This window comes from Argiope bruennichi, chromosome X2, assembly GCF_947563725.1.
Source record: "Argiope bruennichi chromosome X2, qqArgBrue1.1, whole genome shotgun sequence".
Classification (NCBI taxonomy): domain Eukaryota; kingdom Metazoa; phylum Arthropoda; class Arachnida; order Araneae; family Araneidae; genus Argiope; species Argiope bruennichi.
This window is the reverse complement of record NC_079163.1, coordinates 35,607,530-35,679,618: the sequence shown is the minus strand read 5'-3', so window position 1 is coordinate 35,679,618 and position 72,089 is coordinate 35,607,530. Positions and strand designations below refer to the sequence as shown.

Genomic DNA, 72,089 nt, shown 5'->3' with positions numbered 1-72,089 from the left:
TTATGTACGCTGCAATCATTTACTTAAATCATTTACCTTTTTATTCTCATTAATTTACTTTACTCTAAAATTTACTATTTTGCATAGTAGTAAGTTTATCAAAGTTAAGCATCAGCAATTGAATGATTACTTGAGTTAGGTTCTTCGCACTTATACACGTTTGATATTGCAGTAATAGATTTCTACAAACAGCATTAGACAGCGAAATTCAACAGAAAAATGTACTTTCGAAATGGATCTGTTTTCATCGAAATGGGAAATATTTTTCATTTCATTTACGTCATTTGTGGAAGCATCAGACCTTACAGCTTCAGTATTTAAAAGTTTTCATAATAATTAAATGTAAAAGATATTATTAAATTAAAGAAACAATTCTTTCCAAATATTTTCCTGTTTTTTTTTTTTTTTTTTTTTTTTTTTTTTTAATAAAAACACAATGTTGTGTGTGCTGCAATCATTTACATGAATAAATTACCTTTTTATTCTCATTAATTTACTTTAACCTGAAATTTACTTTTTTGCATAGTAGTAAATTTATCAAAGCTCTCTGTATGATAAAATGTTTCTTTCTTAATGTTTATTAAATTTCTTTGATTTTCTTGACAATGTAAAAATATATATTAAATTCCAAATCAATGTAACTGAGACGTTAAGTGACCCTGACTAAAACTTAAGGATCATAAGAACTTCGGAAGTTATAATCCGTTGCCCGAAAATCCCCTATTGCATTGCATAGTAGTAAATTTATCAAAGCTCTCTGTATGATAAAATGTTTTTTGATTTTCTTGACAATGTAAAAATACATATTAAATTCCAAATCAATGTAACTGAGACGTTAAGTGAATAATATTTCTAAGGATCATAAGAACTTCGGAAGTTATAATCCGTTACCCGAAAATCCCCTGTCAAACAAAAAGCATTGATCCTTAAATATTATTGAGACACAATACATCCAGTTTAATGAAAATACATTTTGCGTTAATCTAAAAGATGTATTAATTTATATACGAACTATCTATGAATTTTATTTGTTTCCGTCCATAAACTCAATAAAAAAATATAATTAAATTTTTAAAGCATTAATCATATATTTTTAGTTAATTTATGAAATTTAAAAACAAAATTTTAAAGTACATAATTAGTTTTCGAGTCGTTATTCGTTAGCTAACATTAAATAAATTGAGTAGTCCAGATAAAGAGCAACTGAATAAATCAACTATTATAATAAACTATGAAATAAGTCTATTTCCAGACAAACAAAATCTCTTACTGTCACTAAATTGAGAGTAAAAATGTAAGTATACTCATTTTTATGACGCATTAATTTTAATTCCTATCGGTAACGTAGAAAAGTTTTTTTAATTTAATTTCGAATTAAAGCATGTTGCAGAATACCGAATTTTTTTTTTAGCATTGTAAATTCGCTAAACGTTTTAACAACATACTAAAACTACTTTATTTTTTAATTAGAGATATCTACGTTTAGTACAATCTAATTCTCTTTCACTTTAAGCACTTTCTTTAAAGCATTTGTTTCAAATAAATGGCCCTTTCTTTTTCTTTTTCTTTTCTTTTCTTTTTTTTTTTTTTTTTTGAAAATGCTAAAAAAATAGACTAACAGATTGATTGTTCACAGCTTTAATATAGTTAACAATTGCAAATATTTTATCAAAACCAAAAATATTTCCAATATTTTCTTTATATGTATATTTATTTTACTTTAAAAACCTGTTTGACAACATTCACTTTTATTTCATAAAATTAGTTTTTTAAAGACTTCAAGGAAGTCAAAGAAATTCAGAAAAAGTGCTCAATGCTTTATTATATTAAGCAAAAAGTAAAAATCAAAAGTTCTTGCGACACAAGTTCAGCAACAGCTTTAAAAGGAAAACATTGCAATGAAAATAAATTCTTGTGTCAAAAAAGTGGTTTTTCCTTATGATATGACATAATATTTAGTTTTGTCTGTTCTCTAAAAATATCCATTACTCAAACTGTATTAAGTGCTTGTGACAAATAAGAGTGAATATATTTTCATTGGTTAATCTAATCAATGAATTTCAAATCTAAAAAATAAGAAATCACATATATTTTCATTGGTTTTAACAATTAATATGTGCACAATAAAATGTTATTTTATCAATTTATTCCTTTTGCCACAAGATTCATCATTTAATTCTTAAAGATATACCAAATTTTTTATAGAAATTGAAGAAAAATTTCAAATTCACTTACATACCACTTTGAAGTATAAGTTTTGAAAACAGGGAAAATTTCTTTGAGAAAACTATTCGAAACAGCTTTCTTTGTAGTAAATGGACAATACATTCGAGGAACCCATTACTTAAACAATTCGCACGTTATTTCCTCTAGCGATAAAGTCTGTGAAAGTCCCATAAATATTAACAAATTTGTCGTATACATGCAACGCTTAATTTTGTTGATTTATATATAGAATTTATTAGAATACAGCGGTTTATTTTAAAGTATGAACTTCATTTAATTCGATTAATTTGTTTTATAAAAAGCCCAATTCTTCGTGATTTCTATGTTAGTTAGATGAAATAAGAGATTTTTACAATTTTTTAAGAAGATATAGTGTTAAATAAAAATAATAATTAAGATAAATGGCTACTCATAGAGTTTTTAAATTTCTGATTTGTAAGTTCCATCGATTATATCAAACGGTACAAGCACTCAATTTTTAAATAAAAATCTTATATCACAGTTCTTATTTTTTTACAACTTATGCCATGCACTAATAAACAAGTGTGTTTGATTAACTGAGAGAATCTTAAATTGCGGTTGTCTGTTCTGGATTGAAAAATTATCTTAGATTTGTCCCGAGTTATGTTCATAAAGAAACAGTTCATATTAAAAAATATTAATTAGATATTATTTTTAAAAAGTTAATTAATTTTTTTTTTAATTTTACATATAAAATTACTTCATATTCGAATTAGCGGAGGAAATCCTGATTTTCAGCTCTTTATCTAGGATTGAAAAAGTGTCCGGAATTTGAATTAACTACGCCGGAATGTCTATATTTTTCCATTTATAAGTAAATGTTTTTTTTATTAAAAAGATTGATAAGATTCAATTCTAAAAAGTAATTGGCATCTGAAGAAATATCTTCTCCAACTTATAATATTTACTCTAATTGACCAATGTGGATGTCTGAAAGAAAAAGAATAAAAAAGCAATAGCAAAAAATATAATTTATTATTCTTTGTAGCTTCTTGGAATTTGAATTAAGTGTTAGGAATTGTCTAATTTTTTTTCATTGATAAGTAAATAGTTCTTACTAAAAATATTAGCAAGATTCAATTCTAATAAGCAATTAGCATCGGAAATCTCTTCTCCAGCTTCTTATAATCACTCTAACTGACCAATGTGGATGAATGAGTCTGAAGGAAAAATAATAAAAAAGCAGCTGCAAAAAATATAATTTATTCTTCTTTGTAGATTCTTGGAATTTGAATTATTTGTTAGGAATTGTCTAATTTTTTTCATTAATAAGCAAATGTTTCTTATTAAAAATTTTGACAAGATTCAATTCTAAAATTAAATAGCATCTGAAGAAATCTCTTCTGAAATTTACTCTAATCACCCTAATTGACCAATGTGGATGAATGATGAGTCTGAAAGAAAAATAATAAAAAAACAAAAAAAAAGTATATAATTTATTCTTTTTTGCAGCTTTTTGCTTTCTTAAAAAGTTAACAATTCTTTTATTTCTAAATTATTATTTTCTTTTACTTTATTTACATATTTTTGGGGCTTTATCCACTCCCCTTTGTCCTTTTCCTTATATAGTACCCCACATTATTCATCAGCATTAGAGTGCGTCTTGGATTGAAGTTCAGAAAATCGATTAACCTTCACATTAATAAATTCTATAAATAAAATACTCGAGAACAGCTGAATATTTAAATAAAATGCTAATGAATGAAAGATTTGTAATGAATAAAAAATTTGTAACTTGATCATCGTATCGTTTATTATCATACGATATAATTGGACTTTAAATTTTCAGAGTATGGATAAAATGTTGTAACATAACTTTCAAAACACGTGAGCACATTCCAGGTTTCAACAACATTTGCCAAAATAAATTGCCATACAACTGGTAACGCATAGAGATGTATTCATTTGCACGTGCCACAGCTAATCAAACTGCAGAGTAGGAAAAAAAAAATTTTGTACCTCCTCGTGTCTAGCAATCTAATCTGAATTGATTTGTTTGCAGTCTGTGCTTTTTTTTAATGATTTTTCCACTTGCTCAATGAATGCACAAATTCCTTCGGCTGATATTACACACCATTACTCGAGCCTACAAATCAATAACACAGCTAAAAATCCAATATATAAAACTGTTCAAATATTATTTTAAGTCTTTGCTCGAAAAATAAGCCAGAATAACGTTCATAATAATGTTAGAAAATACAGAATAGATAGAATAGACAGTTACAAAATAAATAATTACAAAATTACAGATATAAAGAATAGATAGCTGGAAAATAAAGAATAGAATTACAAAATAGAGAATAGATTTTTTTTTATTTTCATAATCAGGGAAGATTTCAAAAGCACGATATATTTTAATCAAAATTTTATGATTATATCGAAAAATGGAAGAAAATTTGATTTCTCGATTTTGAGAACGAGGGAAGAAGAATTTTAGATGAACTAATGAATTCACGAAAAGTTTTTTGTGAAATCGTCAATTAAAAGAAGGATTGTCACTTTTTATTAATATTCTATTCTTACAGATATACTTTTTATCTTCTTAATACTGCTGGTACCCAAATATTAAATCTATTTATTATATATTCAGGTAAAGATTGCATTAGAGTTTTTTCTTCGATTATCATGTTATTTTTGGTATAATTTGATGTCTTTTTTGCTCTGACATAAACATTTTGAAAACCGGTTGGCATTCATTCTGTAATTAATATCATTTCGTATCACCAAGTCCAAATAAGATATCTTAGCAATATATGGGGAAAAAATAAGTGCTCAACATAAAGAAAAAGAATTCACTTTTTCTTTTAATTCTACTTAAGTGGATATTCAAGAATCAGAAAAAAAAAATATTTTGGTAGGTATAAGAGTTCCTTTATTAAAACTTTTAACAACACTAAATTTTTTTAAATTTATAAATATTAAATTCCACGTCTTAAAATAAAAATTTCGAACATTGTCGATCAATCCTTTTAATTGTATTATATTTGTCAAGGTTGATTCATATTCATATTAGAGCATTAAAAAAATCACAGATATTGAAGTATCAAAATCTTTAAAAATACATACTTTCTATAGAATTCAAATAACATAAAGAAAAATAATTCCTTTTTTCTTTTAATTCTACCTAAGTGAATATTCAAGAATCAGAAGAAAAAATATTTTGGTAGGTATAAGAGTTCCTTTATTAAAACTTTTAACAACACTAAATTTTTTTAATTTATAAATATTAAATTCCACGTCTTAAAATAAAAATTTCGAACATTGTCGATCAATCCTTTTAATTGTATTATATTTGGCAAGGTTGATTAATATTCATATTAGAGCATTACAAAAATCACAGATATTGAAGTATCAAAATTTGTAAAAATACATACTTTCTATAGAATTCAAATAACATAAAGAAAAATAATTCCTTTTTTCTTTTAATTCTACCTAAGTGAATATTCAAGAATCAGAAAAAAAAAATATTTTGGTAGGTATAAGAGTTCATTTATTAAAACTTTTAACAACACTAAATTTTTTTAAATTTATAAATATTAAATTCCACGTCTTAAAATAAAAATTTCGAACATTGTCGATCAATCCTTTTAATTGTATTATATTTGTCAAGGTTGATTCATATTCATATTACAGCATTAAAAAAATCACAGATATTGAAGTATCAAAATTTTTAAAAATACATACTTTCTATAGAATTCAAATAACATAAAGAAAAATAATTCCTTTTTTCTTTTAATTCTACCTAAGTGAATATTCAAGAATCAGAAAAAAAAATATTTTGGTAGGTATAAGAGTTCATTTATTAAAACTTTTAACAACACTAAATTTTTTTAAATTTATAAATATTAAATTCCACGTCTTAAAATAAAAATTTCAAACAATGCCGATCAATCCTTTTAATTGTATTATATTTGTCAAGGTTGATTCATATTCATATTAGAGCATTAAAAAAATCACAGATATTGAAGTATCAAAATTTTTAAAAATACATACTTTCTATAGAATTCAAATAACATAAAGAAAAATAATTCCTTTTTTCTTTTAATTCTACCTAAGTGAATATTCAAGAATCAGAAAAAAAATATTTTGGTAGGTATAAGAGTTCCTTCATTAAAACTTTTAACAACACTAAATTTTTTTAAATTTATAAATATTAAATTCCACGTCTTAAAATAAAAATTTCGAACATTGTTGATCAATCCTTTTAATTGTATTATATTTGTCAAGGTTGATTCATATTCATATTAGAGTATTAAAAAAATCACAGATATTGAAGTATCAAAATTTTTAAAAATACATACTTTCTAAAGAATTCAAATGGCGCAGGGAAAGCCATGAAACTCTATGAGTTCTAGCAAATGTGACTCTCAGAACTTGTAGGTGCTTATGGGGAAATTATAAATGACACATTGGCACACAAACGGCTTAAAATGCTAAACATTTTGCTTTTTAATGCCATAGTTGCCATCACTTGCACGATTATGTATATATTACCTTCTTACATCTTTACAAAAACTAGTAAAATATTGTGAATAAAATCAAACGAATTCGTCTGTTCTGCAAAAAACACGTATTATTTTTGGTTTGTATACAATAGTGAATAATGTTTCCGAGATTTTTTCAAAACAAAGTTATTGCCTACACGGAAGTTCCTCCTAATAAATTTGTTTTGCATCAAGAATTTTTTAAATAGTATGAAAAGTCCGCTTCTTCACAATGTATTCAGCACATTTTAATCAAATTTCTGAATGAAATATCATAAATAAAATTATAGTTGCGTGATCAAATGTCTGAAGGGTTAAGAATAGTCGGTTATAAAAATTTATTCTGAAAATATTTTATTACAAAGAAATTTAAAGTCATTCGTGTCTACAAATTTAAGCAGATTCGAAAAAATAGCATGTAATTTCTTTCGAACTAACATTTATTGTTTAAAAAAATAATTCTATTACTTAATCACTTCTCCTTTAAAAAGCTGAAGTATACTTTATAACTTTAACTAATGTTTTAATTAATAAAAAAAAAATTTCTAAACTCTTGACATAATGTATATAGAGTCACAAAAAGAATCTGTTATAATTGAATACTCAAACTGAAGTGAAAAGAACATTATGCTACCTTTTAAAGTAATACACACACACACACACACATATAAGTGACGTTAAATCTCTAACACTCCTTTTTTCCATATAAAAAAATGAAAAATTCAGAATCTTGATATAATAATTACCAGAAATAAAAAAAATTCTTTCAAATATAAGAAAAATACCTAAATACTTAAATTTTTTATACGTTTTCAAATCATACTTTTTGAGCAATGTATTAAATTGTCGATTAAATTTCATGGAATTTGTGACGACATACTGAGCATCAGTTGGAGAATATTTTCCTGAAGAAGCAATAGGGATTAATGGTAGTTCTATTTATATCTTACGAAAGAAATAGAAACCTAAATCTATGTTCGATGCCCTGATTTCTCAACGAAATAGACATAAAGAATTATTAATAGCATAATGAAGACTCTCATTCCAGACACAATGGGGGTTAAATTTAATTGAAAGCACGCCGATTGGAAACTGCATAGTTGATGAAAGATTTCAAAAATATGGTTCAGAACTCAACATGAGTTCGCGTAACATTTAGAATTGCGAAAAAGTCTCACAGCAAGTATTCTTCCGAAATTCTTTAGTGTCAGAATCTAAATTAGATCTAAGAAATATTTATATTTAGTTCATGCGCATTAATAATCTTCAAATCAGACACATGTTTTTATACATATTCTATTTTAAGATCACAGAGATGTGTTTCGGATGAAAGTGGATTAGAAAATTTTTTTTATTGTGTTACTTCAACCTTTAAGGTAATATAGGAAATTTGAAGTCATGAAATAGACTCTTAGTTATTTTTTAATATATGTACACACAATTAATTTAGAAAAATGTAAAGATTTGAAGCATCTAATTAAATTACGTAGATTCCTTATAGAAAGACTACATATTGCAATGATTCTCATAACAGGACTTAGGGAAAATTTCTAGGGATCTCACCGCTCATTATGTGTGTGTGTGTGCGTGCGTGCGAGAGTAACGTTTTACCCATGTTTTCTTTCTAACAGGATAATTAGAGCAATTTTGATTGGATTTTAACCCACCTAGAATATGTTGTAAGGAGAGTAAAAATCTTGGACGAGTTCGTAAATGAGCCATCTTCCACAAAACAGGGTGGAAATTGTGAGAGTTGAAATTTACATTCCCATAACTTCTCTATGATTGAAAATTAACCAAAAAAAATTAACCAAATCAAGCGATTAGCGACTCGTTAAAATGAACTACTTTTGTATAAAGTTTTTTCGACAGCTGCAATAGCAGTAGCTTAGAAATTAAGGGCTAAAAAGTGATTTTCAGCCACTAATATGATCTGTATTGCCACATTTTAATAAATATTTAAGAACTTGTTCTTTAATTTGAAATGGTTTAAATGCACGAGGACTAAAATGCAATAACTTAAAAATAATTCAATTAAAATAAAGGAGCAGAAATATTTATTGACAACATAATGCAAAAATGATACGCTTTAAAAACTTTCAGAATCTAGGCATGTTTTAATTATATATTATTATAATTTTTGAACGTATTTGATTATAATTATTTATCTATTTAAATGTGGCAATACAGATCATGCTTAATATTTATTTTGCAATAAACGCTGTACTATGCGATAATGCTAAAGTCATTATCTATGGTCGCTTCAATATGCAGTATTGCGTTGTTTTTGTCTAAGAATTGAAAGGAATTTGAAAATAGTAATTTAGACTATAAGAAATCTGCCTTTGCCTTCTAGCTAGGCGAGAACATTTTTTTTTCAAATAAATAATATTTATGTAATTTATTGCATTTATAGTTAATTACATCAACTTTAGTTCAAATATGCGAACATATGTGTATGCACATGCTTCTGTGTGTTTTCAATCAAAAAGGACTTGAAAAAGATAAAAAATTCTCATTTTAGTTAATTGATAATAAATGCAAAAACTAATGTTCTAATAATCAGTCATAAAACAATGATGGTAAATATTCATAGAGTTAAGGCTTTTTCAATAACTACATTAAAGTTTTCTTTGATATGCGTTGTAAAGAATTTATTAATCTTGTCGTTTTAAATAAAACTAGAAGATTGTCACTAGCATGAAAATAAACTCAAAATATGAAACTAAATTACTAATCAAAATAAATATTTATGCTTTGAAAAACTAAGCTGTGTTCATCATTTTACCGTACAGTCATCGACCTTATAGTCTTAAAAAAATGAAGAGCGGAGATACCTGAAATCCTTGCTCAAAAAGAAAGTAATGAGAAGTTTCCCTAAGGGAGCGTTCTTCCAGGAACTATAAATCGATTTCCACATCACTTATTCATGAAATTCATTACTTAATCTAGCAATTTTGCAATGATACATCTGTATTAAAATAAATTTATGAAGCTATGTACCTTTCTTTTATAGTTCTGGAAAGGAGCAAATTTTGAAAACTTATTACTTGTAGAAATATAGTCGAGAAAATGTTAAGTTGAAGGTACTAAGACAATAATTTTATTTATTTATTGCTAATTTGATTAAATACTTGCATGCGATAAAATTTAAATCCTTTTGTTTCTACACACTGAATACAAACAATTAATATTAAAAAAAATTTTGAAGTCAATTCCTAGTTTCGCAAGAATTGAACTCGCATTCTTCACCTTCACGTGAAAAATAGCGAAATACTTGCATTTTACGGATTGAGCTACTGCCTGTTGATTTCAATTTTCATTACAAACTGCTAAAACTCAATTTAAAGTATTAAAAATTAATTAAATTTAATAATTAATGAATTAATATTTAAAAAAAACTGTATTAAAATCAAGTGTCATCCACTACAAGTTAAAAAAAAAATTTATTTGAACTTGAATGGATGAATAAAAAGTATTTTATTAATGATTGAAAATTTGAACAAGATATATAAATATATATAGGGAGAGTGTGAACTAATAGTATGAATTGAAAAAAGAATGAGAAAAAAGAATTTCTAGAAACATGATTTTCAAAAAGCCACTTTTAATAACACAGGAAAAATTAGATAGTTAAATTATATTTTTGGAAGAATGTTTAAACAGCAAATGATTTTTTTTTTTTTTTGCAATTTGCAATTTATTTTGCATTGAACGAAACAAAAACTTATTTCTATAATTAATTTTCTTTCCAAAGAGCTCGTGTTATTCTATTAACAGTCTGTCACAATTGTCTCTGCTTATCCGACATAGTTCTGTGGTAACAAGGTGATTAGCTATAATTAAAAAAAAAGCTCGTGCTATTCTTAAATTAAATATATTATTGATGCAAGAGAATTTTCAAATTTCCATCCATTTAAAAAGTGATTGATTTTGTTTGCATTCTGGAACTCTTTTGCATTTAATGGAGCAAAAAAAAAAAAAAAAAAAAAAAACATTTTTCAAAATTAAATACCTTTTGTATGTGTTCGTACTATTCTTAAAATAAATAAATTATTAATTTAAAATCATTATAAAAATAGTTATAGAAAATTAAATAAATTAATGATTAATAATGAAGCTAAATCTTTTAATGAGCTCATTAGAGCTTATTTAAACACTGAACATACAATGGTCTTGAAACAATCGTTTTCAATTGCATTTCCAGTGTATTGGCAAAATGTTGGTGCTATTACTGTTAAAGTATTTTTCTTAACCTTGAATCTGTATGAGCTATTGCTTTCAAGGTGAAGTTCCACATAAGATCTATATTTGTGGTGTTTTAATCAATATAAATTTAAAGAGATTCATTGTAAGGTAAGAGACGAAAAGACATATTTTATATAAGAATGGAAATTTATATACCTATATAACTTATTTAAAAATATACATATTCTTTTATAGACTTTAATCATTCAATATTATCATCTGCGAATTTTTTAATAACTTCCGTTTCTTTAAAGTTTAAACTGCTTCCTACAGATAAAAATCGAATCTTCCACCATTGCTTTAATGATGGATGTATATTGGCTTGTTTCGTCGACTATTTTCGATATTTTTTTCCAAAGGAATTCTTGTAGAAAGAAGTCGGAAGAGTTAGTTTATTCGCAATATTTCTCAAATTTTCGAATGGTGCCAAAAATTAAAAAATACTATTTATCTGAAAAGTTATAAAATAAACAAGAACGGATCTAGAACAATATCTTTAACAATTATACAAAATTCAGATAACTTTACGTACATTTCAAAAATATACTCATTTTCGCCCTTAATTTTCTTATGTTTTTGGAATAAAATTTTAAAATTTCTTATTTTCAGATCATTCTTTTTCATTTCTTATTTTACCAACTCCATATTTTTTCTTTTATGCTAGCATTTTCAATACGATAATTATTTATTAAATTGGCAGATATCTACAAACTAAAATTTTATCACTAATGGCAACATAACATCTAATTCTAATTTCCTCAGCCGTGTTCGCTTACCTGTAACCACAATTTCAGCTGTCAAATCGGAGAGGCTGTACTGATGAGATCGTGACTGTCTAAAGACATCTGCAAAACTGCGGATCCATTACGTACCAAGAATTCTCCAACCTTGATATTGGCCGCTTCGTATTTCCACTTTCTCTAGCAGAGCCCTTGCCGTCATAAAAAAAAAGAGACGGCCCGAGGCGTCCTTGAATTCGTTTCACTGTTACAACCGCGTTTTTAAACAAACACGTGAAATATTTTTCCCAAGTATTATGCTTTTCAATGCGTCCCTGAAACAGCATGTTATGCTAAAGATGAATGACGAAGGTGAAATGTAATAACGAGGGAAATTGTGACCTTTTTAGTGCTCGCTGAATGAAAGCTCGTTAAACTCGGCTTACAATCATTGCTTATCATATTTGTAACAATTATTGAATAAAAATTCACGGATAAAGCTCTTTTATGTTGTTTTAACGCTTTGTGAAAACGGTTAAAATAAATTAAATTGTTTTTGCACCTCCGCTTCATTAAGTAAACAAATGTAAAATTTAGCATGACATATTTGATAAATTAAATTACGAATTGATTACTCTCAAGCTCACCATGTACATTTTTTTTACGCCAGAGCAAAGAAAAATGATTAAACAATAATTCATTTTATTAACTTCTATCATTTCAAAGAAACAGTCTGTAAGTAAACAAAAACATTTTTAATCCGTTGTTGTGCATTTGAAATTTATCATGTCTTACAATAAAAGAATTTTTTCCTCAAAAGTTTTATCGTTTCAATTTTTTCAAAAAAAATCTTTTTATAATCTGTATAGCTAATTCTCTAATTCATTTAACAAGAAAACACATTTTTAATCACAAATTCTCGCATTAACCACCTGAGACAATACATTATTTATAATCGAAAATTCTTGTTCAGTGGCAACAGAAGTGCCCTTTTGGAAAAAAGTATTTTGTATAAGACGATTAACTTTTCGTCTAAATTCTTTAATCCTTGAAATTCTAAAAAACTGAGCCGCCAAGCTTTTTGAAAACGATTTATACGGAAACAAAAATTCAAATAAGCCGGAATTCACGATGATATTTTAAACCAGAATACATGATAAGCTCAATTATAAATAAGAATTTTCTGCTTTTCTTCACTCTTTTTTAAATTTTAAATTCTTATCTTATTCTTAATTTATGTGGGATATATTCTTAGATAATGGGGATTCATTGCAAAGCTTATTCGGTTTGTTTAAAAAAAACTGCTAACACGCTAGATGAAAGATAAATCAATATCTATTGATTCTGTATGAGATATCTTTATGATGATAAGTTAAAAAAAAGTTAGATAAAATTTGAAACTTCAAAATTCTAAAATGAAGGAACTTCAAAAGAATTAAGATGCGCTATTCGCTCTACAGAGACTTAATTTTGATTTTTTGAATCTTTTTATGAAGCCAGTCTGAAATTTGATAGTTACGTGTAATCTAACATCATCCTTTTGAGTATCACCTTTTACTGTGCTTAATTTTTGGTTCCTTTTCATGTAAATTTTACAAGAATTATCACTGCTGTAGGATATAGATGGTATTTAAATTTAGAAATACTCTGAAAAGAGATGTAAAAGTAGCTGCAACTACAATAGCATTTTTATGCCTGCTTTTAATAATGAAACAGGCATAAAAGCGCAGTCACTTGTTTACAACTAGAACCAACCAGTCTAAAGGAATTATATTCGTATTTTTATTGGATACTTCATATACTCTGGAAATGGTGGCTGAAAGTTATGGCTATCTCTTTAGAAAATTCCAGAAATATATAAAAGAATTCAGGCTTAGAGATCATGTTAATTGGTGCGTAAAAGTACTATATTTACTTCTAAAGTATTTTTATTTAGTGAAATTGTACAGATTTGCTCATCATTTTGCAAGAGAAATGAATTCTCATACAGACGTTTGTCTTCGGGGCCTCTCGAAAAGTGTTAGGATTTCATTTCAGCAATCTATTCCTGAAAAAAAGGCATGTAATTATGGGTGGTAACATTTCTCAGTATATCTACTGGTATCATACAATTACTTTCTTCACAAATATGGCGATCATTTTTATATTTCCCTATTATTGTTATAGTTCTATCTCCTATCATAGGAAAACTATATAATTAGAAAAAGGATTAGTTTAAAAATAAAGTAGTTCACAACTTCACATTCTAACACGCATGCATTTCAGATGCTGTCTTATACAGATGGCTGATACCTTTGCATATTTCTTTGCTATAAAAATTCATTTGATAATTCACCAACTTTATTCAAACAGTTTTGGTAGTGTTATTCTAATACTGAAGGCCAGCTTTCGTTTCTCATAGTTCATTTTACGTCAAAATAATAAAAAGGTTTCTTGGGGTAAAGACAATACCGTATTTTCTGGAATTCTTTTCCATAGGTTATTATAGCCTAGTTGAGCAATATAAATAATAACTGAAGAAACTAATGTACTAACTGAATAAAAAAATACAATTATATTTTCTGTCTCCAGGGTTGATACTGCATAAATGCAACAGGGAAATACACTAATTAGTTAAAATACTTATACCACAATGCAAAGTAAGCAGTTTGTCATTTTCTAAATCCCAGTGAAAAGCACTTCTGAAAAGCTAAAAGATGTTCAAACTGATAAGAGGAAACCTTCTATTCCCTAATCACATTAGCAAAACGCTAATGTGATTAGTGTTCAGTAGCTTTGTTCAATAATGGTTACAATTGGCTGAGGTGCCGAAAATCGCGATTCGTTACACCTGGCCTGTGGATTTAAAGATTAACACGGGAAGAAAGATTCCCCTATTCCCTTTTGTTTTACCGATTTCTGAAACTCTTAATTGAATTACTTTATTTCTGTTTCCGATATAACCAGAACATAACTGGAGCTTCTATTGTAAACCTGAATTTATGTAAGGTTTTCATGATTATATAATCCTCGTTCATTCTGATTTATATTTAAACTTTTAATTTCGTTGATGAAAATGCAGAATGTAAAGTGTCAAAGTATGACCTTTATTTTATTGCTTCCTGAAAATCTGCTGAATTTTCTATCTTTATCTCAATATTGGAATGTACGAATGCAAAAATATCTCTTATAGCTTTTTGCATCTCTTGCGTATCCATTGATACAAATAAAACAAATTTTTACCAGGCCAAAAATGTGTCCAATTTTATAAATGTTGAAAAATGATTGTTTTTGATTTTTGGTAAATTAATAAAGTTCAACAGAATTTCATGCCATGCAATCAAAAATAGTTTTTAAACATTGAAGACAAATGCATTTATATCAAATGATATTTCTTTTGCAAGAAACTTTAATTTGGCATATTGAGTTAATATAATTTTTCATCTCTAAGTATCAATTAAAACATCAAAATAGTGTGATATTTTCATATTAATATGAAGCCGTTTAAAAACTGAATTGAAAATTAAATTAAAATGTCTTATAATAATTTTTAATAGAAAATAAATGTTCTTCAAGTGAAGGCAAGCCACTTTTTTCTACATAGAATTATTTAATTGTCTACAGATAGACAAATTATAGGATTTTCCATTCAAGATCATTTAATTACTTGCTAAATAATTTCGAACAGTTACAAATCTAGAATTTTCTCAATAATTTAGATGTAATTTGAAATGTTGCTTAATATAATTGAATATCATTATAATAAATATTTAAAAATATAAATATCATTAACTATTTAGTCGTTTCCTCCAAAGTTTTGTATTCAAATAAAGCGAGAGATTTTTACTTAGTACTAAATATATAGAGAAATGATATCAAAATTCTTGTTCAGGGAAATAAATTCACCATATGTGTGGCTCTTGTGTCATTAAAACAGAACTTTCATCATCACAATGGTAGAAAAACGCTTTTTTTTTTTTTTTTTTTTTTTATGAAGCCGCTAAGTTACGCTCGAACAAACAGAAAAACAGATTGTTTGCTTTTTCACCAAAATAATGTTTTCATCGCTTGAAACCATTTTAACTTCTTAATTCGCCAAGACAAATAATTTTAATACATTTAAACATATTAATTGTCTATTTCTAAGAAAAAATGTCAAGAGATTTTAGTTAATTAGGTACAATTATGCAATATGTTAAAAAATAATTTTTATGTCGATATGGTTTAATGTATTTTGTTTCTTACTGGTGAAATATTTTCAATCAGAAAAAGCATAAATTCGAAAATCGTCAATTTTTACTTCCCACATGATAAAACAAAATCTGCCATGCAAGAGAAAGATGTATTTTTCACACATGTTTAAATCTTTCGAAAACTGAAAAAGGTTATTTATAAAACAAGTAAATGTTACATATTAATGTAAAATACTTTCGCGTCACGAATCTTCTTTTGAAAGATATATATATATATATATATATATATATATATATATATATATATATATACTAGCCGCCTTTGGCGACCAGCTGGTTCTCCAATCTTAATGCACGTTAAAATTTTAATAATTAAATAGTTTATGGAACTCCCATTTTAATTGCTTCTTCACTAAAATATTTTAAAACTTCAAATTTTAATTGTCATTTAATTTACTCATAATATTAGAAAGGCCTTCAGCCATAACGTAATATGTATCTCTCTAATTTTCTGTTAGCTCCCGTAGAATTTATGCTTTAAATTAAGGTGTAAATGATTAATATGCAGTTAATATAACAACATTTTTTACTGAAATAAAGCATTTTTTTAAAATATGAGTCGCTGAGGCGGGAAAGTTAGTTTTTAATTAATAATTAAAATTCTAATTCAAAATTCAAAAAAAGGGACCCCAGGTATACATTCCCGACCTCCAAGGTATGCATGTGCCAAATTTGGTAATTGTAGGTCGAATATATATATATATATATATATATATATATATATATATATATATATATATATATATATATATATATACAAAAGTATTAGAATCAAGTTAATAGGAAAAACAAAAATCAAATAAAAATTAAACCAAAAAAATTATTAAAAAATATTAAAAAAGAATCCGGCCTGAAGACTTTTTCAAGGGTCACCCTCAGGCAGGGATTCAAATAAAGGGATTTTTTCTGTGAGGACATACAGACATTAAGTCTAATAATGATTCCTCGTGACCCGAAAATCCCCCGAAATTATGCTCAAGAGATATACCATTTTAACAGAAAGGAAATACAAAATAACAAATTAGAAAAAACCACAAAGTAAAAATACAATAAAAACAAAAACAGCATTAAAATTAAAAACGAAAAGGCCAGAACATACCATCCAACAGTGAATGAAACTTTAAACAATCGATTGTGATTTCCTGTTTTTGAAAGTTAACGGTAAATTATGTAAACAGAGGTAGGCACCCAGCGCCATCTATTGAGTGATCCAATATGCAAGTAAATTTCTATTTTTATTTAAGCCAAAAGATTAATCCCAAACCATACCTTGTTTAATTAAAAAATTGACATTACAGTAATTTCTAGGAAAATCATTTTTAATTAAATTTTTAAGGAGGATATTTGATGCTTCAATATAAGAATTTTTATTATTGCAAACCCTTTTGATCCTGTTAACTTGTGAGAAAATTAGATTTTTGTAAATTTTAGAGTTTAGATTGGAATGGTAGTTACATAGTTTTGTTATTTTAAAGTTGAAATCATCCCTTTTATCGTATATACCAACTATTGTTTTATCATTAGCAATTTCGATTTTTAAATCCAGAAAGGTAGCCTCAAGTTGATTTATATTTGTATCTTTTAGAATTAAATCTTTTGGATAGCAATTAGTAATAATATTAGTATTGTCGAAGTTAATCAAAAGTAGGTCATCAATATATCTCCACCCGTTTATTAAATTATATTTAATTATTTTTTTCTCATAGTAATGCAGGAAAATATTAGCTAAAGCACTTGAGAAAGCTGTCCCCATTGGAATGCCCTTGACTTGTTTATAAAAATTAATACCATTAAACACGTAATTTTCAGTAATATTAAAATTACATAACTCAAGCCAGTTATTTTTAGGAATGATATTTTCATTTAAATATTCGTCATATATAAAAGTGCAGACCTTTATTAATTTTTCATGAGGTAGATTAGTGTATAAATTTTCGAAATCAAAAGTATTAAGTTTATTAATGTTGTTATCTTTAAGAAAATCCAATACTTCTTTGTTACTAGAAATAATAAAGTTGTCTTCATTTTTTATTTTGTCCAGGATAATTTTTAAGTATTTAAAGAAATGTTTACCCGTATAGTAATTATAACTACCAGTGCTACAGGTTACGAATCTGAATTTTAATGGATTTTTATGAAATTTAACTGTTGGGAATAAATAAGGATAGTTAAGAGAGCAAGTCTTAGTTTTGGTTTTTTTTGCGAAAGCTAGCATTCTTTTATCTAATTCCTTTTTCCCGGTGTTCTTTAACATATAAGTTGCATTAGAGTTATATTCATTAATTAAAAGTTCTTTATAATAATATTTACAAATTAAACAGAAATTATTTGCTGATTTATCTATTACTGTAATAACAAATTTTTCTTTTAAATTTTTTATTTCATTTTTTAATGTTTTACTAAAATAAGTCCCACGTTCTTTAGATCTGTCAAAATCAGTATTCAATTTTATTTTAATTTCCTTTAAAATTCTCACTTTCCATTCCCCGAAACCTTCCGCAGGCCAGTGGTATTTTCTAGATAATTTGGCAATAAAAACATCCAAATCATTACCAATAGAAATCAAAATTTTGTTATGGTTTATTTTTTCTCTTAATCTAAATTTTGTTCCTCTTCCCATCAAATCTCTTAAAGAGTTGGATTCAATAATTTTTAAATTACCTGTAATAATATGACCTTTATCAATATCTATAAAATCTTTATATTTTTCCTTGTTACAGTAACAATCTGTTTTATTTATTTTATCTAAATTTTTGCTATAGTAATTATAATTACAAATTTTTTTCTTTAAAGTTGAAGTGTAACTAAACGCTATTGATACATTAGTTTTATCTGCAAGAGGAAAAAATATATTATTATTATGTATAATTTTGGGTAATTTTAGATATTCGAAGTAAATATCCAAGAATTTAATCACACAGTATTCTTTGTAAACATTATTTTTATTATTAAAAAGTAAATCGTTTTTTCCAATGTTAAGTTTACATTTAATAAGATCTAGAATAATACATTTAGTGTACGAATTTTTAAACTCTAATTCCCCGAGTTTATTATTTAAAAACCATTTCATTTTATTATTTCTAAGACCAAAAATGTATTTCCTAATTCTGTGAATGTTTTCACTATTGTGTTCCAGATTACAGTAATTTTGAAATTCCTCAAATATAATTTGAAAATTGCCTCCTTTCTCTTTACCTCTTTTAAATCTTTTAGAAAAGTTATCTTTATTTAGAAAATTTTTAAAAATGTTAAATTTGTTATAAATGCAATTATTGTTTAAATCTGCATAACCTTCCCCATTTAATTTACTATTGAGACCATAAGGAAATAAAGTTTTCAGGTTGCAAATATAAATGTTTTCCAGATCTAATCTTTTGTTTAATTCGTTAATATTGTCTTCTAGAATGTAGATATTAATATTGTTAAAGTTATGGTTTTGAAAATGCTCCAGTTCGAAGTCAGTGGTCCTATTTTTTATGAAGTTTTTTATATCGGATCTGTGATTGTTAATTCTTAAATTAAGCTCGGTGCTAGTTTGGCCAATATATTTTAAATTACATTCTGAACAATTAAGGAGATAAATCAAATTTTTGTTTTTACAGAATGTTTGTAATTTTGAGTTTTCATTTTTGATCTGTTCCTTATCTGCCAAAGGACATGTCCTACACTTTCCGTTTCCACAAATTTTATATTTTTTTGTATTTTTAAGATTTTTTAAACAAAACAATTGTGTCAGTAATTTTTTCTCCGTGAATGCTCCTGACACAAAGCTATCCACAGTGCCCCTTGGTAGAGCGCGCGACGGGCCATGCGCTATGATAAATTCGTTATTAACTTTTTGCATAGTTTAATTTATTTATTAAAATGAAAATATATCTCCTAAACGCCAAAAACAAGGAATTCTCGAAAAAGTAAAATCAGGAAAAATGATCTGAAAATTCTTAAATTTTTTAGGCAATACACCAAAAAACCTATTGAACCCCCCACCACCACCAAAAAAAACTATTAAAAATATTTTATTTAAAAATTTTGCAGTTCGTGGAACAACGCACCTACAGCTAAATTCCAACCAAATGCAAGAACGAGTAACCAATCTAAAGTAAGAAAAAGTTTGAAAACGAAACTAAAATGAAAACGAAACAAAACAGTTTCGAAATCGCAACTAAAATTTATAAACTATTTAAACTAAAACCAAAAAGGAACTTCATAGTATTTAGAGAGCGCAATTGCAGCTACTTCTAAAACACAGATGAATTGATACAAAAGTATTAGAATCAAGTTAATAGGAAAAACAAAAATCAAATAAAAATTAAACCAAAAAAATTATTCAACTTTAAAGAAAAAAATTTGTAATTATAATTACTATAGCAAAAATTTAGATAAAATAAATAAAACAGATTGTTACTGTAACAAGGAAAAATATAAAGATTTTATAGATATTGATAAAGGTCATATTATTACAGGTAATTTAAAAATTATTGAATCCAACTCTTTAAGAGATTTGATGGGAAGAGGAACAAAATTTAGATTAAGAGAAAAAATAAACCATAACAAAATTTTGATTTCTATTGGTAATGATTTGGATGTTTTTATTGCCAAATTATCTAGAAAATACCACTGGCCTGCGGAAGGTTTCGGGGAATGGAAAGTGAGAATTTTAAAGGAAATTAAAATAAAATTGAATACTGATTTTGACAGATCTAAAGAACGTGGGATTTATTTTAGTAAAACATTAAAAAATGAAATAAAAAATTTAAAAGAAAAATTTGTTATTACAGTAATAGATAAATCAGCAAATAATTTCTGTTTAATTTGTAAATATTATTATAAAGAACTTTTAATTAATGAATATAACTCTAATGCAACTTATATGTTAAAGAACACCGGGAAAAAGGAATTAGATAAAAGAATGCTAGCTTTCGCAAAAAAAACCAAAACTAAGACTTGCTCTCTTAACTATCCTTATTTATTCCCAACAGTTAAATTTCATAAAAATCCATTAAAATTCAGATTCGTAACCTGTAGCACTGGTAGTTATAATTACTATACGGGTAAACATTTCTTTAAATACTTAAAAATTATCCTGGACAAAATAAAAAATGAAGACAACTTTATTATTTCTAGTAACAAAGAAGTATTGGATTTTCTTAAAGATAACAACATTAATAAACTTAATACTTTTGATTTCGAAAATTTATACACTAATCTACCTCATGAAAAATTAATAAAGGTCTGCACTTTTATATATGACGAATATTTAAATGAAAATATCATTCCTAAAAATAACTGGCTTGAGTTATGTAATTTTAATATTACTGAAAATTACGTGTTTAATGGTATTAATTTTTATAAACAAGTCAAGGGCATTCCAATGGGGACAGCTTTCTCAAGTGCTTTAGCTAATATTTTCCTGCATTACTATGAGAAAAAAATAATTAAATATAATTTAATAAACGGGTGGAGATATATTGATGACCTACTTTTGATTAACTTCGACAATACTAATATTATTACTAATTGCTATCCAAAAGATTTAATTCTAAAAGATACAAATATAAATCAACTTGAGGCTACCTTTCTGGATTTAAAAATCGAAATTGCTAATGATAAAACAATAGTTGGTATATACGATAAAAGGGATGATTTCAACTTTAAAATAACAAAACTATGTAACTACCATTCCAATCTAAACTCTAAAATTTTCAAAAATCTAATTTTCTCACAAGTTAACAGGATCAAAAGGGTTTGCAATAATAAAAATTCTTATATTGAAGCATCAAATGTCCTCCTTAAAAATTTAATTAAAAATGATTTTCCTAGAAATTACTGTAATGTCAGTTTTTTAATTAAACAAGGTATGGTTTGGGATTAATCTTTTGGCTTAAATAAAAATAGAAATTTACTTGCATATTGGATCACTCAATAGATGGCGCTGGGTGCCTACCTCTGTTTACATAATTTACCGTTAACTTTCAAAAACAGGAAATCACAATCGATTGTTTAAAGTTTCATTCACTGTTGGATGGTATGTTCTGGCCTTTTCGTTTTTAATTTTAATTTTAATTTTAATGCTGTTTTTGTTTTTATTGTTATTGTTTTTATTGTATTTTTACTTTGTGGTTTTTTCCAATTTGTTATTTTGTATTTCCTTTCTGTTAAAATGGTATATCTCTTGAGCATAATTTCGGGGGATTTTCGGGTCACGAGGAATCATTATTAGACTTAATGTCTGTATGTCCTCACAGAAAAAATCCCTTTATTTGAATCCCTGCCTGAGGGTGACCCTTGAAAAAGTCTTCAGGCCGGATTCTTTTTTAATATTTTTTAATAATTTTTTTGGTTTAATTTTTATTTGATTTTTGTTTTTCCTATTAACTTGATTCTAATACTTTTGTATCAATTCATCTGTGTTTTAGAAGTAGCTGCAATTGCGCTCTCTAAATACTATGAAGTTCCTTTTTGGTTTTAGTTTAAATAGTTTATAAATTTTAGTTGCGATTTCGAAACTGTTTTGTTTCGTTTTCATTTTAGTTTCGTTTTCAAACTTTTTCTTACTTTAGATTGGTTATATATATATATATATATATATATATATATATATATATATATATATATATATATATATATATAATTTAATAATTAATTTTAATACATTTAAATGCATATTACTTAGCTATTTCTACGAAAAAATGTCAAGAGGTTTTAATTAATTAGGTAAAATTATGTAATATTATGTAAATATGTAAATAAAAATATGTTTAAAAAATAATTTTCGTATCTATATGGTTTAATGGATTTTGTTTCTTACAGGTTGCATATCTCCCATCAGAAAAGGCACAAATTCGATTATCGTCCATTTTTGCTTCCTAAATGAGAAAAAAAAAATATGTCATGCAAGAGAAAGATGTATTTTTCACACATGTTTAAATCTTCCGAAAAACTATATAAAATTATTTATAAAAAATAATAATAAAAAAAACATTACTTACTGATGTAAAATACTTGCGCGTTATGAATCTTCCTTTAAAACATATATATATACAATTTAATAATTCTTTTTAATACATTTAAGCACTTATTAATTATCTATTTCTAAGAAAAATGTCAAGAGATTTCAGTTAATTAGGTACAATTATGCAATATGTTAAAAATAATTTTCATGTCGATATGGTTTAATGGATTTTGTTTCTTACTGGTTGGATATTTCCTATCAGAAAAAGCCTAAATTCGATAATCCTCAATTTTTACTTCCGAAATGAAAAAAAAAATCTGTCATGTAAAATTAATATGTATTTTCACACATGTTTAAATCTTCAGAGAAAACTATATAAAGTTCTTTATAAAACAACTAAATGTTACTTACTAATGTAAAATACTTGGGCGTCGCGAATCTTCCTTTAAAAGATATATATATGTATAAAATCTGTCATTCAAGATAAAATACATTTATCACATATATTTAAATGTTCCGTAAAACTATATAAAGTCATTTATAAAACAACCAAATGTTACTCGCCAATGCGTCACTAGTGCGTCACGAATCTTCCTTTAAAAGTGATATATAACCTGCTTGCTTACAATAATAAAGCTATATATATATTTCTCTAATTTGCTTCTCTGAAGAAATAATGATTTCCAAACTGATATGTAACAATCTGAGTCCTTAATGGGGCATATAAATAATTGGAAAATTTCAGAATAATCGAAATAATTGCCTCAAAAATAGAATTTGGAAGTTAACTGATAAGGTTTAAAATATGACCTTTCTCTGCAAAGGTAGATTTATTTTTGCGAAAAAGAATATACTAAAGATCGTTATAAACATATGTAAAAACTGTAATTTTCATGTTTAATAATCGTTCAGTTTTAAAAATAACTTAATTTGATATCCCTGTATCATTTAAATATGTTATGAAAAAATAATATAAGGTTATGAAATAAGAATTTAAAATGTTATAAATATTTAAAATAATATGAAATAAATGTTATAAAAATAAATATTTAAGTATTTTTTAAAAATTTGCTATATGTGTCATTTAAAAATGTTATGAAATGTTATCAAATAATTCATGTTATTTTTAAATCATTAAATTATCTCATCTTTCAAAGAAAGACTGATATTTTTAATACAGCTATTGGTTTATAATTCCCTCTGAACTTTATAAGGTAAGATAGTATAACGTGTTGATAAGATAGGTTGATTGTACATAGAGCGTTTAGGTTCCCTTATTTGTGTATATAAAATGGTTTGAAGAAATTGTCATGGAAATTTTTTAAGTAATTTATTCTTCATTATATAACGAAGTTGCTCAACTTTTATCTTTTGTCATAATTTCTTTGTCCAAGCCATCATGATAGCAATGCAGAAGTGTGTGTGTTTGTTTGTGTGTGAATTAAGAGAGCTCTCGATTCAAACAATTCTGTGAATATAGTTTTATGATTAAAAAGAAATACAGATTAATTTGATGATTGAGTTAAATACAGTTAATGTAATTTTATTAGTATAAAAAAGTTATTAATATATGCTCAGTTTTAAGTAATATATCCAAAATTAATTCTGGGAAAATGGATACTAGGGCTTGGAAAATGTGTTATATGTAAGACCCACATTCTAAATAGATTCATAGCATTGAGATGGGTGAAGTTCCTGATATAATTTTACTATCAACACTGCTACTGGTGTCTTTTGAATCAGTAAGGTAAATTTTAATAAAATTGTTTAAACATTTTTGGAAGAATTAGTTCACTCTTCTAATAATCAATCTTCAAGCTTTTAAGTAATAGATTTTTTTTTTTACTGAATTTTATTTTTTCTATCTTTTATTATAAGTTTCTTTAAATATTTTGCCACTTAATTGAACTTGGAAAAATTATCCAAATGCTTTGCTCTTAATTTTGGTTTAAGAATGTTTAAATAATATATTTATATTAAGCACAATTTGCACTTGTGAGCGATTTCTAGAAATAATTATGCTTTGACAATTAGACGTTTTATTCCTTTCTTTCAATAAAAACTAAATAACTTACAATTTGCCTGAATTACAATTAAATGTTCTTATGATTCGTTCTATTTTACATACATACACACGCACACTCACGTAGTTTCATGCACATACAATAAAAAGAAAAAGAATTATTTAAGATTCAATAAATGACTCATTTTAAATCAGGTTAAAGAATTCTGAATCAACTGCTGAAGTAAATATCAATATTTCTTATCCAACTACAACCACAATAAAAATATTATTTTTTTATTATTAAACCATGAAAACAGCACTTGAATGTTGTTAAATAGCAAAGAGGCTCTTGAAGTAATAAATGCAGTTTTTCTGTAGACTATTTCTAAATTTTAAAAGTAAATGCCCACTTTCTCTTACAGAATAGGAAACTAGGTATCTTCAGCTAAGTATCTGAATTTTTTTCATTTAAACTAGAGATTCGTTTTTAGATATGTTACTATAAAGGGTAAAGTCTACTGAATACATTCATTTATTACTATTTCATTCATTCATATATTCATTTTCTAAGAAAAACGTCGAAACATGAATAAGTGTTTGGTGATTTAAAGTAGCTATCAATCAGTCCTCCTAATTTTAGATTTATAAAAACAAAGTACCTTAATTAAGGAAAAATCCACTCGCATATTTAGATAATTGCTACTATTACACGAAATTTTTTTTAAAAAAGTTCATTATCTTCTAATTACAATTGCAACTTTTGGTTTAATAAATTGTAATGCGTGTTGTATTGTTCGAATATGAAATGTCAGCTATTGTTTTACATGTCTAAATGCTTTCAATTTTCAGAGATTAGTCATTTGAGACAGTTATTGGTACTACTTAATTTTTATATGCATAGAAAATTAATTATTTATATAATATTTTATTTCATGAAGACATTATTAAAGTAGAGATTTATTAAGATTTTTTCCGATTGTTTATGTGTTGTGTTATTTATTTTAGTATGCTCCATTTTGAGCACATTTTGATACATAATACTTTATTTATTAAAAATCATGACTTAGATCTTTACTTATTAATGTCAGTCAGTAAATAATGATGGTGTGAACACTGAACGCTTTAAAAAATGTGCAGTAAGAGAATTGGGAATTGACGTAGTGTGGACTTTTAACTTCTAATCTATCATCATTTCAATACACCTAATTTTATATGAAATACAATACAGTGCTATCATCTTTGCCTTCGAAAGTCCTTGTTTATGGGGAATATATTTACAAACACTTCCTGTTTACTCTTTGATAGGAGCATCAAACTTGTAGTAATATCATCCGATTCAAAAATCAAAATATTACTTTTACTTCGATGATTTCGAATACATCGCTGCAACTCCTCTTACATAAAGATAAGGCATATTATCAGAACAGTTTAGTAAACAGAATTTTAAACCGTTTGTTATTTGAAATTGTGAATTTAAGCTTCTTATCTTCAAGGACATTTAATCTTTTAACTAACAGAAAAGAAAAAAGTTTTAAACTGAAAACACTTCTGAAAAAAAAAAACTAAAAGTTATGCATTATCTCTTAACTGATACAATTTCTATATTTTTTATCATCATTAATACTGAATAAAGATACAGTTTTAAAAATGTTGAAACATACTACAGTTACGAATGAGGCTGGAATAGTATGAAAATGTAGCTGGAAAGAAAAAAAGAAAATGCATTTAACTCAACAAAAAAAAGTCAATATTTATATTTTGTAATAAAAAACAACCCCTGCAAAATGATAAAGGATAGTAACGAAATTGCATTTATTTCTAAATCAGTAAGCACAGATTAAAAATCATTCCCAAATAATTTCTCCAATGTCAAAGTGTGAGCAATGGTGGCCGAGGAATCTCGATATCATCACAAGAGTGCTGAAATATAATTTTCATAAGTTTATTTGCATCTTTAATTTAATTTTATAGGTTTCGACATTGTTACAGAATACTCATCGCGACATATCACCTGGAATAAGACATATTCAAAATGATAATATGGATAATTTTTCATTTATTTTGGGGTGAATTTGAAGGAACAGGGGTGGAAATATTTAACACTCTTTATTCTTCATAATTTCAAAAAATAACCAAATTTGTGTCTTTTTTCGAGAATATTTGTACAAGCCATGGCAAGAGCACGGTGCAACGTACCAAATAGGAAAGCAGAAAGTAGGCAAGAGAAAGGACGTGAGAAAGTATTCGGAGTTTATATAGTTTATGAAAGTAATTTGTTGGCGCAACTTTTTGGTTGAGTGTGAAAAATCAAAGCCTGCTCAGTTTAGAAGTCAAAGTTACCGTGAAGATGGAGATGGGACATTAGAAAATTTTCTTTGGAATGTAAATTAATTTAAAGAAGAATAAGTAAAGTATTTAAGATAAGTATTAAGATAGTATAAGATAAGTAAAGAATAAGTATTTTTAAAGAAGAATCCGTAAAACATTCAATACTGTCTAGAATAGAAACCACCTTTCGTTGCCAGCCCCAACATTATACGATGTTCAGCTTCCTCTACTTCCAAGCCCAGTCAACAAGTGATCTCCGAAAAGATCAGCTGACTTTCGGGGATCAATATTTATTACAAAATATGGACGAGGTCATTCCTTATGATTTCTCCAGAGACGAGTTTACCAAATATAATCTAAATTTTACTTTCGAAGAAATTCAAAATGTTATTCATAAGACTACCAATACTTCGATAGAACAGACGGAATTACTGAAAACTGCATTAAAATTTTCCTGATTATTAAATGGTTATTAGAAATATATAAAGAAATTTGGAGCACAGGAAATATTCCTACAGAATGGCAAAAGATAAAAATCCTTCTATTTCTGAAGCTTGGCATGGATAATAATAATTTTCAATCTGATCTTCCAATTTCCCTTATTCATATTTTGCGCTAACTAAATTCACCCTAATTATAATGGTTTCCGCCCTCACAGGGCCTGCAACCATCTTCTCTCCATCATACTACACAAAATCGTCACACAATATTTTCGTATTCTCACAAATTAGATATAGAATCAGCATATGATTGGCTTGAAAGGATGACTAAATTACAAATTTCTTATATTAAACATTAAAAGTACGGCAATCTTAGCATTTTTCACTTTTTGGCTACGAACATGAAATCGAAACAACATGTAAAAATACTACATATTATGGATATTTTACGCATCTTAATAGTATAAAAACTATTACCCTACAATCGTTTCAAGTACTCTACAATAGAAAAGTGGACGTAATACTGACTCGGTTCCGAGCTAAAAATTTTCTTACTAAACCTACGCTTTTTCAGTATCATCTTACTCCTTCTCCACTATACTGTACGTGCAATTGCGATAAAAATCCGGAACATATTATTTTTCAGTGCAATTATTACAAAAAACACAGAGACATTCTAAGAAACTTCGGGTGCATCCCATTCTCGTTCAAATGGATTTTTGGCCTTTCAGTCGAAGCAAAAAAGAAAAACCATCATTATGAAATTCCTTAGTCACATCCAATGTTAAATTTTTCCTATTTCTATTTTTCAGTGTTTTACCCAGTTTTTTCTCCGTTTGCCTTTAGAAAAAATCCAAAAGCGCTTTTGAAAATCTCCTGGCAAATAAAAGGTGGATAATTTGAGATATAGCAATTAAAGTGAGCACAAATCTCAAAGAGTTAAAAAATAAATCAAATGATATCAACCAAATATTGATACCAATAGGTTTGATCAATATGAAAAACCCATAATTCCAAGCTTATGTCAAGAAATTCTTAAAGTTTCAATTATATATATATGTGTGTGTGTGTGTCAAAGAACGCCTCCACTACATCGATGGAAAGTCAAAAGGCATTGAGTACCTCAGCTACACCGCCTGAAGGTAAGTTAAGTGTCAGGAACCCCTTAATAAACAATAAGTAAGAAATATAAGTAGTAAGGTTTCAAAGTTATCATCAATAGTGCAGGAAAGAATTCAAGTTTAAAAATCGTAAGTAAATTTCAGAGGAAAAGCAAAGATTAAAAAAAAAAAAATTAGACCCTTGGAATGGGTACTAATCATCCTAATGACAGTTCGAATTCGTCTAAAACATGTAAGGATTCTAACAAATGATTCTTTATGCTTTATCAGAGTGTCCGTAATTTAAGAACTAAAACTACTGTTTTGTTGTTGTTTTTCTTTTCCGTGGCCTCTTAAGATTATGATATATTAAACTGAAACGTGACTTTTTCATGCGTTTGATTCCTTAGATATATTTGATGACAGTTACTTCATTTTTCAGGAAGGCTGCCATTCAACAAGCTCGTGTAAACACGTTGACGGTTATACTTAATGCTTTTAAAATGCTTTTTAGTTCATCAAATTTATCTTGGTTCAGATTTCGAATGTCTCTGACTTTCAATCAATGTAGAAATAAGAATTGTATGTTGTATATTTCTCATTTGCTTCTAATATTTATTAGTATATAATGTGTTTTTTTTTCATGTTTTGAGAGGTTTGGTTTGATTGAAAATATTTTTTCTGTGGTGTTTTTAATTTACCTGTAAGTGATTATTGAAGTCACGACGATTGTTTGAACCCATCTGTCAGAGTTATTTAATTTTATATTTCAAACCAATCGAAAATCATTTTTGATATTAAAAAAAAATATTTAGATTTTATTTAATTTAACATTTGCTTTGTTAATATATCAGTCAATCCTAAAGATAAACTTTTGATCTCAGAGGACAGTCGTCCTCCTGCGCTGTCGACACCTCTTTAATACTTATCCATACTAATAAGCGTAATGTCAACATTTGTAAATATTACTTTAAAAGAGCTGCTTACTTTAAATATGTGAAATTTGATTCGATAGATTGATTAGAATAATTGACATAGTTTAAGTGACATACTTATTGCGGTTTTTAACTTCTGTGATATTTTAATTCATGTTTTTAGCGAAATTTTGCCAAAAAGTACTTTTAATAATAAATTCCCTTTTTGGTACTCATATGAAACAAAAAGATTGTCAATAAGAAAAATGATAGTTCGTAAGTAACTTTTTAAAAGTGAGGATCCGAAGGTTATCAGATCTTTAAGATCTATTATTAAAAACAGTATTAAAGTAGAATTACATTATGAACGTACAGATCATTAAAAGTAATTTAATTTCTGAACTGAAAGATGCTGGTCCTATTTAAAAAAATATAGAGAGACCTCTGCGTAATAAAATAATCTACAATAATATGTATTACGAAAATGATAATCATAACGCCAATGTTTTTATTAGTTATTCCAGCTCTGCTTACAAGCTTACCGCTGACCTTGAACGAATTGATTGAATCTACGACAGTAGCTTCAGCAATTTGATTAAATTCGCAATGTGTTTTTAGAGATTGAATACAGTTAATGTTTACATCTTTTGTATATTTTTAATATTTTTAAGACCCAGATCACACTAATTCTTAATTTAATGTGCTTGTATTAAGTACTTAATGTTTTATAATGTGCTTGCTATTCAATGTTTATAGTTTTTATTTTTCGTGTATTTGTTTTTCCTTTTGCAATACACTCTTCAAAAGAAGTTTTTAAATAAATGATAATAAATAAAAATTTATCATTTTTAAATCGCGAAAACATTGGCTTTCAAATGCGTTTATATTGACACAGTAGCCTAATATTATATCTGCCCAATGGCTTAGCGAGGGTAAGTGACGTCCGAGGCATGGCACTGCTTCCCCAACTTAATGGTATTTCTTTTAAAGCGTTTTAATGAACAATAACGTTTTGTCCATTTGGTTCCCGCAAATCCTTCTGCCGTGGGATCCATATTCATCTATATGCAGCGTTCACACAAACCCAACTATTTCACGCAATAGAAGGACACGCCTACTTTAGGAAGATCATGTGACCCCAATGCGTCAATGGCAAATGTTTTTCTCATCAGGATAACTATTTGCCATTGCCCCATTGCGATCATGTGATCTTACTAACATAGGTGTGACCTTCTGTAGAGAGCGCAATAGTTGTCTTCGTGTGAACGTTGCTTTATATTCTTACCGACCAGGAAAGATTTTCGAGCCTTCTCACTGGTTCACACTTTTTACGTTACAAATGAAGTATCTCTCTATACCTTGAATGATCTTACTAACATAGACGTGGCCTTCTATAGAGCGCGCAATAGTTGCCTTCGTGTGACCGTTGCTTTATATTCATACCGACCATGAAAGATTTTCGAGTCTTTTCACTGATTCAATATTTTTACGTCACAAATGACGTATCTCTTTATACTATATCATTAGTAATATCATATTTAGCTTCATTATTATTTGGTATTAGGCGCGCTTTTTAACGAAGCTTATTACAGATTTCTGTTTTCTCCTTTTTCCTGAAATGCCTGCGTTTGTGGAAGATAAACCTCCCATTCATTTTCGGGGGGAATGATTCCACATTATTATTCTTAATTATAGTGTACAGCAGTGTTAAAAATTTCGAAGAATGTTAAAAAACAATATTACTTAATATTCATATAGTATTTTAAAAGTTCTCTTTTTTTCAGATTATCCTGTTATTATACATGAACAAAAAAAGCCTTCTTCTCAGTATTGGAAATTTTTATCAAGAGGAAATATATCTGATTGCTAAAAGTATCAATTAGATCTTTCATTTACATTCATTAGAGAAAGAATTAATCCTTCAAAATTGCACATAAACATCTAAAAAATTCACTTTTGAGCTAGGTTTTATTTTTCATCTAAAGGGTATTGAAATTGTTTAAAAAAAGTTGACTTCCTTGTGAGTCAGAAGGAAAAAGGAACTACATTTTGTTTTTCAGCACCTTTACAGTTTGGTCATTTTAGTGAAAACAACTTGTTCAAAACCCAAATATTAAAAAGTTGACCTTCAGTATTTCTGCATCTGCTCTCACAAACCTATATAAAGTGTGGGTTAGGAATAGACAGAGAGATATAGAATTCCCAAATATCCTCCAGGCCATTAAATTAAGCAAATACCAAAAAATAAGCGTGAAAAACTACTTATCATCCTAGATGCACTACTCAGTGAAGACCCAGCACCCAACTAGACACGCCCACCGCCGAAATCAAGAATCCTGATTCGCCCGCTCCTACATCTCCTCAATACTACATAAGACGATGCTCCTTTCTTTCATATTAGCAAAATTCAAAATACCTTCAAAATCTGACAGAAAATATCAATCCCTCTTCTCAAGTGTTTACTCAGTATTTGTAGGTCCTTAAAAAAATAATAAAGCTTAAAAAATAACTAATCTAAAAATATGTGAATGTACAACATAACATATTTCTAGCTTTTAAATTAGATTCTTAAAGAAAGGAAAGAATCTCAATTTCCCTCCATAAAATCACTGCATATTTCTTTAAAATATGAATTTTTTACAACGTATTCTTTTACAGTTTCCTACATTTTTAAATTTTGCGATGTTTCTAGTGCAAATATTCTCAGATTCTGATTCAGACTTAATTTTTCTTTCCTTTTTCCTTCTATTTTTATATGCAATTACAACGACAAAAAAAATAGATTTGGACAAAAGATAAATCTATATTTTTATTTCAGAAAAACAGATGACAGCGCGTCAAAGTTTTGGTTTTCATCTATTATTTTCTTTTTGATCCAAAGAAATTAAAAAAAAATGAAGCTAAGAGTAGCATGAATTGAAATAAAATTTTGCATCAACATTTATTTATTTTCAAAAAGTGAATGACATAGAGAATACAAAATTGACATTAACTCTTTGGGTGCAGAATTTTTTAAAAGGATTTTGACGTTTGAGACAAATTTAATTTGGTGATGCGTAAAATAGTATATACAAGGTTTAATGACAATAAAGTTTTATTAACAAATTAAATTCGCCGTCCATAACTTAGGTAAAACTGTTATACGATGAGTCTTAACCGTCAATTGTATATAAAGAGTTATTAAAGTTGTAAGTAAAAAAAGCTCTTACAGTTAGCTACATCACATATGACGTGGGAATAACTAATCAATGAGAAATCTCGAAAATTCCACGATCCGTATAAAATGAATATAAGGATAGTTAATATTTTACCTGGTGCATCTACACTCCCTTTTTCACCCGGTCATACGCCACTGTATTTTCTTGTTAACTGCAAGGACGGAAGATAAAATATATTTACACGTCATTTAGGCCCATATAAATGTATGCAAATCTTGCTTATAAAATCTAAATAGAAAGAAAGGTTTCCTAATGTAAGTTGTAAGCGCATGGAGAAATTTAGTCCATTTATTTGGAAGATTATTAGTTTTCTTGCTTACGATTGCGATTGTATCATACCTAATTATAAATAAATACATTTTTATTATCTAAATAACCTTCTCTTTATTAATCAGATCCTGTTCTGTTCATTTGCAGACTTACCTTTTGATTTGGAGTAGAAGTTTCAAGAAAGAAGTTCCTGATTAGATGTTGTCTTCATGATTAAAACACTGATCAAAACTGCAAGGTCCTTTACAAAATAAAGCTTGTTTAGTTTCGACAAGGACCAGTTTGGATCGTTCATTAAGACTGCAGAACTTCAGCACCCCAAGAATAATTTTAAAAGCTTGTTTTTCCATTTTAATCTTGATTAAAATGGAAATTATTTATTTTCCTCTTTCATTATTTTTACACATTTAGAATTCATTGAAAAATAAAAAGGAAAATAAATAATGGATAGACAGAAAGACAACAGAAAATGGGTGGATGAGTAGAATATTCACAAATAGAGACCACACGAAGACCAGCTCCAGAAGTCATCAAAGTTCGTTTACCACAAAGTAGCTGCTCAATAACTGAGAGTGAAAACAAAATATTCCTCCCATTGAAGGGATTTAGGGTGGCTAGGCTGCTCTATGTACACTGCCAACTGTAAAATATTTTTAACTCCCAAGTAAGACTGGTCCTTGCCTTTTTTTTAATTATTATTTTCATTTTCGAAAGCTATTATTTAGCTTTATTTTCGCTTTTACTTTGATTCAGCGGAAATTCATTTGCTCAAATATATATGTTACCGTTAAAGCTCGAAAGCCGTTAATGTGCAGATTAGCTAGCTAATATGCACATTAACTGATTTGCTCCTTTATAGCGCGGAAACATGAGTTTTTGCATTTTAATTAGGTTATATGCACATTAGCGTCTTCCGTATTGTCAAAGTTCAAAAGTTTGTTTTGTATGGTGAAGAGGGGTTTTATAAATTTGGTACTAAAACAGGTATTTTAAAACAATTGTATATGAGCTCTGAATTCAGTGTTTGCAAAGAGATTTTTAACTAAAGAAGATGTCCCTTCGATAGAAATATCTTTATGTCAAATGGCAATAAAACAATCCCTTGGTACCGGTAAGGGTCTCAAAAAAGGTGGCTACTAATCTAAACGTACCACTTATAGGTGTGCTTGTCGCAAAAAACAATTGCAATGCGATTCAAAGTGTCACCTATCTTTAGATTGCTCTAATAAGTAAGCATAATTTTATCATATGTTTTGCAAATTCATGCCTTTAGTTGTAATATGTTAAACCGTTTGATTCTTTGCATTATAGTTTTTAAATTGATTGATGATTGATTCTATCAACTAATTTGCTGATTGTTCGATTGTATTAATTTGATTCTTAGATATTCAAACATAATTTAATTTAAGCTTACAGAAACGTTGATGTTCCAGGAAAGAGTGTGCATAGTAGGTAATATGCAAATGATTTAGGTAATTCGCAGATTATCAAGGTAAATTGAGAAATGAAACACTTTTACGCACTTTAACGGATCACCCTAGTTAATGAACAGATTAGCAAGCTAATCTGCAGATTAACTGATTTCTGCACTTTAGCAGTAACATATATTTCGTTTTCTTTTATTAAAAGAATTGCAGTTTAATTGTATTCTCTTGCTGATTTTTTTCTTTTTTTTTTTGCACCACTACTCGTTTCTAAACTGACAAGACGCCACTGATGGTCATTAAGATAATTGAATTAAACTGTGTGATTTATTCTTCCAAATTTTAGAACTAGACACCTGAATTCGAATTTAGATGTTGAGAAAAATTTCTATTTACGTTACAACTTCCTTTACTTTGGCCATTTTTTGAGTAACATCTATTATCTATACCAGTAACACCAAAATATTGTAAAATATTTTGAACAATAATGTAAATAACGAGGAAGACCGAATATTGTATCAATGGAATTGTACACTATGTAACGATATTTAAAAAGCACCGTAATTTTTTTTAAAGTATTGTTACCGAAATATGACACAAATTTTTTAGTTTTAGCTTGATATTTCGTTTTAGTTGAAATTTTATTCCAAAATACCCTAGATAAATTTTTTTGTTCAAAACTGAATATTGTACGATATATTATACAACATTAAAAAGCCTACATTGGGAAATATTGCAAAAACTATATTGCAAATTTTATTTTGATTTGGACGACATTTTGACGACATTACTGAAAATTCTGTATTTAAAAATATGTTATAGCAGTTTATTATTTACTCATTTTTATGCGTTTTAACTAAAGTGAGCTGCCAACTGGATACTTTATATAATTCTTGGTTTTGATCCTTTGGTCTTGGTTTAAAAGATATTCAATTTTTAACAAAATGTCCTGGCTCGTATTTGCAGCAATATAAATTAATGTTAGAAAATGCTAAACTAGGTAAAAGAAAATAAATGAAAACTAACTACGTACAGATAGAGAAAAAAATTCTTTATTTTAACTTTTATTATATATGTGGAATATACCAAAAGTTTTCAAAAATCCTCCGATGAGTATACGATGAAAGATGTCAGACAAGCTGGATAACAAATAAATAATTGAGTGAATGAATGTTTAAGTTTTAATGACTCAAAAACCATTTTTGAATATGCTACACCAAATCTATGTTACAGAATTAACATAGTATATGGTATTAAAAATGCCAATTTAGAAACTGATATAAAAGTAAATGTAACAAAATTTATAAGTAGTCGAATGAAATAAGGTATGTTTCTAAGACATAAATAAGATCACGAATCTAACATGCACGATATAAATAATCAAAATAAGGTTAAAATGTCTAAGATATGACGGTGCTGTTCTGACAAATGCCGATGTTTCTATACAGCAGTTAAAATCTTAATGCCCGAGTGCAATAACTTTGTAAGTTATAAAATACAAATTAAGGAAGATAAACGTCAATCAGAAACTAAATCCATTTTATTAATTACGCACTTAACTTACTGTTGTCAGATATACTTACTTAGATACGTAATACAGATAAATGTGTGGCATGGATTATAGCTCATTATAAATATTATTACATCTTTGCTTTCAAAAATTTAATGAATAAAACATTTGAATTAATAAAACATTAATTAATAAAAAGGCATTTGAGTATTAATAAGTAAGCATAGGCATTTAAGTAATAATAAATAAAGCATAAGAGTTATTAATATTTTAGTCTTTCTGGCGGGTGAACCACATTTCCAGAACAGGTTATTACAGGATCAGCAGTCAAAGCACTTTGGTTGGAATTTACTGTATCACTGGAAGAACAAGAATCACTAATAAAGCTAGATTGTTTTGAGGGAGTCTTGGAAGGATTCTGAGTAGAATAAGAGTGGCAGAACGAGCAACACATTCATCTGGGTGACATCAGCTTTATTATAGTGGATCACTTCTAAAGCTCGCTTTAAAATATTCCTCTCAGATGTCGTGGCAAAATAAAAACGAGGAGCCTATGGAAACTTCTAGAACAATAATTTGTTCTTGGTTCCTAATACAGATGGCACCAATAATTCTTGTATTTTCTAGAATCTCTATTTTTATCGCCAAGGTCGGGACCATTACCTTTGCATCCTTTAAGAATATCTGTGAATTTCCCTTTTCCCCGATAGGACTAATATTTCAGAAAAGCAATATTATAGATTCGTTACATTGCTCCTTCAAAGACTGTATATACTGGCAGTCTGATTACACATAACTCAAGATCAGCATCCTAATATGGAACTAGCTCACTAAGTGAATGACTTTTGACTTCGTATTAAGTGGCCTTTTAACTCTTTGAACAACATTACTTAGTTTCTTGACAATAATATATCTTTCTCAATTCTCTTGCAGTTTCGAGCTCAAACCTCTTCGTCAATTCGATTTAGGCATTCAGAGCTGATCGTCCTCCTTAAAATAGTGATCTAAAGCTCTGATGTCGCAAAGAGTCTTCATTCGTTCATAAAAGAATTCATTATTGGAGAAAGCACGTAAGCTTCCAAAACATGCATCTAAATTCTTCATGTATTCATTCGGCGAAGAAGTATCACTCGATCGTTCAAAGAGGGCCTCACAGGGCACGATTGATCAGAAAAACATTCTGCTAATTCATGTTGAATGGGTGCAAGGAGGTGTGGACGGCATTAAGTTACTTCAGGGACCGCACTCCGAAAGGCAAGGAGAAAAAGTGAATGTTCATCCCATTCAGTCCGATTCTTTGAAAAAAAATATAGAAAGATGATCTAAAATCTTTTGATTAACTCTCTTGATCATACCATTGAACGCAGGATATCACGCTGCCATTCGAGTTTTTAGAATTTTCAAGATTTTGCAGAGCTTATAAAAGAGTAGGGAAATAATCCAATCGGATCGAGGTACAAACATTATCACAGGTATGCCATCATGCGAAATCCAGCTTCGAACGAATTCCTCGGCAATAGTAGATTCTGACCAGAAATGGGAATTGTTTCAAGTCATTTGGTAAAATTGTTGATCTATAGTAAAACATACCATACCAGAATATCCAAAGCCAATCTTTCAAATGGTGAACCCGCATTATAGCATTGCAAACGAACTTTGGTTCTTTTATTTGGGGGGGGGGGTCTTTCAGGCACCGCAAACGTGGCATTCTCCTCATTACAATGGGTGAAATCGGTCCTAATAAAAACACTTTCGGATTTTATTTAAAACTTTCATGATTCAAAATTGTCTTCTAATTCCTCTGCCATTAATCTATACTGGAATTTCTTGAATTCTGCTCTTCCAGAGAATGGATTTTCTTCAAAAAGAGCTTTTCCATATGCAAGATGAAACACCATCTTTAAGATGTCAGGATTCTCAAAGAGCCCCAATATCGATTAGTGGGGTGAGATCTCTTTGGAACAGTTTCTTGCCAAGATAATCGAATTTGGTTTCTTTTTCAGAACTGGTCCAATATTTTAATATTCCAGCTCCATTTTGAATCTCACTTCAAGATCAAGGATCTGAAGCTGCTGCAGTTAAAATTTTCACGGTTATATCCGTTTTCATTCCAAACTTTCCCTCGGCATTAGTACAGTTTTTGTAGCTCTTAATATAGGGTCTTCAAGAGCAAAGCGCGTGTTTCCTTGAGTGGCTCCTTTGAGATGTTAGATTTGTAAGCCATATACGGGAATTTTTTTTTTTAATACAGCAAGCTATCTGATCTTTACATTACTTAAAATTTAAAAGCCATCTGAAGAAAGTATGATCAATCCAGAGAAGAATCTACACAATAACTTATTTCAGGTTTACCCAAGATCTTGCTAAAGCTCTCGTTGTGACACGTTTTTTGATTCGTCAAAGAAAGTACGACTCTTACCCTTATTTCGTCATTACTAATATACGTATCAAAAATGAAGTTTTTGTCAGTCTGGGGAGAAGCCTAAACAGGATAAGCTGTCAAATACTGTTTTAAAGTATTGAAAAATTTCTCACATTCTTTTGACCAATTTTAAGTTAGATTCAGCGTCGGTTTATTTATGTAGAAGTTTTGCATAACTATTACAAAAAAGTTTTTTATGAAACTGCTATACTAGTTGCACAGTGCAAGGAAACTACCGATATCGTGCGCTATTTTTGGGCGAGGTCAATCAACTACAACCTTAATTTTTTCTGAATCGGTGTCAGTTTCTCATGCTAGTATAACATATCCAAGATGAGTAACCACCTTTCGGACGAATCTGCATTTCTTTGGGCTTAATTTAAATTAGTTTTTGTTGTCACTAGAATACATTGAGTGTATTATTTAAATGTTCTTCAAATATCTGTCTTACTATTATAATGTCATTTAGACTACTCAAACAAAGACTATATAAAAGCTCTATTGGTACAAGATATTATATACCTCCTCCTCGACGATATTCTGAATACCCTGTTGTATCTACACAAGGTATCTTAACAAAATTGGTGGGCATTTTGTGCTTATAAGGACTGTCTTCAAATGTGGTAGGGCTTTGCCAACATTGCTATGTCTTAAATTGCCAATGTCCATGTCTTGGTAGTAAAAGTTGTCTTTTCTCTCTCTTCAGGTTGAATATCGATTTGGTATCTGCTTTTCAATTCCAATGTTAAGAACCATTGTCTTTCGTTGAAAACATTCAGGATGTCATCTATTCGGGATAGAAAGTAACTGTCTTTTTTTCGAAATTTCATTTAATCTTCTGTAGTCAACTCAGAATTGTGTAAGCACAACTTTTTTTTTAACACGCTCAATAGAAAAAGCTCAAGATCCTGATGATTCCTTAATTAGTCAATTGTCCGCTGTTTATTTTGCCAGGTGTTCAGCTTTTTCTTTGCATGGAACAGTCGTTTTCAATGTAGCTTGATTGCTGGATGATCACCTGCATTCGGCGTTTCTCAACCTTTCAGTACTCGCGTCCCAGGTCTCAATCATAATTTTCATCGCCCCCCCCCCGCTTGCAATAAAACGTATACAACAATAATGCGTATTGAGTATTTTAGATTCTGTTTTTAAATTATTTTTAACTAACTGCGAAAACAAGAGCAAAAGCGAGCCAACGTTGGCGAGAAACCACATTTGGCATTTTGCCAAGCGGATAGTGAATAGATGAAGCGAATGAAAGCGGGGAAAATTTAAATATTATATTTGAAATGAACGCCAAAAAGGGAGATAACGTTAAAAGAATATGAAAGTAGAAAAATTCGTTAATGAAAGTTAACCTAGACGGGGCGAGCTAAATTTAGAAACTGGGAATACACTTTTTCGAGTAATAAAAGAAATAAAACAGAAGCACGACTAAACAAAAAAAAATATGTTTGTGGAAGGGAATCCACACGACCGATGCCGTCTTGAGCAGGCGCAGAGCAAATATTTTCTCATAGAAAGAAGAAAAATGTTCGATAACGCAAGTTTCAATTCCTGCCAGTCTCATTCGAATCGATCCTTCTATCGCTATCGAATATATCGTGAATGTGTATGTTATATATGTTTTCGTGTTAATTGCAATTCACCATATTAAATACTTACGGCAGCAGATTTATGCAGACTCGTGGATAAATTTTTAAGCGGAAGTAAGCGAGAATTAGACAATAGTCAAGCACCAACAAATACACATACGAGCGTAACTCCGAAAATAAAACCAAGAAAATATTCTCAAGAATACTTAAATTTTGGGTTTATCAGTACTGAAGTAAATGAAGAAGAAAGGCCCATGTGTATAATTTGCTCAAAAATGTTGGCCGCAGACAGCATGAAACTTAATAAACTTAAACGACGACATTTGGAAACGCTTCATAGTGAGTACAACAAACCCTTGAAAATTCTTCGAATTAAAATTAAAATCATATAAAAAGCAAAAATTACTTTTTAAAGAAACTTTGTGAATAAAAAAGCCTTAATTACATCTTACAAAGTTTCATATAAAATAGCCAGGTGTAAAAACCCTCACACTATTAGTGAAGAGCTTATTTTGCCAGCAGCAATTGAGATTGCAGAAACTATGTTTGGAGATAATTTTTCAAAACAATTGCAGTCCATACCTCTTTCAAATGATGCTGTTGCTCGTCGAATTGGTGATATAGCTGAAGATGTACAGTGTCAGCTTTTCTCGAAGTTGCTTGACAAATTGTTTTCAGTACAGCTTGATGAAGCAAGAAATAGTAATAAAGATGTTCATTTTATTGCCTGTGTTCGATTTTGTGATAATATGTCAGTAGTAAAACTACTTTTCGGCAAACCAATAGAACTCAAAACAACGGCCCTCGCATTATTTTCTATTTTAAATGATTTTATGAATGAGGCAAACATAGAATGGAAAAATTGCGTCGGAATATGCACCGATGGTGCTCGTTCAATGTCCGGAAGATTCCAAGGTATACAAGAACTTGTAAAACAAAAATCGACTCAGTGGGTCTGGATACATTGCATGATCCACAGAGGAGCTTTGGTTTCGAAAGAAATGAGTCCTGGTCTGAATATTGTGTTAACTACGGTTGTAACCGTAGTAAATTATATAAAAATGAGACCCCTGAAATCGAGAATCTTTTCTGCACTTTGTAAAGACATGGGTTCAGTACATTCAGCGTTACTGTTTTATTGCGAGGCAAGATGGTTATCGCGTGGGAACTTTTTCAACGTGTTTATGAATTAAGAGAAGAATTCGCCATTTTCCTAGAAGAAAACAGACCAGAGGCCGAGAATTTTCGAGATGGTTTATTTGTGATGAAATTGAACTACTGGGTCGACATATTCGAGAAATTAAATAACTTGAATCTTTAACTCCAAGGAGCAAATAGACATATGTTGGATACGAGTGATAAAATGAATGCTTTTTTTAGAAAATTGGAATTGTGGAACAGAAATTTAAAGCAAAAAAACCTACCAATGTTTGCAAATGTGGATGATTGTACTAAAGCTTACAAGGTTGAAGAAGAACATGTAAAAGTTGTTTTTGTAACCACTGAAAATCATTTAGCCATGCTGGCAAAGAATTTTAAAAGGTATATTCTTGTTGACGACAAACTGATAGCAAGTTACGAGTGGGTTAGGGATTCATTTCATAAGACTCCTCTTAATTGATGAGGAAGAAAAATTTATAGACTTCACTACAAGTGGCGAAACTAAAAGACAATTTAGTAATAAATCACTATTTGAATTTTGGGCAGAAGTAGTGGATGATTTTTCTGCACTAAAAACAAAGGCATTTCGCATTCTATTACCATTTTCAACATCCTACATTTGTGAAAAAGGATTTTCTGCTGTGGCTTCTTTGAAGACAAAATACAGATCTCGGCTAAATATAGAAACAGAACTGAGATTGGCTATTTCTAATATTTAGCCTTCCTTCGAAAAATTTTTCTCTGAAAGACGGGCCCAAGGAAGTCACTAATAATTATTAAATTTGTTTTTAATTTAGTATGTTTTAATTAAGTAAATTTTGATTTAGTAAGTTGTTTTACTTTAATAAGTTATTAAATATGTCAAAATGTATTTTGTTTCATATGTGTACTGTGCTTTCCTTTCAGTCAGTTGATCAATTTTTTAAAATAATATTTTATCTTGGATATTCTTGCGACCCCCCTCTAGTGTGCTCGCGCCCCCCTAGGGGGGCGTGCCCCACAGGTTGAGAATCGCTGACCTGTATTAGTTTTCTGTTGTCTCATTTTACAGAGCCAATATTAGTGTGACAGAAAGAAAACCAGTTCTGAAATTCTTTAAATAGTTTTTATACACTTTCCCGTTTTACTTCTCTAAGTCCTTCAAAATACTCCAAGATCGTCGGGATATGTAGAGCTTCATAAATTTCTTGAAAACTAATGATGGTATTCACATCGGTTCACATGGTACAATCACTACTTCTTTGTCCGCAGTTCTGAGTTTATTGTCCATTTTTCAAAAGTGGTGAATGAAGTTTCCCATTTCAAATCAGCGATTGTGGCAACCACAAGGACACATTTCTGGAGACTTGGCCGTACTCTGATTTAATATATATATATATATATATATATATATATATATATATATATATATATATATATATATATATATATATATATATATATATATATATATATATATATATTATTAAAAATATAATTTTGCTTCAATAATGAAATACAATATTGTACAATATTAATTTTCCAAATTTTACTATATTATACAATGCTTTGTGCTATTTGAGTGTCATTGCTGCTGAAACCACCAAAGATAATTTTCCTGTAGTAGCTCCCTGTTATAGCTTCCTGTAGTGCACCATCAGTTCAAAGAAGGTAGTGATGCAAATTCTCAGGAATTTGATAGATCTTTGAGTGGTCAGGTTCAAAATTAATTGATGAAAGCAGGAATAAATAATCTCTTTGTCACCATCCAGTTTCTAAAATTGATCTTCCTTCTTTAACTATGAGCAAAACAAAGAAAAGTACATCTGATTAGTACAAAATGAACTTCTTCCCCTTCTTCCCGCTAGAGGGTCGATGCAAAATTTTCATTCAGCTAAAAACTTCATAAATAATTATTTTTATATGGGCCTAAATCGAAGTTAATAGATCTTTGGATGGTCAATGATAAATATTGCTTTAAAGGGGGAATTAAGATACGTTATTGGGCGTTTACATTAATTATCAATTTACATTGTTTATATAATCTTTAAGTACAATAAGAAAAATTTTAGGGCTTTATTATTCGTATATATATATATTGTTTATTTATATAATATTACTATCACTTTCGGTTTTGTTTTTGTTTCCAGTATTTTCATTTTGTATTTCTATTCTTGTTTTTATTTAGTGCACAACTAATAATATCTATATTAAATCTGTAATTTATTATTTTCCTTGCTTATAATTTTTCCGTCGTTGAAAAGACTGAAATTTGAAAATAAATAAATGAAAAACATATACTTACTCTTTCACCCTCTTACCTCTTCTACGTCTTAATTCCAAAGAGCATCAAATCCGAACAAAAACAACCGTCTTCTAACTGTGGAATCTGAATCTGGTTGGTCATCGATATGTTAGGTAATAAATTAGCATAAATGAGTAGTCAGTAGATATGGTGCCAGTGAGAATCATATGCTGCTTGATTCTTTAAAAAAACACTGCTCAGAATTGATTTAAACTTGTAGATATAAAAATGCCTCGGACATCAGAACCGAGTACTATAGGACAAACCTACAAATTAGTTGTTGTAGGTGGTGGAGGTGTTGGCAAAAGCGCTTTAACTATTCGTTTTATTCAGGTAAGTAAATGTTAAGAAGTTACATAATGAAATATTTGCATAATCAATTAAAAACTTGTGAATAAACCAAGTGGACTTTTATGATGAAATCTTTGAAGTTTATTGTGTCATTAATTTACTTCAAATTTTAAGTACACAATATTGTCCCATCTGTTATTTTAAAGTGATTTTTAAAAAATGAACTTAATTGTTACCATACACTTAAAATTTTCAGCAGATATTTTGTCTATTTACAGTCCTGACAGATTTGTACTCTTTGTAAAAGTTTCCGGAATATTTGATTTAATAATAATATATTTTAATTGTAATTTGCGACTTTTTTTACTTTAAATTTTTAAGGTTGTCCTTCTTCCAACTGTAATTTATTTCTGATCCAATTTATTGTTCATTTTGTTGTTTTGGGAGGGTTGATGACATTTTTGAATATATCTTGTTTAAAATCGAATGACTCATTTTTTGCAAGAATAGAAATTCCTTGTGTATGATGTCCCCCTGATGGAAATCTCATGTATATGATGTAGTACTCGCTCTTGATTTACGATATTCGCTCATAATTCAGTTAAACAAAATTTTCAGAATTAATGAGCAAAATCAGCATGGCAATTGGTTTTCTGTGATAGCTTGTATCTATAACGATATTTTAAGTTAATTTGTTTAGTTATACCAATTCTATCTGAAATTAGAATTTTTTTCAACTTTAATACTAGGTCTTTAAAATTCAAAAATAAAAAAATTTGTTATATTATTAGACATGTTAGAAAGAATTATTATAAAAATTTCAAAACATTTTGTTAACAATAAATTTGGAATTTTTTTTTCTATTAATGTCACTCAAAAAAAAAAAATGCATTTCTGTTATTTCCTTTCTTTTGGTTATTTAAATTGCTATTAATATTTATGAAATTGCCATTTAACAGAAATTTTATTCTTCAGATTTCTTTTATGTAAAGATGTTAAACTGTTTGTGCGTGTAATTATTTTATAAATAATAGCATGTATCAAAAAAATAGTTTTAGCTCAAAATATTTTATAAAAATTTAACAGGTAATATTTTATAAAATACTTTCTGCCAATCAGATAGTGAATTGATTGTAAAATTGTGCTATGATTCTTGATTGTTAAACCAAGAATTCTTACAATTTCCTCTATTTCTGAATTTTTATACTTTATTCTTATAATTTTAACTATGTAATCATTGTTTAAGTGCATTGAAATCTATAGTTTTTAAGAAGTTAGTGATAGCATAATAGAGAAATTCTATTCATAACTTTGATTGCATGCATTATTTTTTATATACAGTAATGATTTAGTAATGTTAAATTATTACAGTTTTAGGTTCATTTCATATTTTAAGATTTTTTTTAATGTATTTTTCTCTTCTAGTCATATTTTGTCACAGATTATGATCCGACTATTGAAGATTCCTACACAAAACAATGCGTTATTGATGGACAAGTAGCACGTCTAGACAGTAAGAATTGAGATAGTCTTTTTAATTTAATTTGACAATTTAACTTGGTTAATAATTTGGCAGGATTTTGATATATTTGCCACTCAACTAATATATATAATCATTTTTCATTTTCAGATTATAAAAATGGATTATTTTACTTGTGAACTGTTTAATCTGTTTAAATATTGTTTTTAAAAAATCCTTAGTTAATACATTGAAAAGAAAAACAAATTTAAAATATAAATTGGCAGTAAATGCATGAATGCAATTCTAATTTTTAAGAAAAATATTTTGGAATTATTGTTCAGATTTCTAGAAGGAATATTATTCATAGAGGACTTTTTTCAGGGGATTGTGCTTTTTTCATAGTGTTTGTCACATGCTTGGAATTTGTGACTTTCCATCTTGTGAAATATTTGTTAGATGTTTTGTATGTTAAATAAAAGAATTTTTTAAAGATTATAAAAAGTGTCTCCAACTACTGAAAACTAATTAGCTGATTGGAAAATCGCAAGAAATAGTTTTGTAGAATAGCTTTAAAATTAGAAAGTCATTTTAAAGATGTATTTTCAAATATAAAATATTTGTCCTCGAGTAATTTTTTTATGGGAGATCTTCATAAATTTTTGATTTAGTATAAAATTTAGGTAGATAAGTAAAATAGTTTAATATTGCTTAATAAAATGAATTATTCTTTTAAAAATGTAAAACTTTATCCAAAAGACTTATTGGGCTTGTCTAAATAATAAATTAGTATATTTTTAGTTTATAATTTTGGTGTATTTCTAAAATGGAATACTTTGTAAAATTTTGGTAATTCAATGGTATTTTAGTATATAATATAAATCGTCAAATAAGCTTAACAATCTGCAAGTAATAACAACCTTAATTTTTAAAAAATAATAAGCACATTGTAAATCTTATTAAGAATACAAAGAGTTTCATGTTCATATCTGCCTCCATTTTTCTTGAGTAAAACGAGCATTTTAAATAAAATTAATTGCAGATAATAATTTGTTCGTAGTTATGTTTGGATGAATTTTATATTGCTTATTATAATATTGGTGATTATCCAAATTTTTAAGTGTTTGAAGTGATGTGTACTCTTTATCAACTTTCTTTATCCGAAATTTACATTCCTTTCTTGATTCATTTATGACCTTCATAGAAATCTTTTTATTTTTTTTATTTTATTAAAAGCATCTTAGTATCTTCATCTAGTCATGATTTTTACTAGTATTTTTTATTTTTGATTACTAATAAGTTTTGTTTCAAAATTTTATTTTGCAGACTTTTATAATCTCTTTTATGAATTGTTTTATTATATAACTATTTCAGGATTTATTATAAGCATAAAACATAAATAAGAGTTATTTCTTATTTAGACATTTTATTTCTAGAATAATTGAGATTTTAAATTCTAACAATAGTAATAAAAAAAAATGAAATCATTGGATAACATTCCTTTATGTAAGCTTTTACTTTCATTTTTAAAATAATTATTTTGATTTTTTTTTTTTTTAATTTTTTTTTCTGGCCTTAAGAAGAAATTGAAATTAATATAACACTATTATTTTAAATGAATCGTCCTTGCATGTGAGGATTATTTTAAGAAGACTGAGAGCTTAGATTTATAACTTTCTGATGAAGCTTTTTTTTTTATTTTACTTCTTTTAGCATCTTTTTTAATAGAAAGCACATAGTATTACTGCAGGTTCTTCTTATTACAGTTATTGCATTCTATTTTTAAATTACGTTTATAATATTGTGGAATTTAATTTGGCGCTTTTGGTTAATTTTTTTTTATTAATATTCGGAATTCTGAAGCATTAATTACATATTTAATGAAACCTATACTTGAAGGTGATTTTCAAACATTTTTAAACACTGCCAACAAGCATGTTTTAAATGATCAGGATAAACTATCTAGTAGGAAAAATTTTTACCTCCAAGAAAAGTTTTGTAGTTTTTTCAATGTTGGTGTTTTTTGCCACTTCCTAACGTAGGCCAAAAATGTAGTAGAACAAATCGATTTTTATCTTGCCTTCTGAACTTTTATGAGGGAATGACTTTTATGATGAGGAAAGTGTAATGATAAAAATGCATGTTCACACATTGACGACAGTGCTGAAGTTCTTGAAATGTAATTTATATTTGACTCTTCTCATTGGTGACCCCCCCCCCCCCATGACAGTGAAGGTGTTAAAGAGTATTATGAAAGCTATCTTTTTAAAACATTCAAGCATTCTCTAGTTAGAACAGTTCTACAATAGTAAATAAAAAAAAAAAAGTTCAGTTAAAGTTAGTAAAGGTAATCCACATGATTTTGATTCCTGATTGAAATGAAATCACATTTATTATAATTAACATTTCGCATTTTGAACAAATAGTTAAATTTTTGTTTTAGTGTTTGGCTTAAAAAAAAATTCAACACAGCTTCATGACCTTGAAAATGCCTACTGTGGAATGAAAAGTTAAGGAAATATTTTGTAAAAAGAAATTGTTTTATCCTGTTGTTTAAAATTATTAAATTATACAAATTCAGGTAATTTGCTATCTTGTGTGGTACAAATTGCAAATCATGAGGCTAACCATTTTGTAAAAGTCTTGCATTACAGTAAGGAAAGGCTATTCGATTTCCTTATTATAACTGAAAAAATGTTAAGTTGGGGGAGGGGAAGTGACTTATTCTATATGTGCGACTGAAATATTGCACTTCATCAAATTTCAATATTAAATATTTTATAGAAAATTTTAATTTTGCTACTTTTAGGAATGTAGTTTCTAACCTCTAAGCTCTTAAAAAAGGCCGAAATAATTTGCTGTACTGTAAAAAAAAATGTTTAGGATAGGGGGGGGGGGGGAAAAAATGCTACAAGTCTTTTCCTTTAAGTTATATACATATAGAAAATCAGTATTTGAAATTAGAAATATCTGAAGATATTTATATATCTAGAAACTTGAGATTCTACTTCTATCTAGAAATAATTTTGTTTGTTTGAGAGAAATTTGGATAATGTTGTTTTTGTGTTGATTTAATTGAAACTTTGTGTAAACAAAATATCTATTTTTACTGTTGATGGTATTCTCTCTTGTAATTATATATATAAATTCTGAATTGTCATGCAATTTCAAAAATGCTTTTCTTGCCTAATTTTGGATGATGATGATAATAATTGTTGTATAGTTCTAGATACTGCTGGTCAAGAAGAATTCAGCGCTATGAGAGAACAATATATGAGATCCGGAGAAGGTTTCCTTTTGGTTTTCTCTGTAACAGACAGTAACAGGTTATTTTCATTTTATTTTAAAAGCATATATTAATAGCAAGAAAATACGTTATTATTATTACTTAAAACAGACAATCAATAAAGACAGCATTGATTTTTGGTTAATAAAAGAACTATTGATGTAATTTGGATGTATTGGATACAAAATATTAGTATATTTATATAAGGTATACATTTATTAATGGGGTTATTAAAATACCCATATAATAAAAGTTTTGCATTGTAAAATTCAAACTTATGTTTTCAAATAGAAATTAAATCCAAATATAAATGTACTTCTTATATTTCTGAAATTCAATATTAATATTTTTAAAATATTTATTGTCCATACCATAATATACATACTATAATATACATTGGTTGTGGTATGTATTTCTGTTGAAATATCCCATTTGACAATTAATTGTTTAATAATTGATATTGAATATTTAATTTCTTAATTTAGTAGTGTCAAGAGAGATAAGAAATTACTCTCGGAACTGCTGATACATTTAACATTCACCAAGACGTGTTTTTACAACTTTCTGACAACTGTTTTAAACTTTTTTAACCTTCATGTCTTTATAAAATAATTCTAAAAAATATTATTGGAAGAAATAGGTGTTGATTTTTACTTCCATTAGCTATTACATAGATTTTAGAAATATTAATTAAAACCATGGATCTAACTGATTTCTCGCTTCTCTCTCTACAAATTTTGATTTCTGTTTGAAGACAAATTTAAGAGTATAAGAATTTGATCAAAGCAAAAATATTTGAAGTAACTCAAAAATCCTATTATATCAAATATATACAGCTTTATCCACCTTTTATTAGTTTTTTTCATGGAAATAGTTATGTAAACTGGAAGAAAATGTAAATTGTAGGAAACAACTTGCATCAATTACCATTTATCTAAAAACTAAAAAATAAAAAGAAATTTATTAATAAAAGTAAACATTGAAAATCTAAAGTGTTAAATTATTCCTTTTTATTTTATATACATATTCTTTTTAGCTGTTGTTGTATTTTCATATTTTAAAATGGTCCCAGTCTTTAATTATTTTTTTCCCCTAATGTGAATTATTTCTGCTTTGCTATAATAGCAAATCTTTTTAATCAGAGGAGGTGGCAGAAATTTTTCTGATGGGCCAGGAACATTGTACATCTGATAAGGAGACAAGCAAAATTACAGAATTTGTTTAGCTTAGCTTTAAACTAACACATTATAATTTTATATTTCATTAAAGTTGATTAAGCATTTATAAGCTAACTCTGATATTATAAGTAATAATTTGCAATAATTACTTTAATAGATTTGGATAGTAAGAATTTCCAATGGGGAAACAAGAAGTAATGAAATATGAAAATTTAAGAACATAATCTCAAATGAAATGTACCTTGCTGGTATTGGATGCAAATTTTCGCATTATTTAAAATCTCGTAATGAAATAAATAATAGAAACAAGTGGAAATAATTAAATTATTGTTAGATGTCACTATTAAATTGTATTTTATTCTAATTGATTGAAAGGTTTGCTAATTGGTTCTATATGTAATGAAATCAAGGATTAAAGAGCTCTTTAAAAAATGAATTTGGATTGCTGATTAAAGGATACCGGTAATTATTGTTATTTTTGGTAAATATTTTTAAATTGCTACCTTTTTTAAAACTAGATCATAGGTACCCAATTTTTTAGTATTTTTCAGAGAATATTTTCATGCGATTAATTTCTATATGTAAGTATTTTCTTAAAATAACATTATGTATTTCTCAATTCCTAAAAACTAAAACAACTACATGCTTGTTTAAAAATAAGAACTATTGTGAATAACAGGAAGCATTCTTATACTGCAAAATTCATATGAATTTCTTTAACATTCTAATTACGTCTTTCTATAAGCTTTTGTATAAAAAAATTGCATTATAAGATATTTAATTTGAAAGCATAAGGTGCTAAAATTGAATTATAAAATTAGTTTGAATAAGAATTTTGAAATGTACAATTAGCTATATATCTTAACTATGTACAACTTCAGTTTTTTTGCCATATTACAATGGTTTCACATACAGTCATTACTGAAGGATACTTTTTACATTGCAAGAACAATAGCAATCTTTGAGTGTAGATATGGCCTAAATTCTTTAAATTAGATTTTTTTCCGTAGTTTGAAACAAGAAATCTTTATGTAATTGGCAAAATAAAGATGGGGGGAGGGGAAGCATATCACTTGATCACCAACTTGTTACAACCTCCTGGAAGTCATGTTGACCTGCTGGTAGGGTCTCCTTTTCAGGGCTAGAGCATTCTAGATTGATTCAAAGATTCCACTAAAGAATGCAGTATCGCCTGGCCTGGCATGTGTTAAATTCAGTTGTTGCCAAATGCTTTCTCATCATTGTGGTTTAAGTCTTAGTGAGGGGGAGTACTGATTTAGGCATTGACCTCATCATCCTACAATAATTTTAAATTGTGAAGCCCTTACCGAAATAGGCCCCCTGCTACCTTGGAACTTGATATAAATATAACTACAGAACTTACTAATAGTTTGTTTAGGACAGTTGTGTTGAATGAGGGACACATTTCCAGTTGGCAATTATTTAGAGTAACTAGGTTGACAGAGTTGACTAGGCAAGCAAGTCATCTAAAAAACATTAGTTCTGTAGATGTCAAATAAATAAATCTGTAAATGAATACAGATTTTATGAATGAAAAGATATTAAGATATTGACACTTTTATCGAATATTGTTCCTATTTTCATATAAGCTCATTTAGGTATGAAAAATATTTATAAACTGCTATAATATTATTTTGTACAAACATGGATACTGGCCAGTTTGGAGCCACAGTAGGTAAACAAAAATGCCTATTCATAAGGTTAATAATGTATATAAACCTTAAATCATTTGCATGTTAAAAATATGCTGAAATAAAAACTAAACTGATTATCTTATTGGAAAAAGCACTCGTAATTCAAGGCCACCAAATACCTAAATCTGCTACGGTGCTGATTCAATCTTCAAAATGCTTCAAGTTGCTATATAACTTTACCGAATAAAATTTAATGCATGTTTCGAAAAAGTAACGAGTTCATGAATGAATAACATTTATAATGAAAAGTGCGTTGTACATAAGAATAGAAAGCAAAAATTGTTTGTAAGAAGAAAAAAATAAGTTTGTAGCAAAAACAAGTGAAAAAACAAACAAACGGAATTTCTTTTTTTTCTTTTTCTTTTTGTATCTTAAAGAAGCTAACCCTTTGTAATAAGTTTTCTTTCCAAAAACATGATAGGAAAAATACTTAATGAACTATATATATATATAAAAAAGATATATTTATGCCATACCTTAAATTTATCTCCATGAACAAATGCAGTAATTTTACTTTGCTGGTAGGCTGATAATATTCAGAATATGAAAGAGCTCTTCAACTGGGAAGTGAACTTTTGATAAGACTCCTTGGGTTTCCTGTCTTTTATTACATAGTCCTATGTCTAAAAATGTAGATTTTTTGATTAAATTCTAAGAGGTAAATGTTACAGATTATCTTTTAACAAGTACTTGTAATTAAAACCAGGCATAAACATTTGATTTTTGTTGAATCAGCCATTAGTGATGCCACTCTGTCATCGGAATTATGCAATGAAGTGTATTGATAGCAGTTGGATTATGCTTATACCCATTGTGACAACAAAAATGAAATAAACAGTCAGTGTTTTCTACAATTGGCCGACCCCCCCCCCCCCCCCAAGCTTTTAAAAAGGAAAAGAAAAATTAGCTGTCCCATCACTCGTTTACCCATAAGTGATCCAGCTAATTAAACAAACATACAAGCATTGAAAAATCAATGAACTAAAAAATTTGCTTTTATCTTCACTTTTTTTTCTTACGATGCGTCTTTTCCTTGTAAAGATCAGAAAAAGCAGCTTCACAAGTAAAGATCAGTTTCCAAGTGTTTTTGTATGTGTATAAGATATGACATAGACAAGACAAGGTTAGGAAAGATCACCTTACAAGTCCTTTACTTTGAATATATAATAGTATTGGAAGCATTGCTATCATTAAATGCCATTTTCCTCGGTTTATTTTCAAATAGGAGACATCCATTTTGACATGCCTTTCCCTCATACACATTAAAAAAAAAAAGTGCTATCTGGAACATTAGAATTAGTTTAAGCACTGCATAATGCCATTGTTTTTAAATCTGAAGTATTAAAGTGTGCATATAATTTTTAACAATTCAAAATGCACCGAAATTTTCGCATATGTATGCTAACACTGGTAGAGTGCAATTGTTTTTTTACTAATCTATGCATTTCATAAAATGTATTAATCATTTGAGAAATATTCTGTTGCAGTTGCATTAATATTTTCGGTTTAGATGCATCTTGCTTCCTTGCAAACACATAATGCATACTCTCCAGATCGATTTTTAATTCTTGTGATTTGCTGTTATACAGTTGATTTAAATACGACGGTATCTTCTATTTTAAAAAATGTTCGCAACTGTTGTATCATCAATATATATATATATATATATATATATATGGAAGCTGTTCTTTATTCTCACACTAATTACCGACACAATAAAACCGTGAATGTCTCTTACTGTAGACGTATGTTATATATGATTTTATAAAATATTCCTTTATGTAAGGGGTTGCTTTCATTTTTAGATTAACTCAAAGTCAATTTTTTACACATCTGATTTTAAACGTATATACGAATTCCCCAGATTAAAGTAAATATTTTTAATAGTTTGCGATGTTGAGTAAACAGTTGATGACATATATGCAATTGAAAATTTGGATTTCTAATCTTCATCAAATTTCCTATTTATGATATATTTCAAAATTTAATGAATGTCTAAAAATAATTCTTACTATGGATCAAAATACTCATTATATAGGACTAATTTATACACTTTAAAAAGATATATATTATTTTGTATATATGTAAATTTTTGAATTTACACACTTAACTTTTAAAATAGAAATCAATGAAGATTTGATGCCAAACAAAGGAGCAAAACCTGAAAAATCACTATTCCAAATTTTATCCAATAATTAGGATGTGTAGCAATAACCAAAAACCTACAGAATAGTATGATTTTGAGTAGTATTTGGCAGGCATCTCAATTTTACAAATGGATTTTAAGGCAAAAATGAATGAATAAATAAATTAATGAAATGGAATGCAAAACAAAGCAATCTTTTATCTTTGATTTAAATTAAGATTAAAAAAAAAAGATAAATGCTAACTTGGGAGGGGGAGTTTTAATTACATTTTATGTGAAGCTTCGTTTGAGACAAATCGAATATGATTACAGTTATAGGTATGACTTTTGATTAATTAAAAATATATTTAATTAATGAAGCTATATAAAACTCTATACCAGTTCAAAAATTATGTTCAAGAAAATTAGGCAAATTGTATTATGGTAATGAACAACTTTGCATTTAGGGTTTTTTTTATGGTTACAATATCAGAAGTTGGGGCTTGAAAATCGTATTTAAATTTTAAACTTCAACTACTTTTTTACCAAGCTTGTGATACCTGTTGGAAAGCTTGTATATATTATATCACCTTTAGAACTCCTCATTAGTGGGAAATTGGAGAGAGTGAAATTTTCTTTTTCATGCATTTCTGGACAAATGGTATTCAAATCTGGTTTTCTGCGTGCTGAATGAATTTTTAGTTTTATTGTAATAAATTGCAGTTTTTGAATTCTAGAACTTTCATGCCACTATGTAAGTTTTATTTATGCAACCTGTGAGGGGAAAAAAAAAATTAAATTTGTTATGTGTTTAATTGTGAATGTATTGTAATATATTGTAAATATATTTAAAATAAACTATTTATATTTTTTTTATTGCTTAGCTTCAAAATTCACATTGTCACTGTTAAATGCTTTCAATTCTGTGTTTTCCTCAAGAATAAATATCTTTTCCCTTTATTTCTTATTATATGGATTTATTTCTCTATTAATTAAATTAGAATATTAATTATTAGTTTTATTCAAATGAATTTTTAAAAATATTTTTCAGCTTGGATGAAATGTACAGATTTCATAAACAAATTCTAAGAGTTAAAGACAGAGATGAATTTCCAATGCTCCTTGTAGCCAATAAGTGTGATCTGGACTCCCAACGTGTGGTATGTCTCATTTTATACAGTTGTTTACTAATTTTATTATATATTCCATACATATTTTTTTAATTGTGATTTTGCTTTGAATACAATCTTCTAAATTTAATTACACGTTCAATTTTAAAATACTGATTAAATACTGAAAATAAAATTTAATATTCATTGCTATCAAACTTATGCAACCATTGGGGTATAAATATAGCCTAAAGAATAGAATTCTGTTTTGATTTTACTGTAAAGATTTTATTGTTGTAATGTTGGGAATGGAAATCTGGAATGATTTTATTTATGGGCCTATATTATTTTAAACACATTGTACTTGAAAATCCATAATGGGATGAAGTGGAATTTAATTTTATAAATGTATCTCAAGAATGTCCAAAATATCTGCATCACCAGCTGCAGGGTCAAATTGTTGTCGAATCTTGCTTGCCTATATGTAAATAATAGTGATGAGGCTTGGAGATTAAAGGCCTAATTCAAACTAGATATATTAGGTTTAAAGATGCAATTTCTATAAAAGTATGTTTCTTTCTTTCTTTTTTTTTTTTTTTTATAAGCAATCCTGCTTTTTTCATTTATGTATCTTAGATTTCAATTGGATGTTGATTATAAGAGATTTCCACAATAAAACTTGTGAAAATACATATATCTTCTATATTTTATTACCACCGATATATAGATCTTCTTTTTTTTTTTTTTTTTTTTTTTTTTTTTTAGTATCAGTCATCTAATTACTTGAAATGTGAATATTAATTGGAGTGCAAAAAAATAATTAATAAATTTAAAGTATGTTGCAAGACCTTCTTGGTAATGAGCATGACAATATTTTGTTTGCTTTCAAATAAAATTGATTCGATCTTAATAAAAGTACAGAAAGTGATGGACGTAATAAAGTAAAAAGGTAAGAGAAAGAGGTTCTTATCGAAGAATTCTGTTATAATTAAAAATTTAAATGGTCAAATATAATACTCATTATTGACTCGCCATAGAATGTTGGATATATGGTGCATATTTTCAGACTTCTTTAATAATAAAATAGTATTCTAACTTTCAAGAAAATTCTTCACTTGAAATCTAACTTGCTGTTAAGGGGAATCTCATCAGTATTGTACCATTCGATCTAAAATAATGTTGGTTCCTCCAGTTAAAATTAGCTAACAATTTCTTGCAACTTTTTCTAATTTCAATTGGCATAGATTTAACTCATAAGATCAGATTGTCTGAGTACCAAGTGCCAAAAAATTGATAATTACTAAAAACCAGATGTTTTACTCGCCAAATGTCATATGAATTATTCTTTTTATATACAGATCCATTCATTAAATTATCTATAGCACTGCTCAACTTCAAAGATCACAAGCCGAGTCAGAAATGACCTTTCTGCTTTCTCATTTAAGGAAGGGGAAGAAGGAGCTGAATTCCTCTGTTTGAGAAGCATTTTTGCTCCTTTTTTTATGCGGATCCTATAAGAAAAACGAAACCATAGTTATCCTAGAGGATAATAGATTTTGGAAATCGCTTACTTGGGAAATCGACTACTATTGGGTTATTTAGGTCATATTTATTAGACGATTTTGGGCAAAATATACTGGTAATTTTAGAAGATGCTTTTATTTGGATTATTCTATAATTAATAATTACTGATTAAAAAGTGTTTAAATGCTTTTTTGCAAAACTTTTATCACAGGCATAATTTTTAATAATTCTTTTCTGTATTTAGGTTACATCTACTGAGATACAACAAAGAGCACAGCAGCTAAAAATTCCGTGCGTAGAATGCAGTGCTATGTTAGGGAGAAATGTTGAAACTGCATTTTATGAGCTTGTCAGACAAGTGAGGTGAGTTCGAAATTTGTCCTAATAAATAGGATTCCATTAAGAAATTATTTTTTCATTTTTATTTCAAAAGGTTAAATGCATCATTTCTTTACATTTGTGTCAAAGAATTTTGATTAACAGAACTACAACAGAAAAATGAAAATTTTTTAACATTTTATTGCTTGCCTATGATTTAGATTTACTTTTGAGCTTTGTTGTATTACTGAATTTAAGTTAATTTTAGTAAACTGCTCTGTCATCTGAAAATCTCAATATATATATATATATATATATATATATATATTAGTAGGCAGTTTAGTTTATTTTTTCTATAGTAGAAGTGAGGCTTAACGTATGTTATGTTATATGTTGTGTTTGTCAGTAGTTTTCAAAGGTAAGAAATATTCTGATATTGGACTTGGCAGTATTTTTGGAGTCCCACAATTTCAATTTGTAAGATCATGTTTATAATGGAGAAACTTCTGAAAAAGATTGAAGATTTAAAAATAAGGCTTATTATTGCAGGAAGTATGAATAACCTACAAGTTACTCCACAGCTGGTAAATGACTTTCCACCTTGGAAAAATCTTAATATGCAATTTTTAAACCCATTCAACACTTTTAACAAATCTGAGACAACAGAAGTTATATATCAGCAAATTTTCCTTGAACACAGACAGCAATACAAAGACTTTCTTCCAATTTATACCGATGGGTCAAAGTCATCTAATCATGTCTCTTTCGCTGTTGTCTTACCAGATACAGTCATTTCTTTTACACTTCATTCCTTTTGTTCAATTTTTATGGCAGAAATAACTGCGGTTTTATATGCATTAGAAGAAATTTCAGAGAGACGGAAAAAATTTTATTATTTATACTGACTCTCTAAGTGTGTTACAATCGCTAAAATCATTTTATCTTCATCGTCGTAATCATCCTTTGGTTTTCAAAATTCTAGATATTTTTAACAAACTGACTTCTCGGGATTTTATTATTTTATTCTGTTGGGTACCCTCTCATGTAGGAATTCTGGGCAATGAGGAGGCAGACAAGGCTGCTAAATTGGCAAGTATTTCAGCGTTCACATCTATTCCTGTAAGCGACTTAAATAAGCACACTAAAAGGCTTCTTTATTCCAAATGGCAAGCTCAGTGAGACCTTGAAACTAACAGTAAACTACATGCTATTAAACCTCATGTACAACCGTGGCCTTCATTACCTAATCGAAAAGCAGACACAGTATTAACCCGTTTACGTATTGGACATACGAGATTCACCCATCGCCACTTGTTGGTGAACAACCACCTCTATGTTCCCAGTGTGACTGTCAAATGTCTGTCCAACATATATTGTTAGAATGTCCAAATTTCAATGCTCAACGCTTGCACTTCTTTCAAAATACGAACACTCCATTACCTTTCTTACTTGGTAAGACACCACATGTTCAAATTTTTGCATTTTTGAAATCAATAGGTTTTTATCCACATATTTAAGTTTTCTTCATCTCTCTCAAAAGTTTTCATATTGTTTTTATAGCTGAAATTTTATATTTTAATCCTGAAAAATACAGTTTGGTGCAGCATAGCCAACATCATGGCTCTTGTGCCAATAAAATCCAGAAATCCAAATCCAGATTATAATGGTTGAAAACCTTGTTTTAATAATATTTTTAGTTAACATTTCAAAACAAATGAAAATGGTGATTGAAGTGTGCAGATTTCCAATTCAGGAAAATGTTACTTAATAATAATCTTTTTCATATGAATTTTTGAGGCATACCACAATGCATACTAAATTCTTGATAAATAAGTACTAATTATTCTTGTTTTATAATTTGGACATTAAAATTTGTTTGCAATAAAAAAATTACATGTTCCTTGAAAAACCTTTAAAAGCTTTTATTTAAAAATGTAAAAATAAAAATTCGTCTAAACAGAAACAAATAAATAATACTAAAATTTGACTAACTGAAAAAATGGTGCTCTGCACAAACACTGAAGAATCGTTTGAAAGATGCAGGTATGTCATTTTTGTTTGCAAGATGTTATGAATTTTCACTACAATTCATATATATTTCAGCCTACATATCATTTTTTAGGATCGTACTTGCTTTATTACTTTTTTGCAATTATGAATAATACGATATTTGAGGAATAAATTTACTTATATTTTACATTATAGATAAAGCTTTTTTTATTAATTGATATTTTTCTTAATCCCCAAATCAGCTCAAAAATAGCTCTTTTCCTCCTTTCATTATTTATGCTGATTTATGCATAAAAGATATTCATAGTTTTTGAGAAGAAATAATAATAAAAACATCTTCAATGTGTGGTTAATAAAAATGATGAATATTAAAAAAAAAAAAAAAAACACCCTGAGAATTAGCAACTTTTAGAAGAAATCAAATTTATAAGAACTAAGGCAAAAAAAAAAAAAAAAAAAAAGCAAACTGTACTCTTGATACAGTAATATAAATTTGATCTTAATTGAAACTATTAGCACTAGTTTTAATCGCTATACATGTCAATGCAAATTAGATTATTGAAAAGATGTATTTTGTAATATTTCAGTCAGCTACTAATGGGTGTCTTCTCCCACGCCTTTTATTTTTATTAGAGGTCTTTGTAAAAGTCCTTGTCATGTTATCTTTTCTTTCAGTATCTTAATGCCATATCAACTAAACTCATTGCTAAAAGCACGATTGATGAGTATGAATAGACGAAATTTGTGAAAAGGGGTATTTGATTCGCGATGGCTGTTATTTAAATGGTCAATATTTTAATGAAAATTGCAGTGTTAATCTTAAAATCTATACAAAAAAAAGTTTTAAATCTAGATGATTTATAAATCGTCTTAACAGTAAAGATTCTAAAATATCAAACTTCGGAAATAATCAGCATAAAGCTTAATTTTTTCCTATAGATACAGACCACTCATTACCAGAGGAGTGTTTTTACAAAAATACCCTCGGATCACCCCCTACCAGTTCTGTTTAAAATTGTAAAATGCCATTATTTACAAAATAGCTATTACTTCTGTAATTAATGATTGGATTAGATAATCTTGTCTTCATCTTATTTATTATTAAATTGCCCACAAGAATAATTAATATTTATTTAAAACTTAATGTTTATATTAAGTTTTATATACAATTAAGTTTTTATATAATAAGTTTAAGTTTTTATAACTTAATATTTGTATTAAACCTGATAGTTTTTTTTATATAAATTTAAATTATCTGTGGAAAGAGTAGCTTTATTGCTTACAATTCTTTAATTTTTCTGCTATGCTTTTATATTTAATATTATGGAAAAGTTATTCCTTTAAAAGTTGTAGCCGACACCTTTTAAAAATCTACTTATATACATTTATCTTAATTTATGTATAATTCTAACACAGAAAAATAGGTAAGCAACCTCGTTATGCGATTTGGGAACCATTAAGCACCCTCAGTTATATAATGAAGGTTTAATACTTTTTAATTTATACTTGATACTCTGAATAAGTACGTTGTATTTGGAAATTAGTATATTTCAAGAACCTCTTGGCTAAGTATCCACTGTAACACTGACTTTTGAAAAACACACCCTATAATCTATTTGAGGAAACAAATATCTTAGCAGTCCATCTACAGTTTGTTTCTATTCTTAGTTGTGGTTCAGAAAAGTGCAATTACAATTTCGTCTTTATTGTGATATTCTATCAACCATTGTCTTTAAGTCTTCAGAAATTGTAGCATCAGCAAAAATGTATTAGTGATGTACTGATAATTATATTTAGGCTTGGTGGATTCATCATCTTTGTTCTGTTGGCAGGATTACGGAAAGAAGTGGTTTATAAGCACTATGGGTCTCAATGCTGGCAACTGTAAGCCACATGATAAAAGTAGCACTTACATGAATGCATTTGAGCATACAGTTTAACTCCTTGTCTCGCATAAATTTAACGATGAACAAATTTTGACTGTTTATAAACACAATGCACTTTTCGAAAAAATAATGCAATAAATTAATCCAAAAGGAACAAGGTATTCTTGAAAAATCTGAAGCAGTTAATATTTAGTAAAAAGTAAATTATAGTTTGAAGAACATTAAATATTTGATTGAAGCACCTAATGCACTTTGATGTGCCTTGATCACATGATGCGATTTATTTTTGCTTAAAGACTCAGGATGAGATTTACATTTAAATGCAACCATTAAAATGTTTCCTTAATTCCATGCAGCTGCATACTTACTCCTATTCAGAATCTACTCAGTTGCTGATTCAACAGATTATTGGAATCCGAAACTATCGAACAAGACGTGACGCGCTCTCAGGTAAAGTTTTTATTGTTGCGCGAAAAAGGTCAGAAACATCGACTGATGTATACAAAACAGGGAGAGAGAATCTGAATTGCAAAGGTTATAAAAATGGAACTGAACCATACTTCTGTTGTACTGAATTCCTTTTATTTCTAAATAAACAAATCTTTAATAAACTGATTTTAATAACTTTTAATGCCTATTAAACTAGGCAGGTTAAAGGCATAAAAACATTAGAGTTAACATTATTAAACAAACTCACCTTCGCAGATGCCATGAATTTAACAGCAATGTGTCCAATATGACTGCTGCTTTTACTTGACTAGTGGAGTATAATTCATTATCTGTCCACTTGTCAGCAGAATTACTGGAACCAGATAAATGGTTGCTAAATTCACTCCTGTATAAAAGAAATGGGAAAATAATAGAACCAAATCTAAATATAAAAACAGTTCATTAATAAGAAGATAATATAAAGTAGTATATAGATTAAAAGTAATAGTATTCTAGTGCTGAATGGATTATCTGTGATACTATAAAGCATTATTAATTGTTGTGTGATCATACTTTTAAACATTTGGCAGCCAGTGACATTGCCGATCCATTGGTGGTATATAAAGGAATGGTCCTTAGTGAGTTTGAGTTGAGGAAACCTTCCAAACGAAACTGGCATAAGCATTAGAAATTATGTAAAAATCATTTTAAAATGTACTGCTTTTTCCTCAAAAAACCGAGTTTAAAGACATAGATTTAATAATTATCCCATTAATCTATGTTGCATTTTGTGGCAAATGTTATCCCTTTATATTTACTTTATTTACAAATTACATAAAACATTAGTTTTATTATAGTATTTCTGACTCTTTGCAATTTTGGGGCAGTTGCTTTGCTCATTGAAGTTTCTACTCTCCTTTCTTCATTCAGTATTAGAATCGAAAATAAAGAAGTAAAAATGCATATTAATAAATAAAAGAAAGTATAGGCTTTAAAATATTTAGAAATAGTTTTTGTATGATTTCAAAATTCATAGGTGGTAAATTGGTCCATGTATAAGTGGCATTCTGAAATTATGGTTATCAAAGAAGTTCTGAATATTTCAAACGAATGGGGCCTCCATTGTTTATCTTAATGATAAGTTTGGTGTAGCTTTTAAATGTCCTTTGTTATATATTCAGACAGGTCTTGTGACAGGTGGCCGAGTTAATGTGACGCACCAGCAAGTTTGTGTACTTTAGTAGAGATTTTCGATGGAAGATGTTTGGTTTCCACTGAATGTATTTTTTATGTTTTGCTTTCATATTCTGAATGCATTGAAAGGAGCTGGAAATGACATGCTTTTCTGAGAACTTCCATTTCAACGGGGGGGGGATAGGTTAATTGTGAAGATTGACCTAAGACCCTGCAGATAAACTATTGATAATTGCTAACATTGAGAAATGTCGAACAGAAATTATTTCTAGTAAAAATAAAATTGGAACAGCAACTAAAAAGAGAATGTGATCACTAAGAGGATAAAGATAGGCAACCAATAGATTTTACTTTGAGCAGGAATATGATTTAGTGATTGCTTGGACGCATGCTAAGGAAGGCAAGAATAATTATTATGTTAGTTGTATTTTTCATAAGAGTAAAGTATTCAACAACTTTAAACAACTAAAATATTTAAAGAGAAGGCAGAATGAGGTTTCATTACTAGTTCATACCTAATTTAAGGAACTTTAAGTGAATTGAATATTATTATTATTTTTTTTTTTTTTTTTTTTTGGAAAGTCTGAGTGTTGATGTTAGAAGTTTTGTGAATCATGCAACGAAGTGCCTCCTTTCTCAGGTGGTGATGGTTCATAAATCGCCAATTATACCAGCGTTGTGACCTGAATTGTCACTTTAGGTGGTAAATGTGGATCTTATAGGTCCAATAGATCTTCTGAGTTTGAAGGAACATAAATATATCTAGTTGATCAACATTTTAGATGAGGATGAGAATATACCTCTTACCAGTCTTAATACTAAAGCTATCTTGTCAGGCATTATTGTTTGTTTTCTCAGGTAGGGGTATAATTTATGGAATGCTTCAAGAGAACATGCATGCATATATGAAGAAGGTAAATGTTGGCATTTATGAATTCTGCAATTTTTATGGATTTCTGAGTATTCTATTTTTGTTATGATCTATAAAGGAGAATCAACTTTAGGTGTATCCCCATTTCAGTTATTGTATGGTAGACAACTTCAAACTCCACTATCTATATTAAAATCCATTTGGAGGCTGAACACAATTTGCAGTTGGACACCACCATTGTGTACCCATATTTGGAAAATGTGGTTAAAACTTGAAAAAGCTGTACAACAGTCTGAATTCCTTTTTGAAGTACAACAAGAGAAAACCGTATGCTATCATAATTTAAGATTGTTTTAATTTTTAAATATCAAAATTTTTTACAGTAGGAGATGAAGTAATTGTATTGATTTCAAACTCATCTCTGCTATTCCAGATAGCATAGTCTTTGAACTTTTTTTTTTCAAAGGCGAAATTTTCATTCATTTTTTGTTAAAAAATACTTGATGGTTCAAAAAAACACATGTATTAAGATAAATAAATATAATGTGTGAATTCTGTAATTATTATTTTTGTAAAGGAAAGAGTTTGGAAATGTCTCATTCATGTTAACCATTCATTGTAAAGGCTTAACAATTTTTTTTGTATCCATTGCAGTCTTAAAAATTTAATTAGATTTTTAATTGAGAACTATTAAAAAAAAATAGGTTTCTTTTTTTAAGGCCAATGCAGTGTACTCTGGTTGGCAAACACAAAATAGGTCTTGTAAACAGTGTGGTACAAAAAAAAAAAAAAGCCTTGGTGTGCCAACAATCAGATAGGCAAAGTGGGTGGACAATTGTCTCGATGTCTACATTTTTTCTATCATAATGTAGTGTACCAGCCAGTAGTCAGTATATAGTTTTTTTGTGATATTTTCCGAGTTGTTAAATTTTCATTTACTTTTCAGGGGCTGTCTTCTCAAACATTTGAATTAAAATCAAGCACCTTTTGAATTTTAGAGATTATTCAGTGATAGGATTTAGATTGTGTTCAAAAGTTGCTGTGTTTATTCTTCAATTACTATAAAACTATTTAAAATTGCTTTTAAATTTGAATCTTAAATGTTTGTTAATTGTAAAATGCTGAAACCAGTTCTCTAAACAAGACACACAAAATGGAATGTTTTTTTATTAGAATTTGCTACTGATTAAATTAATATAAATTAGATAAAGTGATTAGTTAAATAAATGAATTCAATAACGATAATTAAAATAAGCTTTTTATACAAAGTTAAGTAGGGAACTTCTGAAATCTACATTGCTTAAGAGTCGGAGGATTTAGTCTGACCCAGTTCGTGGTGTATGTGTCTCGTATAGATAGGAAGTAGAACACCAAGTTGAGGAATTAAGGGATTGAAAGTGAATAGAGCCATCTGAGTCTAAATTTGTCTTTCCAATAGTTTATACAGCCAAAAACGATTCCAAAATTAAAAAGCGCTGTGATTTTCTGGCATTAAATACCCTTATGACGATACAAGCATTTTGTATAATGAACATGCTGAAGATGAATTTTATTGCAGTCATCTTGCTTATTAGTTCAACTATTTTGAAAATATATTTGCAGATGAAAATTAACAATGACAATAAATCTTTATTAGAGTTTTCCATTATAATGTGATGTACCAGCCAAAAACTATGATAATTGGTCTTGTTAAAACACTCATGATGCATGTATGTGTAATGAGCCATCTTCATATCTACTTTATATCTCTAATTTTCTATCTCCTTTAAACGATCTTTGCAATTAAAAACTCCTGGAATATGACATTTTATATAATCCCGTGTTCTTATTTTCCTACTCGTTTATTGTAAATGATTTGAAGGGCAGGTCATTGAAAAGCTCTATATTCATTCCCTTAAGTATGAATAAAGCTTTGATACATACATTTCCAATATGATTCTTTATTCTTGATACACAAAACTAAGATTATGGAGACTGCACAATTTGATATTTCATTACATTAATCATCATATCTATGTTAATATTATTGCTGTGATATTTGTTATATGTTTTTGTTTAAAGAATTCATTGAATGTTCTAAAAAGAATAAATACTTGCGATGAAATGGGAAAAAAAAAAAAAAAGAATTTTCCGAGAGTAATCTTATTAAAATAGATGAAAAAAGTGATAACAAAATGGATGTTTATAAAAAAAATTTCTTTATTATTGTAATATAATTCTTCCTGAACTTTTCACCAAACAAAAACCAATGTCATTTATGAAAAGTTTTGATGCATATTTACTACATTCAAATGTTTTTAATAGAAAGAATCTTAAATAAGAAAATTAGCTTATACAGTATTTGATTTCACATTTAACAAGAATGTGAGAAAAATCTGTTGTTCCATTTATTGATATATTATCTTATTTTACTCGTTCATACTTCTACTTATTTTGCATTTACAATTTTTATATATATAATCTTTACACATTCATTCGTATATCTTTGTGCAGAATTTTCCAAAAAAATTTATATTTATTATTTTATAATTCAAGACTTTTCCAGAACTTTCTGTAATATTATAATTCCCATCCTTTCTGATATATTATGCATGGAATTTTTTTTATTTTTTATTTCAAATGTTTAGAGAATGTACGTATTTCTCCTCTACTTTTTGTATTATAACTATCTTTAGAAGAAAATATTAATATTTAATTATCTAAAGTAATATTCAAATATTTCTATTATTATTATTAAGGGATTTAAATATTATACAAAATTAATATAACTTTGGTATAAAGATTCATTATTGGAGTATATATAAGTAGTAAAAATAAAATGCCAGGGCTAACTTCATATTAAAAATTTAACTCTTCTGTTATTAAAGCAATCTAATATATCCGTTATATTCTCTCATATTCAAAACCTCAACAAATTTTTTCTATATGTTAAAGCTTAAGGTTATTTGCAGTATTTATTTATTACATTCCTTAAAACAAGTAATGTTTTAAATAACTGTATGCATACAATAATTTGTACCTGCTTTATTTCATGTTGGAAAAGTAATATTTCTTGCATGCATTTTTTATTATAGGAAATTTCAAGCAGCAGAGAGGCCTCCCATAAAACCATCCAAGTCAAAGCCTCGGAGAAAATGCACTCTTCTTTGATGCCCATTCTCCTGCACATCTTTTATTTGAATCCATTTCATGATTATATTCACACTTAAAACAAAACATGTTGGTGAATTTCTTTTAAAAATACTTGTTCATTTTTCTTTGCCATGGCATTTCCTTGGCTGGATAGAATACGTAACTGATGCAATTTTATATCATTTCTACTTAAAATTATTTACAATGTTATATAATGTGGCTTCTCTTAACATTGTGGAGCTCAATGATTGTACATTTACAATTTGCATAGATTGTATTTTTTAAAAAAGAAATGATTTTCATACATACATTTCAAAAGGTATATTGAATACAAAAATTGGTGAGAATATATCAATATCCAAACTATATTTCACATTTACTTAAAATTTTTGAATGATATTGATTCATATCAGATTTCTATGAACTGTGAATATATTTTAATGTTTCACACTGTATTATTTATTGTTAGTTATCATCTTCACTGTTTTGCTTTTGTCTTAGAGATAAGACAAGTTGATCCAAAGATTGCTATACATTATGTATGCAGTATTATGTTTATTTTTGTCTTATCAGTGATGTGCTACATTTTATAGTGATTGATGTATATGTGTATAGTCAGTGTTGCTCATTGCCTTTAGATAGATTTTGAACACAAGGAATTTTACATTGTAATATTTATATAAGATGAATTTTGACAAATTTTGCATAAAAACAGTTTTTCTGTTTTATGCTTAATTTTTTTCCCTTCAATGAATTGTTTATTTTTGGCATAGCATACGTTTTTAAATAGTCCTAAAATGTACTGTGGGCTGTTATTGTAACGTAGATTTTTTCAACAGTTGTATTAGACATTTCCTTCATCTTATTTCCCACAATAATGTCAGTCTAATAAACTTGAGCCTTTAATTTTAAGCCATCTTATAATTTATTATCTAGAGAAAATAGCATCGAATACATAATATAAAGAATTGATTTTATGAAAAGTAACTTATATTTTGTAAAATGAATTTTCAGAAGAATCGGAAGTATTTCGAGCACTTTTCTTATGATTGATGAAACTCAATATCTTTGTAATGTTTTAATTCTAGCTCTGTTTTAATGCTGGGTAAATTAAAAATTTTTTATTCTTCTAAGAGTAAAGACTCTATAATATATGCAGCAAAGAAAAGCTTTTATATATATATATATATATATTGTATCTTATGCCATGTTTTATCATTTGAGTAAAGATATTTAAATAAATATGCATGGAATTAATGAATTTTATACTATTTAATCATTGTGGCTGCTTACATGTTATGAGCCTGTTTATTTGAATCTCATGTACGTGATAACAGTAGTTGTACAGTTAGATTTTGTGTTGTGATACAGTTTATGAATCAGTGTATCAGATAACTTAAGAGATCATTCTGTTGTTAATGAATTTTTTTATTATTATGGAGCTATTATTTGAGGTGTACAATTCATTTCAGAAAGTTTTTAAGTAGGTTTTTTTTTTTTGTATTATTAAATTATTTAGTACTATGTAAAGTTATTTGCATAGACATTGTTATTATTATTTTTTTTTTCATTATTGTAGAAATTGAAGATATTGATGCAGTTGTTGCTAATATTATTGGTTGAATATCAGGTTGTACTAAAAAGTATAAACTGAAATTGAATTTAAATAATTATTGATGCATCAATAAAATGTTTTGTTTGGTTTCAATAAAGTGATACACAATCAAATATTTGTTAGATTTTTAATTTGTGAGTATTTTTAAAATCTTTTTTCATACAATAGTAAAGGTCCTGAACTTTTCATATACATATATCTCAAACATTTATATATATATATATAAATATATATATTTCAATATATATATAAATATATATATTGAAACCGGGTTTTTTCACACACATCTGCCTTATTTGTTGGGTAAGTTTTGGAATAATTTGTTAAAAGTATGCATGCAATTGTGCGTATAATTTGGGGTGCTGAAGAATTCCTTTGCCTTAGAAGGATTTTAGATTCTTATGCGGTTTTAGCTGAGAAATGGCCTTATTTAATCATATTTAATATCAACTAATGTTTGGAATTTGTGAAGAAGTTAAGTTTGATTTCAAATCTCGTATTTTCATATAATTCTCATTATTTTATACGTCATACATATGTAAAAACTCCTAAATATACTTATTTAATTTCAATTTTACAAAATTATCAATCTTGTACACATATGCTGTCAGTTTTTAATGAAATTTAGAACATTACCTTTTAGGATAGATGTTTGGGTTTCTAAGTTAGCTTAATGATAATGGTCTTGTTTTATTATTCTATTAATCTCTTATTTCCTTTTTCATGCTCTGTTCTTACCTCATACAAAATGGCAATTTTCTCAATAAGCTTTTACTGCTGTTCTGCTATTTGAAATGGGTATACACTTATGTTGGGTGTACATGGTGATCTGGCCCACTGGAAAAGGAGGCCTAATTGTTTCAAAAAAGGCTTTCACGTCAGTAAAAGTTATCTAGCATGCCACCTTTATTCTGATTTCCCAACAGTATAATTTATCAGAAGTTCTGTTAGATTTCTGTACACCTAGATGAGCAGATGATTTTTACTTACGATGTCATTGAAAATTTTAATGCTTGCTAACGAAACAAAGCCCCTATAGGATATTTTCGCTACATGTGCTTATTGAAATTTCCAGAATTTCCCCTGCCGGATTGATTTATTAAGTGAAAGTGGACTGAACCAAGTTTATTGATATATATATTTTCAGGTACAAGATATGCATTTTTATTTATAAAGATTAAGGTGCATATTTATTTTTTTTTTGCCTAATTCTGAAATGTATATTTTAATAAAAAAACCATTAACTATGTAGCATGAACAATAAAATCGGAATTTATTTTCTCATATTAGGCTATTATTTTAAATTCCGTTATATACTTTTCCTGTGAAGATTTAAAACCCATGAAAGAAGGTTTTCTTCTCTAATATTGCATCATTTAATATATACTCATGAGTGAAACTCAATAGTAATTATAACAAATTAATTGCTTTAAATAATGGATACATTCGCCACAGGTAATGAAACACATACTTTAAAGTTGAAAAACTGCGAGATTTCCATTTTCGTAAATGAATGTTGTATGTTGAAACTGAAATATTAATTGCATTTGATTATAAATATCGTCTTATCTTTTGACCACTTTTAATACAGTAAGAAATTGAAAATTAGTTATAGATGGCATTTCTTAAAGAATGTTTCAGTTATAGAATAATGAAAAATTTTTTTACTTAACGTGCAGCTATTTTCTTTCGGGAAGAGAAGGATAAATGCTGAGAAACATTATTGTGGCCTGTTGAAATAAAACTTGTTTCAGTATAAGATCTAGTGGTTTCAACGATAAATTGTTATTGCACTCAGCCAAAGTTGGCTTCTATATTTAGACACAATCAAAATATTTTAAGAAATAAAAAATATATATATATATCCTGTATACTCTTTGCTTGGAAGTAATTTGAACGTCAACCTTTACCATATTTATTGAACTTTAATCTATACTTATATAAAGCTCAATGCGTGTGTGTGTGTGTTGGCGCTCTACAGGCCAGACTGTTCGACCTACAGCTACCAAATTTGGCACATGCATACCTTGGAGGTCGGGAATATGCACCTGGGGTCCCTTTTTTTGAATTTTGAATTAGAATTTTAATTATTAATTAAAAACTCACTTTCCCGCCAAATCTTTTCATTTCCCCACCGCCAAATGAGTAAGGCTTCAGTTTTTTTTTCCCACGCTAAAGAGGATAGGCTTAAGAAATTTTCACCAGATTATTTCAAAGGATTCTGTTTATTTTCTTAATGTTTGATGCATTTAAAATTAAACATTGTTAATTAATCGATCTTTCAGATTCATTCTGAAGTACTTTTGAATTAAAATAAAACAGAATAAGGGAAATTAAAAATTTCTAATCATTTCCACTTTAATAGCATTACCCCAACTGGCATAGAAAATTCACGCATTTGCGTTACCATAATTGGCGTTGAAAATTCACGCATGCACCTTGTGTTCTGATTGTTGACAACGGATACGGACTTGGTTTTGAAGGCTTAATATGTTTTCGACTGATTATTTCACACGATTCTGTTTATTTTTTTAGTGTTTGATGCATTTAAAACTAAACATTGTTAATTAATCGATCTGTTCATGGCGAAACTGAGAAAATTTTGTTGAAAACTTCTTGAGATATTATATAAATTAAGAAAAATATTCTTTAGTGCCCATAAGGTTTAAATACTCAGTGACTCTGTTTTCAGTACTCATATTTAAAAAAAAAATGCTTCGTTTCAGTAAAAAATAATATTAGTATATTTATTGCAGTTTAATAATTTCCACTTTAATTTAAAGCATAAATTCTACGTTAGCTAATAGAAAATTAGAGAGATACATATTACGTTATGGCTGAAGGCCTTTATAATATTATGAGTGAATTATATGACTATTAAAATTTGAAATTTTAAAATATTTTAATGAAGAAGCAATTAAAAAAATTTTATATTATCCTAAACAAATGTATTAGAAACAATATTTAAAAACGCAATATTATTAGTATCCTAAAAAAATTGACATTTTTCTATTTTTAATAATTTTTTTCTTATTAAAAAAATGGGACTATTCATTTGAAGAAATCTTGAAGAATTGAAAACTATCCAGTTAGTATACATGATGCATTTCCGCGTTTTTGAAAAAGAATTTTGTAATTATTGAGATTAATTTTCATTTAATAATTCTACAAAAATTTTAATATATTAAGCACTTATTACATAAATTTAGTCATTTTAATGATAAATGAATGAAACTATTTCAACTTCTTAGTATCATGTTTGCCACAGCTCATTATTTTATAATTCATTGTTTACTGCTCCCAGCCTGCATCATATCGGAGTCAAATTTTAATGAAAAATTCAGAGTATCTTACTGAAATGAATTTTAACTTATTGAAAATTTTCATTTGGTAATAGATGTAGAAATTGCGAAAAATTAATCGCATTTAATTATCTGATGTATTAAAATAATCATTTGTTATTTCTTTTTCTTAATATTGGTAGTTAAATATTTCTAATCCTGGATAATTGATTTTATTGCGCTCTTTGAATTTTTTAAAAAATCTTTTCATTATATTAAATTGTGGGAATGAAAACATGTCTCTTTACTTTTTGAGTACGGCTTGAATTGTTAAATTTCTATTTCAAACAATTAAATTTAAATATTAATTTTTTTGTTTTAATTTTGATTTGAATGTATTTATTTTCCACTCTTAATAGAAATAGCTTGATTTATCTATAATACAATTTCAGTTTATTTTCATTGTTGAAATTAAATTAAATTAAATTTCGATTTATTTTCACGATCGAAGGGAGAATTTAAATGCCTTTTTGTCCAGTTTAGAAATGTACACTTAAACCTGGTGTCGGAAGAAATCAAAGGATTTTTTTCTCGTTAATTATGAGTTTGCTGTGTAATAAAGCAAGCGCAACCATCTGGTGTTTTTATACATCTTTTAGGTTTAATTTTTCTTTTATATTTTTGCATATAAGAAAAATTACGATTTTACCATGAAGATTGATAAAATTGTCGATAGTAACTTTTCAATATTAAGAAATTGCAAATGTTTACTTAACCCTCTCACTACTAACCCAGCCTTAACTACTAGGCTTTGATTATCATCAAGGATTAGCAGGTTAATTCTCTTGAATCGGTGGAATGCAGAAATCGTGTCTGAATTATTTCATAAAATTTGAAGGTTCCGTTTGGTGATGACTGACAAAATTAATAATATATACTATAATAGGATCGGAATTGATTAGTCTGCATTGCATCTGAATGGTTAAGTTACATGAACTCATATTTTGCTTATTTCTTCCAAAATAACCTGTAAAGAGATATTTATTTAATTATATTTAACTTACAAAATCAAGTTAATCATGTTTGATTTTCTATTTTAACTATCAGAATTTA

General features: G+C 27.9%; 2 protein-coding genes across 5 annotated transcripts in view; one reads left to right on the top strand and one right to left on the bottom strand.

The window, feature by feature from the left end:
* LOC129959638 (uncharacterized) overlaps positions 1-11,965 on the bottom strand; it is a 23,500-nt gene extending 11,535 nt beyond the window's left edge. Inside the window, exon 1 of one of the 4 annotated variants that reach the window (XM_056072517.1) lies at positions 11,756-11,965. The gene's annotated coding sequence lies outside the window, so the exon portion shown is untranslated. Of the gene's footprint in view, positions 1-2,235; positions 2,309-4,206; positions 4,313-11,755 lie in introns of those variants that run through there. The other 3 variants (XM_056072520.1, XM_056072519.1, XM_056072518.1) reach the window with 3 other exon arrangements.
* Positions 11,966-43,579: 31,614 nt separating this feature from the next.
* On the top strand, positions 43,580-67,654 carry LOC129960069 (ras-like protein 2). Its single transcript, XM_056073147.1, has 6 exons — positions 43,580-43,886; positions 45,270-45,357; positions 48,527-48,629; positions 54,659-54,767; positions 56,485-56,603; positions 66,023-67,654. The coding sequence occupies exons 1-6, from the start codon at positions 43,782-43,784 to the stop codon at positions 66,096-66,098; spliced, it is 600 nt and encodes a 199-aa protein (XP_055929122.1). The 5' UTR covers positions 43,580-43,781; the 3' UTR covers positions 66,099-67,654.
* Positions 67,655-72,089: the final 4,435 nt, after the last annotated feature.

What these genes read in the sequence shown, in the direction of transcription:
- LOC129960069 (XM_056073147.1), top strand. Translation starts at nt 43,782, where the DNA reads ATGCCTCGGACATCAGAACCGAGTACTATAGGACAAACCTACAAATTA. An exon ending in ACAAGTAGCACGTCTAGACA is followed by an intron (nt 45,358 to 48,526) that starts GTAAGAATTGAG and finishes ATTGTTGTATAG; the next exon opens with TTCTAGATACTGCTGGTCAA. An exon ending in GAGCTTGTCAGACAAGTGAG is followed by an intron (nt 56,604 to 66,022) that starts GTGAGTTCGAAA and finishes TTTTTATTATAG; the next exon opens with GAAATTTCAAGCAGCAGAGA.